Raw genomic sequence first — 68,774 nt, 5'->3', positions numbered from 1 at the left:
GGAACAGATGGTAGAGCTTTTTTGTTTGCAATCAATCAATCAATCAGCTGCTAAAGGAAATGCAATGTTTGTTTAACAAGACTTCATATCCACCCTAAAAAGCCATCTAATTTGTTGGCAATTCTTGCAAGCAATCTCCTGGCTAAGACTGGCTTTATTTCAAATGTCCATAAGGATGAGCTGTTTCACTGGGCTCTAATGAGTAACTGATCTCACACAAACACACATTCAGAGGCCTCCAACTGTAAAGATGCAGGAGGAAAAGCGGAACTAAAAAAGTCTCCAATTCGGATGTGGCATGAATACAAAGCTAAAAACTGTTGATGCTATAGGAGAATTTCCTGGAAGGTTTTATCTGCTCATTACAGGGTCTAAAGTCACTTTTATACACTACATAGACACTGTTACACACTTTAATTGTGAAATATTCCAAGCCATTTCCCCTTCCTCCCCAGACTAAGGTAAACAAATTGCTTCAGTATCAAGGAAACTCTTTGCCTGTCTTCAGACACCTCATGCAGATTTCCTAAGGGATTCAGAACCAATCTTCTTTTGAAATATTTCTCTCTCCCCATGCTCTCACCTAAATACAATCACTAAATACCAGCCCTGCTCATGTACAGCTGCAGTGATATCAAATCTCAGATGTTAACAGATGCATTCCAGATGACAAATACTGTTTATGATCTCCCAAAAGTCTGCTGCTTTCATTTCCTAAACTCCTTCAGAAAATCAAGGGAGTTTTGTCTCTGTAGTAGCCACATCTTCACATGGAGCCATGTGACTCTAGGTTTGCTCTTTTCAAGGAGACAGGACAATCTTGGTACAGAGATACTGCCACAGTTCAGAGATAAGTGTTCTATGGAAGACAAAACCAAGTTACACTGGTTAATCAGATACTCATTTATCCCTACTGAGTATTTTTTACAGGAAATTCAAGGGTTTAGATATAACACCCTTCCCTCTGTTTTCCTGGAATGGGAAAAGGAAAGCACATTAGGTAGGTAGTTATCAGAATTAGAGCACAGAACAGGCTGCTTTCAAATGCCAGCATTTGTTAAGCTTCAACATTATGCCAAAGACCAAACTGTAAAAATTCTTCAAATAAAGACAGAAGAGTGAAATATTCTAAATTTTGATTATTGTCAGTTTGAAAGGGTTTCTGAAGTACCTTTTGCCAGATTCCCAAATGCCAAGAGTGCCCTTGTTCATTTGCTGTTGGCAAAGTAAATGTGGTTGGGAACTTCAGCTGAACATTCCTGTTCACCCCTTCCAACTTTTTCAGGCTGTCAGTTTACAGAAGCTCCCAACATCTTCAGCTATGAGAGCTGAAATCTAAATCAAATTACAGATCAACATCCAAGGAGAAACACCCACGACCATCATCCCAAACCCCTCCATCAAATAGTGATAGAAAGAGGAAATTAAAGCTGAAGAATGGGGACGTTCCAATGCAGAACTGCACACATAAGTAAAATGTTTTGAGCTGTTTCAGTACACTTCAACTTTTCTTCCCAGTTGGAATCACACTTACCTAAAGGAGCCCCAAACCATTAAAAGCACCAAACACAACCCAGGCCTGCACAGAGAAGATTCTTAGGTAGCCAGCACTTTCCTTTTAGGAGTCTTTTCCTGCTGTTTTTGCCCGCTACATAATTATCAAGCACTACTTCTTAACCACAACTAGGTGACCTCCACAGCCAGATGCTGAGCTGAGCTATTACAGGTCCCCAAAGCACAGCATCTGGCACTTCACACACCTTCAGAATGAAACAGATGTGACTGTTTTCTGGGATACAATCGCTCTATGAACCCCTGCTTTGCTCTCACAGTTGCCTAGCTGTGAAATGAATTCTAAGAGCTCAAAACACCATCCTTTCACTGTGCCTAAGTGAGATTAGCAAGAGACTATTACACACTACGCTACTACTTTACCTATGGCAGTTCAAGTACAAGTTAACAGAAGCCTAATGGTTTAGTTTTGTTACTCTTAACATCATTCCACTACATGTTCTGGGAAAAGGCAGTTCAATTGCTCAAACTGTATTTTAAGCAATAAATAAAAAATAAGTGCCAGGGAAAAAAAAAGCAGCATCTTTCTCAAGAGCATCATCAATGTAACAGCAGAATCACATGGCTGGCATGAACCTCAAAGGTCAGCTAATCCATCTCCCAGAAAAGCTCAGTTACATCCCTGTTGTCATTGCTGACATACTCCTGCTCCAGATCTCCCTAGGTTTAATTCCTCAGCACACTGAGGCAGCCCAGAGCTCCACCAGCCCTTCAGCAGCTGAATTTATCTCACTCACTCTATACCATGAGGCTGCTCTGCTGCAATTTAAACTACTCATTTCTCTTTCTATCCACCACAAATTTGATAACAACTTACTTTACTCCTCCTTGCAGCCATCTTTTGTCTATTTGCAAATACGAATCTCTTCTCTACATCAAAAAGGCCAAGTTTATTCATTAGGGACTGCAGTGATAGGACAAGGGGTAACGGGTTGAAACTCAAACAGCAGACGTTTAGATTGGATATAAGGAAGTAATTCTTTACTGTTAGCATGGTGAGGCACTGGAATGGGTTGCCCAGAGAGATTGTGAATGCTCCATCCCTGGTAGTGTTCAAGGCCAGGCTGGATGAAGCCTTGGGAGATATGGTTTAGTGTGAGGTGTCCCTGCCCATGGCAGGGGGCTTGGAACAAGATGAGGTCCTTTCCAACCCTAACTATTCTATGATTCTATGAGCTTGGCCACAGGTTGTGTTTTCAAGGTGCTAGAATATTCTTGCTCTGCTCTGGACTCTCCCATTTTTTATGAAACTCAGCATACAAAAGTGGACAATGCCCAGCACAGCAGGATTTGCACATCCCACAAGCTACACCTCTGACAACTCATCCTGAAACAGTGTTTCCCTCATTCACGGAAGCACAGGAAGTGAACTGCAAAGGGAAATAAGCCAGCAATAAAGCCCACTTCTATAGAAATGAAAAAAACCCACAGACCTACAACCCCAAAGCAGAAAAGCAGTTTTCCTCAACCTCTGCTTCTACAGGTGGTTAACCCCTCCTAAGCACAGTAGCTCCTATTGCTCACTTGCTCTGCATTTCAAAACCCTGAAAACACCTTCCAAAACAAAGATCATTCTTTAAATATACATTATACATAATTATATATTTAATATATATTATATGAATTTAGAAAATACACATATGCACACTTCAAAAAAAAACAGGAAAAAAGGCAACTGTAAGAGTTTTTAGTGCCTTGTGGCTGGACTCGTGTACACTGCTGTCTGCTGCTGCATTGGCTGTCATGTCACTAAAGCTTCCCATCAGCAAAGCCCCTTCCTGACTGAGCAGAAACCCTCTTCCTGCTGCCACTGATCTAAGCTTCAGCCTTCTTAACACTCTGGAATTATGGATTGTCACCTCCCCAGCAGCTGTATCCGCCTCACTCTTTCCCTTTGCCTTCTACTGGGAGATGATGAACTTGTAAGGAATTCTCATTATTAGCTCAATATTCCAATCTGCCCCATAAAAAGGGAATGGAACATCAAAATATACATGGAAATTTGCCATGTTTGTGTAAAGTTGATTCTAGGCTCATTTTTGTAAGTTACAAACCAGACGATTTCCACTGCGGTAATAAAGGGAACAAAGTAGAGAGGCTGCCATCAAAGTAAGAGAGCACTACTTCATTTGCCATTTATTTGCCACTGGGATAATAAAGTTACTACTGTGGGGGTGAAGACTGTCACTTGAGTTACCATACAGTACTGCAACTCAGGAATTCACTATGAATACAGAAGAAAAACAGCCCATTTTCCAGCAAAACATCTGCCTGCGTGATGAGGCCTAAAGCAGAAACACACAGTTAACAAAAGCATCCCCGTGCACAAGGGAACCCTCCGGCTTCTCCCCCAAAAAAATCAACTGCATCCTTAGATGCATCATTTAAGGAGACAGAGGCTTCAGCAACAAGCCCAAGAACTTCTGACTTGTGCACCTGGCCACCTATTTTCAGTGCATGTTGCAAATGCTCTAAGGCAGCTCACTACCTCCATCCAGGTTTTAGAAAACTGTGCAACTACAAACCTCCTCCACTTACACCCTGAGCTACAGAAAAGCCCACAGAGGGCAACGGGAATGTGCTAACACCCTGATTAAGACATTCACTGCTCACTGTGCTGCTCCAGGTAGTTGCACTGGCATGAAAGGGCACATTGTACTGTGGGACAGGAAGGCAAGGGGCAAAAGGTAACACCAAACTCCTTAAACAAGCAATGCTACCACAGTCTCTGCATCCTGCAGCGTCTCTTCTGAGATCTCAAAGAAGCAGCCATGCTAATATGCCTCCTGGGACAGTGTGCACAAACAGCCTCTACCGGAGCACAAAACGGGATCCTTACTGGGCTCTCACTGAAGTCCCCACATCTCCAGGCTGCTGGGATATCGCCAGCACATCCACACCTTTGATGTTCAGGGTCTACTACAAAGATGGTTTCCATTCTGTCACATCCTCTGAGCTTTAACAGCCAGCAGAGCTGCTTCACCTAGGGTCTGGGTACCACCCACACACATCACCTGCAGTCCAGCAGTACTGCTGAAAAGACCCTGATGGCCTGTGTTAACACACTGGCACACAGCTGGGATGTCAATACCACCAAACCATCTCTCAGTTGCAACAGAGTACCAAATTTAGAAAAATTAGCCTTACTTCTGGTGAAGTTTCCCTTACAGACAGCTCATCTTCTTTGTGTAGAAACTATAGTAAAGAACTGTTCACCAGAAGGTGAAGACAGGCACGCTATAGGAACAAGTTACTCTCAAAATACTCTTTACCACTCTTCCATTTGCTTACCGAAGCTCACAGAACACTGGAAAACAACAAAAAAGCAGGGCTCTCTCTCCCATTTGACAGAGCCCATTCTACCACACGTTCAGTCCAACTCCCTTGTGAACCCCAGAATAACAAACAAAGTCTTTCAAGTTTCTAGAAAGGGATGAAGAGCTTTGAAGTGGCAAGACCAGAGAACGTTCATGAAAGCACCAGCACACAAGTACACATTCCTATCACAGACCACCCGCCCCATTACCAAAGTGAGTGATGCCGTCAGTGTGCTTGCAGATCAGGGTCTCATGATCATCAGCACCAACAAAGTCAGTTGGAATTGGAAACGGGAAGAAAACCAGATGCAATCGGTCCGATTTCATTCAAGCTCAGGTACGTTCCATTTCACATTGACTGCGATTCACAGCAGGTCCCAGGCAACCCTCCAGATCCCAATGCCACCCCTGGGCAGGGGACAGAGAGGGAAAGATGAGGAAAGGGAGCAGGTCACCGATTCTCCAAGAAAAACAAAGGCAGCAGGACAGGTGAGAGAGAGGGAAAATGGGACAGGAAGGCAGGACAAAGGCAAAGACAGGCAAAAATAAGAGATGGGGAGCAGGACAGAGCTGGAGGTAAGAAAGCCAGGGCTGGGCAGGAGGACAGAGAGATGGAAGGAAAAAAACCACACTGTGCTGTGACTGAGAAATAAGAGTGACAGAGAGCAGGACAGGGTAGTGGTGGTGGGGAGCCCTAAGAGGAAGTAAGACAGAAAAATGGGGGGGACAGGGCAAAGACAGGGAGCAGGACAGAAACAGAGAGAAAATGAGAGGGATGGAGCAGGGCAGAGGTGGAGAAAGAAAGGAAAGAAGAGAAAGGCAGCAGAACTAAGGGAAAGAGAGAAAAGAGCAGGGACAGAATGCAAGACAAAGTGATGGAACAGAAAATCCTGATGGGCTTCAGGCTCAAGATGAAGGAATGAAAAAAATGGGGAGAGCAGGCCAGAATGACAGAGAGAGAAGGAAGAGAGAGCAGGGCAGCACTGGAGGACAAAACCAACTGCTGGGCATCAGGTCAAGAGAGGGAGAAAGAAAAATTCCAGAGCCAGAGTGAAAGAAGGCACCGCCAGCTGGACAGAGAGGCTGAGCAGGAAAGGATGGGACAGGGAATGGGACAGAGAAAGAAAGAAAGAAAGACAGGAAAAAGGGAAAGAAGGACATGAGAAGAATAAAAGGGTAGGGATCTGCACAAAGATGGAGAAAGAAGCAGCAGGGAAAGAGGAAGAGAGGCAAACAGTGGGAGAGGGAGCAGGGCAGAGAGAAGTAAGGACTACGGGATTGACAGAGATCATCAAAAGACGTGGTGGGTAGAGGAAAGGCGAGTGGGTAGAAACCAAATAGGGGCAGGGAGAGCTTGCTAGCAACACCAAACTGTGTGGTTCGGTCGATACACTGGAGGGAAGGAATGCCATCCAGAGGGACCCTGACACGCCTGAGAGGTGGCCAATGCCAACCTCATGAAGTTCAACCAAGCCAAATGCAAGCTCCTACACCTGCGTCAGAGCAATCCCAGCAATCCCAGCTACAGGTTGGGCGGAGAGGAGACTCAGAGCAGCCCTGTCCAGAAGGACTTGAGGGTGTCAGTCAAGGAGAAAATGAACATGAGTGTGTGCTCACAGCCCAGAAAGCAACCGTGTCCTGGGCTGCATCCAAAGGAGCGTGACCAGCAGGGCGAAGGAGGTGATCCTGCCCCTCTGCTCTGCTCTTCTGAGACCCCACTTGCAGCACTGGGTGCAGTTCTGGTGTTCCCAACATAAAAAGGACACGGAGCTGTTGGAACAAGTCCAGAGCAGGACACGAGAACGATCAGGGGCTGGAGCAGCTCCTGTATGGAGACAGGCTGAGAACACTGGGGTCTTCAGCCTGGAGAAGAGAAGGCTGCATGGAGACCTCAGAGCAGCTTCCAGTGTCTGAAGGGGTCTATAAGGATGTGGGAGAGCAACTCTTCATCAGGGACCAGAGTGACAGGATAAGGGGTGATGGGTTCAAGCTGAAATAGGGGAAGTTTAGGTTAGATATAAGGAAGAAGTTCTTCCCTGTGAGGGCGGTGAGGGGCTGGCACAGGCTGCCAAAGGAACTTGGGAATGCTCCATCCCTGGCAGTGTTCAAGGCCAGCCTGGACAGAGCCTTGGGTGACATGGTTTAATGTGAGGTGTTCCTGCCCATGGCACAGGCTTGGAACTGGATGATCTGAACGTCCTTTCCAACCCTAACTATTCTAGGATTCTAAAACCACAGCAACAAACAAGACTAACAACTAAGAGAAAGAGAAGTGCAGGAGCAAGGAGCAGCTCAGAGGGATGGAGAAAGAAAGAGAAGCATCAGAAGCCCTGCAGAGGGATGGAGGAAGGGTCTGGGAGCAGCAGACACAGCCAGAGAGAGGAGAAGTAGGCAGGGAGAAAGGCAGAGACGGTGGGATCCAGAATGAGCTGCAAGCAGGAGAAGGGGCTGGTAGAGAGACAGAGAAAGAAGGACTTGGAGAAGAGAGGGACGTGGAGGACAGCACAGGAATAGAAGAGAGGTCTGGGGAAGGGAGACAATGAGAGCAAGGGGAAAGGGAGCGGGAGCTTGGAGAGATGAGAGGCAGACACGGCCCCAAGGGCCGGGCACTCACCACAGCTCCCGCTCTCCGTCCTGCCAGGGAACCTCTTCAGCCCAGGCCCTTCTTTCTCTGCCTCTCTGTGCTCTCCCCTTTCCTCCTGTGCAGGCCCAGGGCCAGCTGCAGGCCGCAGGCCGGGCTGGGGCAGCTCTCGGCGCTCTGGCAGTCGGGGTGCCCGGTGCCTGTGCCCACAGCGGGGCTGTCTCCATCTCCACAGGGGCTCGCTCACCTCAGCGCTGGCCCCGGCCCTCCCCTCAGCACAACCTGCAAGCCCCAGCACCAACATGGCCGCCGGCAGCCCCAGCACTACAGCTCCCAGCATGCCCCGGGGCGCTCCTCCTGCTGCCAGGCCCTGCTGGGCCACCGTCCCCTGGCCATAGGCCAGAGGGAGCAGGAGAAGGGCAGGAGCCGGAGAGGTGAGGAGCTCACCTGTGGGCTGGGGCTGTGCTGGGGTTGGTCCATGTCCCGTCTGCTTCTGCCCCACTTGTCAGCACAACCAAACATCTGCTTTTGTCCCTCACCAGTAGAGCTGAGCATCTGCTTTTGTGTCTTACCAGTAGAGCTGAGCATCTGCTTTTGTCCCTTACCAGTAGAGCTGAGCATCTGCTTTTGTCCCTTACCAGTAGAGCTGAGCATCTGATTTTGTGTCTTACCAGTAGAGCTGAGCATCTGCTTTTGTCCCTTACCAGCAGAGCTGAGCATCTGCTTTTGTCCCTGACCAGTAGAGCTGAGCATCTGCTTTTGTCCCTTACCAGTAGAGCTGAGCATCTGCTTTTGTGTCTTACCAGTAGAGCTGAGCATCTGCTTTTGTGTCTTACCAGTAGAGCTGAGCATCTGCTTTTGTCCCTTACCAGTAGAGCTGAGCATCTGCTTTTGTGTCTTACCAGTAGAGCTGAGCATCTGCTTTTGTCCCTTACCAGTAGAGCTGAGCATCTGCTTTTGTGTCTTAACAGCAGAGCTGAGCATCTGAATGTCCCTTATCAGTAGAGCTGAGCATCTGCTTTTGTCACTTACCAGTGGAGCTGAGCATGTGCTTTTGTCCCTTATCAGTAGAGCTGAGCATCTGCTTTTGTCCCTCATCAGTAGAACTAAGCATCTGCTTCTCCCCCTCATCAGTAGTCGATGCCTTGGCATGTTAAGTACTTAAGAAAGACAATACTTTTATTTAAGCAAAGGAATTCCTTTAACCCCCTGTCGTGGTTTAAACCAAGTCCCCCAACTCCCGGAGAGTTAGGAAGGAAAATCCAAAGAATGTAGCCCCCACAGATTGAGACAAGAACGGTTTAATAGCTAAGGCATAACACAATAATAATGATACAGCAAATAACAAGTGAAAAGAATACAACACCTCACCAGCCACCAACCCATAACTCACCCCACCCTGCCCGGCCGAGCACCACGTGCTCCCTCCTCCATTTTCCTCTCAAGCTCCATCCCTCCTGCTCTCTCTCTCCCAGTTGCATCCTGGGCATCACGTGCTATGGTATGGAATACCTCATTGGCTAGCCTGGGTCAGGTGTCCTGTCTCTCCTTCCTCCCGGCCTCCCCTCCTCCACCTGGCTGGAGCATGTGCCCAGAACAAGCCTCGAACACAAACACCCCCAAAACATACTTGTTATCAGCAACTGTTCCCAGCCCTGAACTCAAACCACAGACTGCACCAGATACAAGAAGGACACAAATGACTGCAACGGATGAACCCAGGACACCCCAAAAGTCCATTTGCGTCCAAATAATGCAGTGCCTGCCCTCGGCTGCCGGGCAGCAGAGAGGGGCATGAACGCTTGTCCCCTGCGCCCAGAGCCGAAGAGCCAGGAGGGGATACTGGTGCTGCGCCTCTTCAGTGCACAGCTGGCATCGCAACAGTGCCAGCTGTATGCCAGTCACTCCTTGTTTTCTCACCCCTATAGGACCCATATCACCCAGATCTCCATTTACCCCCTATAGGACCCAAAGTACCCAGAACTCAATTTCCCCCCCTATAGGACCCAGAATCCCATTTACTCCCCTATAGCATGCATAGCACCCAGAATCCCATTTACTCTATAGGTCCTATAGGGGTGTAAATGGGGGTCTGGTTCCTATAACGGTGGAGATCGGGGTCTGGGTTCTATGGGTTCTATGGTTGTTATAGGGGCGTGCATGCGATCCTGGGTGCTATGGGTGCTATAGGGGTTAAATGAGGGTCTGGTTGCGATGGGTGCTATAGTGGGTTAAATGGGGTCTGGGTGCTATGCGTGCTCTAGGGGGGTAAATGGGGTTCTGGGTCCTATAGGGGGGTAAATGAAGGTGTTTGTGCTATGGGTCCTATAGGGGGTTAAATGGAGTTCTGAATGCTATGGGTGCTATAGGTGTGTATATGGGGTCTGCGTGCTATTTGGGGGTAAATGGGGGTAAAGAGAGCAGGCTGTGACTTATCAGGCTCCTTCTGCGCCAGCTGGTTGCTTGCTCCTCCCCTGCCGCAGGGCATTGAGGGAGGGGTTGTGGGTGGGCCCTGGGGTATATGAAGCCCATTCACTGCAGAGCTCATTTAGTGCCTGGCTTTCATTGGGGTAAGTGTTGTCCTGTTGTTTGGGGTTTGTGGCCTTAGAGCTTTATGGTTTCTTTCTGTTGCCATTTCCTGGTTTTGGTTTAGTTCTTTGGAGTGGTATTGTCTGAATGAAGACCCTCAGGGCATGTCAAGACTTACTAGTGCAGACATCAATAAGTATCTTTGTGTAAAGTTCCTGTTGTTGGTTTAGTCTTAGTTTATCTGTTATCTTTGGTGGTGGTGATGAGCTTCAGTGGAACTCTGTGGCTGTTCTCAGGAGGAGGAGTTGTGGCAAAGGTCACCTTTGGTCAAGGTACTGATAAGCTGTGTACCATTGCTGTGTTCTTTTGCAGATGAAGAAGAGGAATGTGGGTACTGAAGGAATATCCCAGTGAGGTGAGAAGAGGTTTTGCTGGAGGATGGCTTTGGACCTCTGCCCCTCTGAAAGCTAAGGTACAAGTCTGGGCTTGGGGAGGGGTCAGACAGAGCTGTAAGGTGGGTGTGGGAGAGAGGTTCTTCAAGAAGTGGTCTCTTTGGGCAGGGGAAGGGAGCAGGTTGCTGTTGAGTTGGAGCTTTTCTGACTTTCCTAAGCTAAAGTATAGATGAGGCTTGGGCTCAGCCTTTAGGTCAATTGTCTTTTGGGGCATGGCTGCACATTGTCCTTGCAGCTCTGTTGTCTGCGTCCATTTTCCCAGAGCTGACTCTGTGAGCCCCACTTGTTAATTAATGGCAGGTGGCTGAAGCAGCAGCTGGATGCGATAAGGCTTGAAGTAGCTGAAGGCACTATTGGTTTGAGCAGGAGCAGTTGTTTTCCTCTTTCTTGGTAGCTGGTGCAGTGCTGGGATTTGACTTTTGGGCTGGGAATGGTGCTGATAGCACCAACGGTTGCGGTTCTTGCTCCAGTGTTTGCTTTGTCCAATGCCTTGGTGATCCTCATTCTCTTCCAAGGAGGAAGGAGATATAGGATACCCAATCCAGGCTGGCCAAAGAGGTATCCATACCATAGCACATCATGGCCAGGATGGAACCGGGACAGACCCGGAAGGGCTGGAGCTCTGGGGGGATGGAGGAGGTATTGGTCGGTGCTCAGTGGGGTGAGTTATGGGTCGGTGCTGGTGAGGTGTTGGATTCTCTTCGCTTGTTATTGCTTTTATCATTATTGTTTGTAGTAGTAGCAGGAGTGATCTGTGTTATCCCTTGGTTATTGAGCTGTTCTTATCCCAACCTGCAGGAGTTGCATTCCTTGGATTCTCCTTCCCAACTCTCCAGGAACTGGGGGAGCAAAGGGGGCAATGAGTGAACCACAACACTGTCAGAGGCCTCCTCCATCTCTTCCATAGCTCCATACGGAAGCAGCCTGGATGGAAGGGATGAGGTGGGGATCTTCTCCATGGAGTAGTTCCTTGTTCTGCGTTCTCCTGTGGGCCTAAGCGACCCCTGCTACTAAAGGGAGTAAACCTGAAGTAAGGTTCCAGTGAGGTCCTTCAGCCATGGGGCTCCTCCTTCCATCCCCTGGCTTCCACGATCCCATTCCCATGTTCCCATTGCAAAGAGCTGCCCCTCCACCCAGCTCCAAACCCTCCTCTTGGCCTGGTTGCAGAGCCCCCCTGCCCTTCCATGCTTTCCAATGGCGTTCCTGAAGCTTGGAGTAGGTTCTACTTCCCAGCTTGATGCTTCCACAGAATTACAGTAGCATGAGGTTTAGATAATTAAAGACCAAAGTTTCTCTCTGAGGAGAGGAAGACTTTTCCTCCCAGTATCCCTGATGTCTAGAAATACTGACCAGTATTGCTCAAAGCTGGAACAGAGTTGTAAGAGAACTGAAAAAAAGCAGCAACAATTCAGTTCATTAAGTGATCACAGTGATGCCACAAGGAGGACGTGGACATATAAACAAAACAGCTATGCTGCCTCCCAGTTTTTATAAAGGCAGTTCTGTAGCCATCAACTCAAGGCATGCTTTGCTTTATATCAGACTCCCAAGAGACAAGTGTAGGGATCAGTGCAACATTTGCTCTTTAGCATGTGAAACCATCGTTTATGACTGCTGCAGTAGGTAAGCCTGCTTTATGTAAGGAAGAGCTGGGTTATTTGTCTGAGGTTTTATTCCTCTTTGTTAATTTGCTCCCATTTCTGAAGATGGAAATGATCACACACCTTCATTCACACATTTTGAACCACACAAGCTTAATTTGCATCAAATTTGTTTCCATAAACAAATTATACTGTCACTTAAGCATCCTGTCAGAAGGTGGCATTTAATTGAATATGCATCAGTTTTGTCATGATGCACCCAAAACACAAGCTTGTTGTTAAAACTGTATTAGTAAGAATGCACATAAATGATCACGTCTGCTTCAGGAATAATACAAAGCGGTTATTTTTTGTAATATTCAGTGGGAAGATTTAAATACACTTAGGTAACATGGTGTTTGTTAGTTCTGTACCTTTTGAGTTGCCGTACGTGCCCTCTCTTCTGCCTGGTTTAGACGCCTTTGAAGCCTATTGATGTATTGTTGGTATTCCCTCATTAATTTTTCATCCTGTGGAATTGAAATATCTCATTACAAATGCAAAGTTCTTTTTATGGGATCCATACATGCTGCAATGAAAAAGCTTAGAATAAGAGTAACCTCATAAGTGGAACTGTTCACCACTTACAAGACTTAAGACATACAGCTGACACATTATATAAATAATTTCCAGCCCAAGTATCATATCCTAAGACTTTTCTAAACATAGTGATCTGCAGAGGAAGTTTTACTCATTCCATCATCTTGAAGTAAGATGCATAAAAGCTGACATTTTAATCCAGGTAATTTAATTCACAATATCTTCAAATGTGTTTTATTTAGCTATACTTCAGCTATACTCAAATGGACAAAGACTACACTAGGTAATATGAATGAGATAATAAACTTGCTACAGATCTATTCCCTTCAGCAAAGGGTCTGTATAAAGTCTTTCAAAACTATATTTTACTTACAGAAATCTATCCTTGCATCAGCCCTATTTTTCTTCTCTAAATAATCTAGCATTAGAAAAAACAACACCGGAGGACTTACCCTGAGTAGAACTGCATGTTATCCCAGATTTATGAGGCTGACAGGATAGCTGTTCTCTAAAGTGGCCATTATTTATTGAACAATGCAATTCCAAAACAACACTGCCATTAATCTTCAATGGATACTGCTATATACATATATGCACATACAGTCTAAATTCTACTATACACATAGTATGCTGAGGATGTGGTATCTCCGCATATACTACATTATCCACAACACAGTGCCTTCTTTGTAGAAGTATGTGTGCATAGACAGGCACAAGTGACATCGGAGATATTTCCTGTACTATTTAAAACTGCTAGATTATGAACCTTGAAAGATGATCTCTCTTTATCTTTCCCTGTAATTTGAGAGTGAAGGTCTTTGGTCCTGCCCTTTGAACATGTCAGTTGGCAGAAACAGCAGGGGGTTCCTGTTAGGACTACTTCTGTCAAAAATCCTTAGTTTTTAATAAGCCAACAGCATAGCTCACCTCTATAGGTTTCTGTTATGATTCTAATGTACATGCACCAGCTTGCAACTGGAAGTAGTTGTCATATCAGTCACTCTTACCTCGGCTGCCTTTTCATTTGCAACTTCCAGTTGAGAAATGAGCTCCTGGTTACAAATTTTTTGTTGACTTAGCTCTCTTCTATTAATCAAAAGTAAAGATGTTGATTAACACATTCATGCATCAGTTACTGGAATATAATTTCACATGTTATTTTCTTGCAGTTTAGGCCTTATGGTATATTTTTAATTACAGCATTGCTCTTAAAACATTGATTTCAAAAGCACTACACAGCTCGAACTGCTTCATGATGTGATTCAAAACTATAATGCCAGAGGAATGCGATGTATTCAATAGGACTTTGTTAAGAGCATTTGATATTTTACTTTTTCTTTACTGAAGCTTATTTTGCAAGAACATTACCAAATATATTGTAAATATAAGGTACGTTACCAGAGTGCATCCAATATTTAGAGTAACATGTTAATTACTGTCTTATAAACAGACTTCCCTATGGACATTACTGAAGGTGGCCTGTCTGCCTGCCTCACACTGAACACATTGAAAGAAACCAGTTTAACTGTGTCCACGTAAGGAAGTGTGATGGCTACTGATTCATTCTGATTGTTAACCCTCCCCCAGTCATGAGACTTTAAAATGAAAATTGAACAGTAACCCCAACTGTTGAATAATCACATCAGGCCCTACTCCATATTGTTTCTATTATGTGAGTAGGAAACAAAAGGTGAGCTTTTAGCATTTTGGCAGACAGGTGATAAATTCGCCAGCTGTATCAAGTATGTTCTGCAAAGCTCCATATAACATATATGACATGTGCCAGCTGTTTTTTCAGTTAAATTATACTATGCTTCAGTTACTCTTAGTAATTATGAATTTTGTATACTGCCAGTACCTGCAGCTGTCTCTCATCCTGTTAATTTTTTTCTTTAAATGAACATCTTAAAATAAGCAGCTATAGCTGCCAAACATTACAGAAGTATAGCCAAGAATAATGTTTTAGAAATGGAAGAAACTTCTTCATCTCGAGACACTGTGTAACTCAGTGTACTGTACAGGATGTTGGGAGGAGGAGAAGGCAGTCCTGGCCAGCACTTCATGCACAGGCACCAAAAAAGGTCATCCTTCAGAGGCAGATTCTTTTCAATTATGGAAGAGATAAAACTGAGAACTCCAAAACCCACGCACGGCTACTGCTGAGTCAGGGACTAAATGTGACACAGAAATGTTTCACAAGCAGAAACTGGAACAAAACCACCCTATATAGCTGCAAAGATGACTTAAGCTAAGCAAAAGATTGATTTAAATTTAAAGGCAATATGGCAAGGATTCCCTTTTTGTAGATACTGACAAGCATAATTTAAGTGAAAATAAAAAGAACCCCAAAGCCATTCAGTATACTTGGTTCAAACATAATGGATTCATGTTACCACAAATATTTTGTATTTCCCCCCCCCAAATAGTTGTATCTTACTGCTAGGGAAGAGTGGCACATGGATATGATTGTTACTTTACCGATTTACTCATACCACGTACTAGTACTCAATTTTATTACTTTTTTATTAAAGAGTTCAGATTTCAGAAGCTACTCAAATGCCCTGTTACATGGAATTAACTTCTACTTAGTCTCTTTCTCATTTAAACCTACATTTATAAATTCTCTTGGGTACTGTTTGTTTTGTAGATTTAGTTTCTATTCCTAAAAAGAGAACAGATTTCTGTATACCTATTACTACCCCTACTCAGGCTAAAATGTACCTTAATTGAGTAACCAGCCACAGCTCTAACAGGCCAAAGTAATATTCATAGCAAAGTTGACAGAACTGTCAATTCCCTGTAAAGTTTTCAAGTTTCAAGGATCTACCTTTTTCCCATCTGCAGTTTTCCAGATCTACTCCACCCAAGAGCATTTTGTGGATAATTCAGTTATCTGATTGAGTATGAGACTTGGCTTATCCATGTGAATCTGTTTCTGATCCCTGGTACAACCAGAATCATGTTCAAGAAAAACATGCTCTTGGTGCTGGCTACAGGTGAAGAGTTTGGTAACAGCTTAATGTATAACCACTGGTTACCTGCAAAATCCTCTCTCAATTGCTCCAGTTCTTACCTTAATTCTCAGGATTAAAACATAGAAATATATGAAAAATACTAATATGCCAATTCAAAAGGAGTAACCATCTATTACTACCCATATTACAACCTCTTTTCTGTTTAGTTGTTTAACCTACTTACGTACAGACAAGTCAAAGTGGACTTTACAGAATGAATGATTTGCCCTTATTTTTAAACCTGCATAGAGTCTTTCACTTTATTTTCTTTTAGTAAACGCTGGCCGATGCGATTACCCTGTTTTCTTCCTTAAATAGTGTTGTCAGAACTCTCTTTCTCACCCCTTCTCAACCTATTCTGTATTCTTTTGCTACTGAAGTTTGTTTCCTTTCAGTTTAAAAGTTTCCTAAATGTTCCTTTGGTTTTGCTGATTACACTTTCTCTCTGTGCTCTCATTTACTCAGCTGAAGTCTGAAGAACTCTATTGCTTTATACACGATGCTGTAAACTTAACAAGAACAGTCCTATCCAGTCTCTTCCTCCCAAATACAGCCATAGGAATAAGTTTTCTAGATTACAATACTTGAGTGAAAGCAAGAGCCTTTAAAAATATGTGCATGTGTTTCTCAATTATTTCAAAAGTAAATTCTTTCCAATGACAAGAAAAGGAACAAAATTGCACTTACTTTAGCTTACTGATCCTGGCTTCTGTAGTTTCAGTAATTTTTTTTGCTTCTTCTTTCCATTGATTTGTTGCTTTTTGCTGGGCTAATAACAGACATGTAAGTTCAGCAGTAGACTTCAGATTGCTGTCTTCCATTTCCTTAAGTCGAGCTTCATATCCATGCTCTTTCACATCACGCTCATGCTCCATTGTGCTTATCTAGAAGAAATACAATTCGGGTACAATCAAGTCTCTAACTTTTTCCCCCTAACACTTAAGTTCAATTTATAAACATTTATTGAAAGCATGTAACATAGAATAATTAAACATGTACTTATATGCGCAAAGGCATACATGCTCCCAAGGCCAATTTAAGCAAATAGTATAACTGACAATGAATGATAATGAGCTGTGTATGCTTATTTTTGGAAATAATCTTTGTCCTTCTCTCCTGAGTTTTCTTCAAAGAAACACGTTCTTTCTTTTTCATCTAGCTAAAAGATATCAGGAATTTCTTAACTGGATCTAAAATCCTCTGTATGTCACAGGAAAATGAAAACAATAAATCTTACCTGTGACTATAATGGAAGCCTGTCTTGATTATAAAAAGAGAAAGACAAAGATCTGGTATACGTTTTATAACGGCCACAAGACTGTTAAAACTGTTTATAACTATTACAAGACTGATTCTTTGCTTTTAAACTACATTTGACTTCAGGGTTCTGGAGCTGTAGCAAGATTTCCTATTTAATTTGTCTGCTTCCTTTATCTTGTAATGCAAAGCAGAAACCAGACTTGAGATGATCCCCACTCATAACTTGTAAAACTGCTTACCAAAGTCTTATTTGCTGCAGATTCTTACATCCCTCTGCATTATCCTTACACTCATGCAGTTGAGAGCAGAGGGGAAAGTACCAGGTTTGTATGTCTAGAAACCACACCAAGGGTCAAAGCTGTTATTTGCTCCAGAAGCTAAAGGTACAATGAATCTGCTGAAGTTACTATTAATTCATTCTAGCACCCACAGTCTGTTCAGGTGCATTTAACGGAAGACACTCAAAAAGAATAATCTTTCAGCTAATTATCTTGTTTGCAACTATTCATAATGAAGAATGTTCTCTGTTCAGAAAATACAGGACCAGTGTTCAACAACCACAGTATTAAATTATTTATTAGTTGCACAGTGCACTGACAATATGGTGGACATACAAATAGAGGAACACTCTAGACTGAAAGTTATACAGAGATTCGTAACACATTACAGACAGATAAATGAAGATCTGGAATCAAAGATCAAGCTAATTCACTTGAAGGATTATTATTTAATTATTATATTAAATGATCTAATCATCTTCCACAAAGAACATTTGGGATTTTCTTATACATATTAAACCAAAATTTAATTGGCAGAGTTGAGTTACCTAATAGATTCTGAGGAAACAATGCTACAATAAAGTTGATTTTAAGCAGAAACCAGGAAGCATCCTTGAAACTTTCCTCCTTAAGATAAACTAACTGACTTTCTCTTAGAACTGCTGCCTTATCAAGTAATGTTAAAATGTCATGTTAAAATAAAACTAACATATTAACCATACCTTTATGTTAGCTTTTCGCTCAGCCTCTGCGACCTGTTTTCTCAATTCCTCCACTTCTTTTTGCAACTGTTCATTCTCTTGCTGAAGCTTTAGACTTTGTTCACTGATAGAGACACTCTTTTTTCTTTCTGATTTCAAAGTGTTTTGCAAATGACAGATAACTTCCTGGGAACGGGATTTCTCCTCCTCAAAGCTGAAAGAGAAGAATTGTCTTGCTGGAGCTCAAGAATTGAGCAAATACCACACAAGAGGAAAAAAGAAAAAGAATTAAAAATCTGGGACAGATCTTAGGTCTGATCCAGTACAGCTGTTCCTGTTTCTTCCTGAAAGCTTGTATCAGTTCAGCATGTTTAATGGTTGACAGCTAGAACTATACACAAGTCAGCAGACTTTTATCCTGATGGAATTCATAAAACCAATCTAATGTAACAATCTTATTAAGATGATGTCCAACAAAAGATTTAAATTTTTACCACATTTCCAGATTCCCAGCTGAGGATTACACTGGCAAAGGGGCCTACAAGGATGCTGGAGAGGGACTCCTCATTAGGGACAGTAGTGACAGGACAAGAGGTAATGGGTTCAAAGTTAAACAGTGGAAGTTTAAGTTAGACATAAGGAGGAAGGTCTTTACTGTGAAGGTGGTGACATACTGAACAGGTTGCCCAAGGAAGTGCTAAATGCTCCATCCCTGGCAGTGTTTCAGGCCAGGCTGGTCAGAGCCTTGAGTGACATGGTCTAGAGTAAGGCACCCCTGACCATGGCAGGGATGCTGGAACTAGTTGATCTAAAGGTCCTTTCCAGCCCTGACTATTCTATGATTTAGGATGATCAGAGTAAAGAAATGACTAAAGCTTCTAGAGAATCCTGTATTTTCATGCTGAAAACTACAACTTCTTCTAAAAATGTGTACTTTTTACCACTGTATTACTGGAACTGCAATAATGCCTGTTAGCTCAGAACACATACAGAAACTCAGTATGCTATGTGAACAGTGTTCTGCATGTACCAGGAGATACCTCACTGTAGATGAATTCATAATATTATAAATTCTTTCAGAATACTTCATACTTTCCCTACAAACAGTATTTAAACACGGTAAGAGTCCAAATAACATACAATTTTCTGTTTTAGTCAAAAATTTGCTCACAATTCTTATCTTGTAAAGATCTTTCATTCTATAGCACATTATCCCCTTTAACTCTTTTACAGTGATTCATAATTGCCCTTGCTTCAGAACTGTGATATCTAGATACTATTCCTGGCACTGGTTAAAAAGATGTAACAAAAACCTAATACATAAAAACAATTTAAATACTCAGACATAATTTCCATTGTTTTCCATGCTAATTTCTGTAACATCTGTTACTTACTTAATTTCCAGGTGTTTCAGTTTATTTTGTGTTGTCTGAAGAGTGAGCTGAAGATCACCTTTTGTAGTCTCTGCAAGTAAGTACTTCTGATGCAGCTGCTCTAGTTTTCTGTTGTCAGATTCATATCCTTCGTCTACCTGGTATATCTAAAGAATAAGCTTATATGTAACATCATCTTTACCTTGCACTGGTGACTGGCAGTGTAATACTGTGGTACAGCGTAGTATTGTAATGATAGGATGAGAGGTAATGGGTTCAAACTTAGGGGAAGTTGAAGTTGGATAAAAGGAAGAAGTTCTTTACTGTGCAGGTGGTGAGGCACTGAACAGGTTGCCCAAGGAAGTGGTAAATGCTCCATCCCTGCCAGTGTTTGAGGCCAGGCCAGTCAGAGCCTTGAGCGACATGGTCTAGAGTAAGGCATCCCTGCCCATGGCAGGGGGGTTGGAACTCGATGATCTAAAGGTCCTTTCTAACCCTGACTATTCTATGATTCTATGATACTGACGAGGAAGCTATTTATTTCTCATTGCACCTTATTTTCCAGTAATTTAAAACAAAACTGAATTTCAGTTTTGAACCAAAATCATTACTGCTACTTGGGAAAAGAAGTTTCCAAAGGTCTGGCATCCATTAATTTTTTCTGTCTATTAAGCTTAACTGAAATATGTACCAGCATTCTTTCAGATTATGTCAAACATCTCTTCTTTCACTTCTTATACTTTCCAAAGAACCTTCTTTTTCAGTTTAGTATTACAGCTTTAAAATGCTTTCTGGATTACATAAAAACCTGAATTTAAAATGACTGCATGAAAATTTACAATTAAGAAAATCTAATCCAAGAATCAAGTAAAAAGATTAAGGAAAAACAAACCATGAGAAATGGAAAAAATTATGTATCTTTTCCTTCTGAAAAGTGATCTTAAATGTGATGTAAAAAAGCATGCAACTGCCTTACCTTTTCAAGTTCTGCTTCTACTGCTCTCTTTTCTCTAATAGCTCGTTCAATTTGACCCTGTTTTTCTCCACATTCCTGTTTTTCAAAAGTCATTTTAAGATAAATCTAATAAATAAATAACTAAAAATTCAAGAAGTGTCAAAGCTTAAAACCAGCCATTGTAAATGTAATTCCTGCTGCTGATATGAATGCATTTGATTATAATTACCTGCTCATTATTTTCTCTATAGGATCAGTCTCATTCATAATACAGACCAAGACATGTAAAATGAAAGCTTTAAGAAATTTAACCCATACATTGTGCATACGCAGTGAGCTCTTTCGGTAACCCATATGATTTGTTACAAGCACTTGGTTCATTCAAGAATGTGATGACTGTAATGCACAGACTTTCTCTTAGCATATTTATCAACTTTAATATACTTCATTTCTACATACCCAACTATAGATATGATATGGTACAGATACTCAGCTTTCCATGCTTTATCCCTGAAACAGGAATACCTAAGAAATGCCATCATGTGGGAAATATTGTCTAGATCACAGAATCTCACTGACTTGATGCTTGTAAACCAAACCTACATCAAGGAATAAACGTACACAAAGAAATGGATGGATCTGCAGAACTGCATAATTTAATGCTCAGACAAATCTTCAGGGAAGGTAAGGTATGATTGTATATGCATAAGGCAATTCTGTACATTAAGATGAAGTTTCAGACCAAATACGCTTTATACCTAAATACAAATCTCTGCACTATTATGACACTGCACATGGCCGCTTTTGTCAAGTAACGTGAAAGGCACTCCGTGTTTAATGTCTGGAGTTATGAAGGATGTAAAGCGTATACACTAATAAAATACCTAGACAATAACCCATTATTTGTATTTTAGTTGACTGCATTTTAACCAGAATTTAGCATTTTACTTCATCAACAAAAACTAGAAGTCACAAACATTCTGCTATCAAAAATACTTTCATCAATCAACACCATACCAACTGCAGAGCTGAAAGTTCTTCTTCTAGTCGAGAAATCTGCACCTTATACTGCTTCTTTGCCATGTCTACCTGTGATCAAAGTCAAAGTAGAACACACAAACCCATGAACTATTTTTCCACCTTTTTAAAATATATATAAATGTTTATATATATATATATTCTATATGTGGTGCATATATATAAAAATATTTGAGATTGCAACAACTGACAAATCTTATTGTACAAATGTTAGAAGAATGTTTATTATCAACCCAAACTTCTTAAAAAAAAAGGGAGAAAGGAAGACATCACAACAAGGCCTTACAGAAAGAACACTAATTGTATCAAGAAAGCTGCTATGAGGTGCAAGATATTTGCAATTTGTGTAACAAGACATTTTATATCACATAACAAAGTAAGTATTTGATAATACCTGGAGAAACATGACAACCCATGGTTTAAAATTTTACTTTTTTGTGCTTTTGATAGATTCACTTTTATTGAGACAATTTCGAAATAAGAAATAGGGCATTTCTAAGCTTCTAAGTTCTATTCAGTAAAGGACTGTCACAACTAAAGTGGTTATCCCAGCTGCTCTTTAGCTCTTGTATTTTCTCTGAACCACTTATGAAAGTTTTAAGTAATCCATGCAATTTTTGTGATTCTTTCAGGTAACCATAAATGGAAAGCACAAACTTCACTGTCATAGGCTCTGAAAATTTAGGTAGTATGCTCCTGACACCTCTTGAAATGATAGGATTGGAAAGAAAAATAATCCTATCATCCCTATACAGTACACAGGCACATTGTGTCATAGAGTCAAAAGTGAAAGGAGTCAAAATTAATTACACCACTGAAAACTTAAAAAAATGAAATAACTGCTTTATACTGTTGTTCACTAGCAACAAAAGGCATTGCCAACACATGCTTTTATTTCCTCTGGAGTTTGTCTTAAAATAAGGTAAGTCTCTCTGATGTGCAGGTAATTACTGAGAACCTTCAAGTAGATTAGTTAGCATTTTAACTGCAGACAGGATGCAACATAAAATTAATTTTGTGACTAGTCTTCTATCAGAAGAGCTTCAATATTTCAGCTGCATGTAACAACAAAAATCATAAAGAGACTACAACATTTTTATAGACATTTATCTACCAAATTCTGGCTTGTGACATTGGAACTTTTGGTTGTTAGCTTCACTGGGCAGAAGAGTCTGACTTGCCTAAATAGGAGAATATTTTTAAGTACTGAGATGCCACAAAACTGGCAGTATAACTTTCAATAGGTCCTATGACAAGCATGCATCAGCAACTTCTCAAATGAGGCCACATATCATAAATTAAGTAACTTGATAGCAGTGCAACACCGTGTGTTGACGTGCCACTGAACACCATCTCCGACATAAAAGAAAGTGCCATTATTTATATCTTCACAGTGCAGCCTTCTCTGCACCACTGTCTGCATAAATATCAACACTTTTATTTCTTGAGAAATTTCAGAATATCATTTAGTTTGTAAGATAACAAACCTGAAAAGTACAGTAGTGTCGGCATGTTGCCTTGCTATCTATATTACCCAAACACTTGTAAGAAAACTGCTTACGATCATGCACCCATCTACAGCTTTTCACAGTGAGGAAAACCAAAAATCTTCCGATTCCTTCTAAACATCATAACTTACTGCCTTTCTAATTCTTGCAGCATTATCTTCTGCCAATCGAGACATTTCATATTTCAATTTTTTAATTTCTTCTTCCTTTTTTTTCTCCCTAGAGAGTGCCTAGAAAAAAAAAAGAATCACAACTTGAAATACTACTGGTATTTCAGTAGTGACAAAGCATCTAGCACTGAGAGAAGAAACCACACAGTCACTATTCAAAACTCCTTTCTGCCTTTTTGCTTTGGAGTAGCTTGACACGAAGACCCAACTAGAGAACAAGAACAGTGAGTATTTTGCATTAAATGCACCTTCTTGTACATCAGTACCACACAAGAAGTTAGCATCAGTAGATGCCTTTTTCTCTTGAGACTTATTATTGGGACCTTCAGATTTTGGCTGGGTGTAGATTTACACAGAAGAAAGCATAGGAACTCAGAGCTACTCTCCCATGTTCTCATCTAGGGGCAGATCTGTAATAAGTACCAATAATGATGCATAGTAAGTTCCCTGTTAGGAAACAAATGAGATGCACAAAGCTACGGGGAAATTATGAGAAGGAAAAAATGGCACCAAAGGATTTCCTAAATAACTATAAGTACGTGAGAAGACTGTAACAAGATGATAACCCCTTTTTGTATAGCAAGAACAATCACAGATGTTTAACTACAATAACATGCAGAACCCTAAGCTTTGTCAATACTTTATTCTGGAAGCAGGCCAGAATGTAGCAGGATGTCCTTCAAGAAGCTAGTTCCCTTTTCTGTCAGAAAGAAAGGAGGCAAGTCTGCCTCCTTTGTCACAGAACTGAAATCAGCAAGGGCAACACTTTAATATTTAAAAAGTTAAAGTAAAAATCTAGTTTAGACACTCAGGAGGCTCCTCAAGTTTAAAAAGCAGCTTCAGATGAAAAGGGAGCATTTCTCTCCTTAATTGTTCAATGGTTCAACATTTTAGCTCAAATACAAGTAAATTCTAAGATTCTGCCATTTATTCCCATGGTCTTTGACTACACTGGGTTTCACTTACTGATGGCTACAGTCATCAGCTGTGTGTTAAAGTTCTGTCCTGACAGCAAACACAATTCATTAGAGTTCTAAAAGTCTGACTGAAACAAGGCTAGCATTAAACAAAGAGCCCATATTAGACAAAAGTTTTCCAAGCCCTGTAATCTATCCCCCAAAGGGGCAAAGAACAGACTTCTGTAAAGTTAAGAACTGGGAAAAAGGATTTTTTATATTGATCAACAGACACATCAAGACTTGCTGGATTAGACCCTGTTCTTTAGGAAGTGGTGGATTGTCCTGTCCTGAATTTGACCATTTTCATATCTACATACTTTTGGCATACCCCTCATGCTATGACAGTTTAATCACGTATAGTATACAAAAAAAAGCCTAGTTTTCTTTGTTGACTTCTCCTATACTTCCTTGTTTCTATGTCTTCCTGAAATGGATTGATCAAAACTGCACATGAAGGTGGCACTATGTTTAAAGGCATCTTTATTCACTCTGCATTCACTCTGCAAATTCTATTAATTGTATTGAGCACCACAGAGGATTGTGCAAGTATGTTCTTTAGAGACATCCACACTACCTCCTAAACCATTTTTTGTCTGGTAAGACTAAATTCAGCAACCAGTATGGCACATTTGAATTTCTTCTGCCATTTTATAATACATGAATAAACACCTTGGCAAATTCTTCCTGACTGCACACTTCACCCACTGATTGCTCAGACACCTTTTCGGAATGCACTTGTAGTAATTTTAGTACAACAGACATGCAGCTTGGTTGTGTATGCACCTCACAACTGTAAGTGATTAAAGTATTCTAATAACTAAGAAATCTCTTCAACATTTGCCTTACCCAACTTTTCTGTAGGTTAGCTTCTTCTAAGAGATGTATGTAATCTTGGATTTTTGCAGCAGCATCTTGCTTTGCCCTTACTAGATTAGCAATCTCTTTCTGAAGTTCCACAGTTTGTTTCTCCCAGGCTGCTCTTTCTTTTCTCTGGCGTTGATCATCTTGGACAGCAATGCTTAATCTACAAGATAGTCATAATTTTACTAATTTAACAATAAGATGGTTAATTAAGACACTAAAACTTGCAAGCTAAACTAATAAGATGTATTTATAAGTTGCCAAAACTGTATTCCTGGTTTTCTGCTTGTTTTTGAACAGTCTTTGAGCTTAATATTCATGAGCCCTAGAAACAAACAGAACTAAAAGAGTTAACTCAGATACCTAATCTCAGAAGATCCTTAGAAGAATGTTTCTACTTAGGGATACATCACTGCATATGTTTTATATTAAACAGAATATAACAGCCCCAGAAGGAATAGTTTTCCTCTGTGGAGGATGTGAGCAATGAAGCTGCAGCTATACCATTAGAACAAGAAACCACTGGTAATTTTACAACAGCTTGGAAAATCTTGTTTAATTATGATTGTCAGTAGTGGTAAGCATGAAAAAGAGCAAGAAACCCTCAGAGGTATCCTCAAAAAAATCTCAAGAAGTTCCACAAGTACTGCTGGTTCAATGAAGTTCATGGTTCAAAATGCCCATTGAAAGCACTTCAGAAAACAGAGACAACCATTGTATTTTTGTAGAATCAAAGCCCAATTTTTGCAAGACCAAAAACTTACAGAAAACCATAAAATGAGCTAATTGTTTCAGACATTCTAAAATAAACTTAAGATCCTCCAAAATGCTAAGGACAGCGAAATTCATCAAGTAGAGGTAGCCTCACTAGCCTGTGCAACAACTTGAGACAGTACTTGACCACAGATTTACAAGGTTGGTTCCCTAGTAATTATTTGGGTTCTAGAGTTATTGAAGAGTCATGCTTGCAAGGCTGGCCAAGAATGGAAGATGAACAGACACACAATTATTTCAGTAAGAAATTTACATATTATTAACTATCAGGTGATTTGACTAATATTAATAATTCAACAACTTGAATTAACTTAAAGTTTGTGATACTTGAATCAAAAATCACTGTGCTCAGCCAAGTGCCTTATCCTTGAAAATGAAGGGGAAATAAATCCATGCAAAAGCACCCCAGTCTTACCTCTTCCAGTAGATGGTGCTGGAATTTAAGTTCTACTCCTTAGCTCAAACTTATTCAAGCTGCTTTCGTAATTTGCATTTATTGTTAAGAAACAAGCTTTAACAATATCATTATCTTTTTCTGTGTAAATATTGCTGAACTAACACCTCAAAACAAAGCCTATCTAACACTGGGGGGGGGGGAAATCACTTCAAAACCTTTTAGTTTACATTAACATTTTCAAACTTCAGTATCAATGTTTTTTGTTAAAGTTCCACCCAAAGCTAACAAGAGTTGAGTAACTAGAATTTATTTACTAGAACGAAGCATATATGCCTCATTTTTTCTCCATTACAGTCAATAAAATCAGGTGGCCTGTTTATCATTTTAAAAACACTGAAATCAGAAGCTGTTCTGAAAGGCTGCAGACTACAACAAGATTGAGAGCAGCCAAGCATAAGACACCTGTATTTTGAGAAAACAGAGCTGCTCAGAAACACAAAACCCAGAGGCTGAAAAAACCCACAGTAGTTAAACTTGCGTGTATTGTGTGATTAACACCCAAGGAGTAATTGTTACCTTGCTTCTAGTTGTTTTATCCTAGTCTGCATTTGATACAAGTGTCTGCCATATGCTGCTTCTCTTTGCTGGTCAAATAACATCTTTTCTTCCTAGAAAGAATGTATGCATTATCCAGACATCATCTGACCTTCCCTGAACAAAATAAGTATGTACTAACATAAAACAAGCTAGAGAACAACTTGTGATTAATTTTATGTCAGCATTCAGGTAAGTTACTAGCCATTCAAGTGCGATAGAAAATTATTCCTTTCTCTAAAGTACCTTTCTCTCCAATTGGCTTTGAAGCCTTTCTGTTGATCTGGTCATTTCATCAACCTTAACATTTGCTGCCTGCTCATCTTTTCTGGCTTGCCTGTATAAAGAGAACAGTCTATGAATTACATTACAATTATGACAGGGGGAAAAAACCCCAGATCAATTACAACTTTGTTGAAATAGCTGTGAAGTGCAGTCAAATTTCGTAACACTACTCCTACAGAGCAGAAAACTGTTCCCCCTTCTCCTTACTGTGTGGCATAGTGAAAGAGGAACAACAGATTCATTAAACAATTGTTCTGTGAAAATGACTTCTTTAAGACCTCTAACAAGAAGGTGTATGTGTTGATTACATATTTGAGAGGACAAGGCAATCAAGAACTTCAAGTCATTCAGTCAGCTTAAATATAACTGGCAGCACATACTTCATAGAAAAATCATTCATAGAATTAGATTTCACTTTTTATAGCAACCTAACTAGGAATTAAAAAAAAATCATTTAACCACTTCTGAAGAATTTAACTGATGTGCTTTGTAACTTGAATAGGTTTGACATGAGGACTAGTTAATGAAACAGACTTCCTCCTACGTAGAAAAGCTTATTGAAATGGGCAACCCTCCTACTGTAACCTGAGAGCAGAAAGACTGAGTCCTTCACCTGGAGCGTAACCCAATTATTCAGGCTGCCTATTAGGCTAAAGACCAACGATAGCATGTATGATACAGTTAAAAAAGAGCAAATATATTCGATAAGGTAATACAAACTGGAGCACCAATAGTAACAAAAGAAGCTAGAAAATATTTAAATAATCAATATGAAGCAAAACAATCCTTATAGTAACTTTGATTTAATGACATAAAAGAACATATTATACCTACATGAAAATCTTAAGCAAGATATACATAATCCCAGCAATTCCACAGCAAATACTTAATTACAGTTTAATTAATCAGAAAAGCTGATTTTGTTACAGCTTCTTTTAAAAGCAAAAAACATTATTTCCAGACATATGATCCTCATTGCAGGTCCAGAAGTTTGATCTTCCTCCATCTGAATTATGCACCTTTCTCCTACAAAAAGTACTGTTAAATTTATGAGGGCATTAAGTTATTTTCCCACAGATATTTAAAATGTGCTGTAAACCAAAACTTTAAAACCCAGCATAAGGAGAAGGAAACAAAAAAAAAGTCATAAAACTTAGAAAAGCTTAAATATAAAAAATGAATTTTAAAGAACAAATTCAGATTCAGATAAAATTCAGAGGTGTGTGTTTAACAGGCAACAAATTAATTCTAAAGATGCAGATTTCATTCTTCGCTGTGCAATAAATCTTTAACATAACCTTGGCAAGTTCTCTGTTTAAAAGCATTAAGATTCTGAAATGCAGATACAGACCCTAGCAATGCCGGTTTTCTTAGTTTATATACTTTATCTACCAATCTTTTAAAATATTTCATTAGCATATAGATGAAAACATTTTTAATACCCTCAGTAAAACTCAACAGTTCAAGCCACCAGAAAAGACCATTAGGTCACTGGCTGTTAAGCATCTCCTCTCCAGAGACAGCTGCTAGTAGTTAATTCAATAACAAGAACAGCAATACAGTGAGCTAAATGATTAGCTGTATACAACAGAGCTTTGAAACACTAAAGCACAAATAAATGTCTCAGTAAAAACTCTACCATATAAGTGAAATCTATTCAAACCTCAATTCTCTACAGAAATACATCAAATATTACAATGTCTCTAAGAGTGGCAGATTATGGCCCTTCAATAGCTAGTATAATAGTACATAAATAGTACAACGTAGTTCATTTAAATTCACTTTATGTTAACATTGATGAGAAGCACTGATTTAGTCCTTAAGCACTTCTTAGGGAGTTTTTGCACAAATTTCAGTTTTTTATTTTGGGTAAGGTCTGATCAAAGAATAAAAGCTAACATCAAGCTGGAAATAACTACCAGCAGAATTCTTCATTTTGTCTTCTTTTTCAAGAATTACTTGCCAAATCTTAATCTAACAGTATTCCTTTAGGCACAAGTACTGGAGACACAGCATGACAATATGTCAGGAGCATGTTTAAAGTGTTTCATGGCTACACATCAGATTGCATACTTTGATATAATTAATTTTAAAGTATTTAAAGTTTATCAAAACACATTATAAATTTAGCAATATCAAAATCTCCATTACTATTCAATCTAGGCCACACAAACCTAAATCAAACCTAAATTCTCTTATACACAAAGTTTGGTTTATTTTAAATCTACTTTTCCTCTCCCAACTTGTTATTCTACCATCATCAATTAATTTATATCTATTAAAAACAATCTAAAGGATTGGAATTGTATGTAATATATGCTATATAATCCATGCAAACTACACCTATGTAACTTCATGTTAAGAGAAACAAGTTGTAAAATACACCAGACTGCAGCACTTTTGGAGCTATACAGAGCTGCTATCATTAGCTTTACAAATATAACAGCACCGCTTTTCAGGGTTACAGGAACTTCTAGCTGATCTGAGAGGACGCAAGTGTAATCAGAGCCCATAATTAGATGCAAAAATCCTCCAAGATCTTCTTTTCCCAAAACTGAGAATGCTATAAGGGAGTGTAACAATGACAAAGGTTGCCCATGATCACTGCCAGCCAGATTAAATAGTTCCAGAAAGACTTCTAAAACAGCAGCTTGAAAGGAAATATTAAATCTCATGACTGTGGGTGAGAGACCTTAGAGTGAATTTAGACATTTACTGAATATCCAAAATAGGTTCAGTTTATGCTAATTGCTTTCAGCCCCACTTATTACATGAGTCACTGTAAGCATGTCAATGCAAGAGCAAAGATTTACAGCTGAATGACAAATCAAAACAGTAATTCAGTGCTAATATCCTCTGCAAAGAAAGAGATTTCCAAAAAAGTAGGGATATGAAAATGTGATTTCCCTTCTAAGAACAGTAGCACAAGCAAATTGCCAGTGATGACTAAGTTTGGAAATATTTTATTTTGGCAAATACCCCAAGTACCATGTTAATCTTTGATTGTCATAACACTTGTTTTCCAAAACATGATTTATGAAAACAGTTTTTCCAAAGAAAAATCTTGACTAATAAAAATGAGAGGTCCTAACAAGTCCCTCTCAAAACCACATTTTCAGTGATTGAGATAACCTGGCATTTTGTAGGACCAGAACCTGCTTACACAGTCCAAAAAGTACAAAAGGAAATGTAAAATTAAATATTGTTTAAAACAAAATTATTCTAGCAAGTAAACGATACTGTACCAATTGGCATGAAAGCTTAATAGTGGAAGCAGCTAGTTTTTATTGCTCTAACAGCAAGAAAGCTTGGATGCATCCAATCTTAAAAAAAAAAAACCTTTTAAATTGGTTAATAAATATTCAACCATGGCCAATATTCAACACTAATAAATCTATTCATTCACCCTCAACCTGTACCTTTAAATGTGGGTTTTGTGACACGGTAACGTTAATATCGATGAATAGTACAACTAGATTCATTAAACAGATGCTGAAATTCGTGTAATACCCAATCTTTATAGTGACAACCACTTAGCACTACAACAGATAGCAGCTGGTTTTCATGTAATATTTTGTGTGGGTTCAGAAAAGAGAGAAAAGGTCTGATGCAGCCAACCTAGGTTTCTCAATACCAGCACTGCTTGCAAAAACTGCATACAAAATTGAGCGCATGCACACAAAGAGCCATCTTTAACTGTTTATATAAAAATAGGAGTGATTTTTACCATTTTGGGGGTGATAAAAAAAATAGAAACCACCTAACAAAATCACAGCAATCCAACTATATTAAATATTTTAATCACACTACTGAAGGAAATTACAGTATCTAAAAATCAAAGGAAAATTTGAATCCAAATTTAAGCACATTATAAATTTTATACCTATAAACATAAATGTTTATTTTAAGGAGCTTATTTAAAGTTTTAGGGTAACGCTATAAAAGAAAAAAATAATCATCCCTGGTTGATAATGAATCCATTTCCTTTTTATTGTCATTCGACAAATCCACTGGTTACTGAAATTTTACTTTTACCTCAACCATCACTAATTAGAAGGGTTAACAGATACAGTAAAATGGCACTGAACAGACTCTGGCTGTAAATACAAATAATCATAAAATTGTGTCAGCTATTTTCCTCATTTTCCTTGATATACTTCAGGAATATAGTTAGCACTCTTCTTACTCCTAATTTCCAAAGAGCCCACATTTTATTGCTCTTTATTGAGAAACAGTGAACGGAAATTTTATTAACACCATTCAAATTTAAAACTACTTTGAACGTTCAAATTTCAGAATGTTAATGAGTAATTATGTCACTGGATTCTGAGCAAATTGTCTTCTACTGAAAACTTATCTCCAGAGTAAATTTTGCTGTGATATTGACACTTTGCTCTTTTTAAACCAACAGTCAAATATTGAATATTTCAGGAAACAGCTGAGACAAATAATGCTAATTGGAAATATGCTACCCCAACACTAATGATGCACACAGTTCTAACAAACTTAAGAGACTTTAACTGAAACCATTGTAACTATCATTATCAAGGCAGTTTACAGTACAAACAAGGCCCATGATATAGAAGCAGGTTAGAAAAAGCTATAGAACAAATAATTAATAATTTTTTAATTGCCTGGTTTATACCTCAGTTGTTTTTGTTGGTCCTGTAGTTCCACATTTTGTTGTGCTACAATTTGCAGAAGCTGTTGATTAGTCTGCAAAATAAGAAGATACATCTAACATGTTCCTTATGGTATTGAAAACAGATGTTTAGAATTGTGACAGGGCACTTCTACAGAATATAATACCATTAAAATAGCCAGCAAGGTCTATTTAACACTGTGGCTCGTCTCCAAGGTTTAGATAGAGTATTTTAGAAAGGCAAACACAGAAGTGATCTTACTTAATCCCCCCCATATTTTGGTAGCATAGAAACTTCCTGAGATGAGAATTGTAATACCTCAGACCAACTGTTTGCATTTGCATCTAGCTTAGGTGCCTGGAATACCTTATGACAATGAACAGAATAGTAGAACACATGGAAAGCAGAGACAACAAACAATGAGCAATTGCTACTCCATTTTTTTTCTATGCCAGCAAGAGCAGGCATTTTCCTTCAACTGCTTTATCATTTAAGAATCATTTCCTGGTTTTGTTACACTACTAGCCTTTTCTGGATCTTACATATACCTTACATTAAGATATTAGAGATGACAACAGCTGAAGGCAGCATTCAAGATGCAATTATATTTTGGACTTAGACACAATATATTCTTTACCCCATCTCCTAATAATTGCTAACATCCTTGTTGCTTTTTTGACTGTTGCTAAGAATTGTTTTTAGACACTTCCTACTTCTAAAATACCTCTTCTGAGTGGTAACAGTTAATTTCAAGACCATCACAGAGTAGACAAAATGAAAGCTCCTTCTTGCCCACATGCATTATTTTGTTTTTAATACCAATGTCCGATGAAATTCACTCAGATACTCAAGATCATGAGATCTGCAAATTTCTGCAGTTTAGTTTTCACTATCCTAATTAGCTTGTCATCAGCAGTTAACACTTGCCTCAATACCGAATCTCATTTAATTTATAAATATGCTGAACACCTCTAAACTGAGCACATCTAGGAAATACAGCTATTAGACCACATTAAAAAAAATCTGACTATTTGCTGACTTTATTTCCTGTTTTTCAGTTTGTTAGTTCAAGAAAGGGCATGTTTCCTTATCCCATGATATCTTTACACCTATTGGTTATTTTTTTATATGAGTATGAATTACCATATGCCTATAATTTGGATAGGACAAATGGATTACCTTTATACTAACATCATCTGTTTCATCTCTTTCCAAGAGTTCATGTATTTTACTCGACTCCTCTCTTTCCAATTTTATGATTTTAAGCATTCAGTGATTGTCTTTTTAGGTACCTACTACTGATGTCATAATAGCAGATTTAACAGCCTGTAACCGCAAAACCCTCAGCAAAACTGCTTCAAAAGCTCATAATTTTATTTGTCTGATATTTTTTTTAGGCAGCTACCTCCCAATAACTCTAAAGAATTTATCTTTACAGAATAGTGAATTTTGAAATTACATAATACACAACTTCCTCTCAGACTGTTATTTTGCTTTTATTAACAGAACAACTGCTTGCAAGATACAGTTCTGTAGTAATCTGCAATATGCTACACAACATTAGTAAGGGCTCAATTGGAATATTGTACTGTTTCCAGCACCACAGTTCAAGAATGACAACACAATTGGAAAGAATTTAAAGGTGAGCTATAAGAATGATTAGATATGCTTAAGAAAGTGTCAACATTTAAAGACTTCACTGGCTTTGAACAGAATACAAAAGTGGGGAAAAGGAATAGATGGCAACAAAGAAGTTTCAATAACAGAGGCACCATGACAAAGAATGCAATAATCTTTCCTTCATACCTATACTATTTCACACCAAAGAAATCTGGCTAATATTTTAACAGGAGGTCACATCTGAGGAAAAAAGGGTTCCAGTGATAAAGATAAAAGACAGTAGACTACCTATAGTAGGTCAGGATTTCACCTTGATGTTTTTACAGTATTAAAAGTTTTTGTTAATCCTGGTTAGTCCTAGGCTAAATCTTAGAGACTAAGGTGTCTCATAATCCAAGTAGATGATGAAGCACTGGTAGATGATTATTGCTCAGAAAAATCTTTGAAAAGATTTACAACAGACACGAAAGGCAGCAGTGTCAAACAATCAGTAAACATGTGGCAGAGAATAGCCTGTATAAAAGATGATAATTAAATTTTTCCTTTGTGGAGGTGGCTTTGGATGTGTGCAACTGAAGCGTACTCACCACGTACTCAAATTATGAGTGTAACCTGACTTCTTGAAGAAAGAGCTCACATAATATTAAGAGCTAACTTCTCAACCAGGAAAAAAAGAGCTGTTACTACTTGATTTTTAACTCACCTCCAGAAAAGTCTGCAATTCTGAAAGGCATAATTTCTTTTTCAACAAGGTATATATGAATGACTTTTTGCTTTTCTTCGAGGCTCTAGTAGATCCCCTCCCCTGTAATTTACTAGGTCATTTTTCAGAAGTTTTACTTACGAGCTCTTTTTTTTCATTGGCTACGCGCAGTTGCTGAGTCAACCGCTGAAAACCAGTCAGCTGATCCTAAAAAGAGAATTCAGAGCTTGTTAAAATCATTATCATCATAAAGAGTGTATAATTATAGAGTTTCTTAGTCAACTGAAAACATTTCCCAAAAATGTATACACACTGCAGGAAATTCAATATGCCTTTGTAGATTTTAATTAGATTGCTTTTATCTGTTGAAGTAGTAACCTGGTTAATTAGATGTGCTACTGAAATATGTATCCAAGTTTCACTCAGTTATAAATTGCCTTCTTCCACTAGTCATACATACTTATTCCCAAAATATGAAAACATAAGCAGTGCCTTTAAAGCGCCACATAGACTATGATGCTATTATAAGTATTTTCGCTAAGCACAGTAGCAGACGCACCCCTTAATTAAAAATGGCAAAAAAAAAATCGCGATTTCCAACCCTGCATTTCAAACACATTTATATGCACATGACTATCTTGTGTGCATATACACATATACACAGGAATACTCCATGTCCTCTGCAAGTTCCTGCCCATATATTTGAAATAAAGAATTTTCTAGTCATAACAGTGCATGTAGCTGACGAACCATGCACTTTTAGGTAACTATTATGGAAAATAACTAATAGTAGTGGTAGGCACCTCCCTCCTTCAGTTTGACTACACATCCCCCCATCATCTCTACACTATAGAAAGATTCCAAAATTAACAAAACTAAATTAAAATTACTTTATGCTTCTGCATTTCAACCATGTGAATCTCTGTTTCAGTCAGGTGTTCCTGGTACTTCTGCTGGAGTAGATCATGCTCCTGTACTAGAGTCTGCCAAAGCTCTACTGCTCGCTCCTTTGCCTGTTACAGAACAATAGTTTGCATGAAATATTTCATTATAGCACATTTACCTTCATCTATCATTATCTAAAGAGAGGTCTTAACCTCCATTTTTACTCTACTACAAAAATTTTAATTGAACAAAGTATTTCTTTAATTTCCTGGTCTGGTTGACTTCCAGGTGAAGTCAACTATGAAAAAACACGGACACAAATTAACTCTAAAAAACCTTATATTAATCTAGGAAAGAGGTTCCTTCAGGTCTTTCAGCTGAAAGTACAAACACTTGTTTATTTAGCTACAGAACATCGGAACGCCTCAAAAGAGTGTCAAGGAACTCTGAACAACTTAAATCTGACACAATAAATAAATCAGCTTCCTCTATTCTGCCAAGGCACAAGAGAAGTAAAACATTTGTACTGTTTTATCTCACACACTTGAGTTTCCAGTTCTAGTTGCTCTTGAAGGTTTTTCACTGTATATTCATCTGCAATAACATTAGTTCCTAGAGAATCGAAAGGAAAGGTGTCCAGTTGCTTCTCAATAGCCTCTTTCAACTCTGCATGCAGCCTGAAATTCAAATAAGTTCAGCAAAGTATTTCTTTAACAAGAATTTTTTTAACAACTTAAGTACACTATACCTTCAATCTGTACATACTGTTTACTTCTAAGTCATATTTAAATCTATTTTTATATTCTACAAATATAATGGACAGTTTTAAATAGTTTGCCATCTAGTTCTTTTAGATACATAGTTAAATTTCCTAAACATGGTGCTGTAATCTACAGTAAACACTTAAAGGCACTAGCATTGAGCCATTGAGCCTGTATGAAATCTTCAACTCTTAGGTAGGTTCAAAAGACATCAAGGTCCTAGAGAAAAAGCTTTTCAAGGTTTAGAAACCAAGAAAAGCAAAAGTGCAGTTATTTACCTTTCATTTTCCCGAGTGACTTTTTCAAGATTTTGTCTCATCCCTCTCATTTGTACCTAACATAAAAACATGCAAGAGTAAGCACTCATTCAGGTGACACAAACTTCGTTAATTCCTTAAGGAAAGTCACACGATGCTACTTAAATTTAAGAGCTGCTAAGTCCTGTATATTCCAGGTCTTGTTATATCTAAAGCATTCAGAAGGATTATGAGCATTAAACTAACCTTTAGGAGTTCTTATGGCTCTTACAGATTGATTCTTTATTAACTCAAGCTCTTTTAGAGATACAGTGGATAACTCTCATCTTTCATGCAGTAAGTATTTGAGAAAACAGTTTAAAAATTAACTGAGGACAAACTTCAGTTACACGTGTCAAATGGACCGTTTTGTTAACTAGTGCAACAAAACCATAGTGCTTCTATTGCCTTCTGAAATCAGCCAAGCTTCATGACTGTGTTTGCATAATCCTTATGATAGACAAATTTAACAAATTAAGTGCATTAAATCAGAACAGTCTAGATCACAAGTAAAAATTGCTTTCTGGTTGCCACATGTTTTAAATATTAAATATATCATTACTTTGCTTTTCAGTGATCAAATGAAGCATTAAAAAGTTTTTTTCTGTTGCTGAAAGGTGGACAGTCCCCCTTCACCACAATCTCCATGATAATTAACATTTAAAGAATTATTAGAATCTAAAGAATTATTAAGAATGAAGAAGGCTGGGTGCATCTACATTTGCAGGACTGAGCTGGACTGCACGGCCAAAATCAGACCTGTGAGGTAAGAGAGAAACAGCTGCCTCACCTGAGTGTCACCTGGGAAAATACCTGCAACCACATCAGAACATCTAGAGATATAAACCATGTATGTTCTATTTTACAAACCTTCTCCAAACAGTAATCTGTGCAATTTGGACAATCTCACAACCTTTTAATTGAAAGCTCTCCATTCGTCCATTTTAAGCAGACTGTAGTCCAGCAAGTTTGTGAAGTGTGGTGAAGGCAGACTTTCCTTTACTGACAAGAACTAATAGCATAGACATCAACACTATAAAATACTAAGAATTTACAGTCTGAAATGTTAGGAACATCCATACCAAATAATGCTGCTGCTGTTTTCTTATTTCTTCCACTTGTTCATAATACTCCTTCATTAGAGCTGACAAGCTAAAAAATTGAAAAACATGCTAAGTTTTGTAAATGCTGAAACATTGCTCTGATAATTAATGAGCTTTAAGGAATTCTTAATCTAAAGAACGGTTACTTTTCTTTATATCTAAACTTGACATTCACCAGAATCAAATGAACAAATATAATTACTATTTTTAAAATGTGATCATCAACAGCATATTTTCTCTGTAACAGAACTTAGAACATGTGACATTATAAATGAGCAGTAAGAGAGCATCAGTATTTCATACATAGAATCCCAAATGATGGAAAAGTAGACTGCTCCTGCTTTCATATACAACAGTAAAGCAGCCTACAAGACAATGTAAAATAAGGTAGTTCCACAAATATCTTTTTTCCTTCTTGACATTTTTTAATTGGGAGTAATTACCTGAAAATTCTGTATTAGTTTAAAGGGATAATACCTTAAAATATAACAAGAAATGATAGGTTATTTTTATAACATGAATGACAATAATTATTAAACAATTTACTAATAGGCAACGCTTAGTTGAAGACTGTCAAATAAGCACTTTTAAAAACAACCACCTGACCTCAACAGACAGCAGCTACCTGTGTTACCTAGATCAGCACAATCCTAGCTGCACTTCTACTTATTATCTTAAAATTTAGACTAGAGAATTCCTCCATTCATATCTCATCCTTTATTTTACAGATTGCAGAAGAAAAGTTGTACATTTAGTTCACTGAATGAACAGAACAGTATCTAAAAACAACTACCACAGGAACACTTTTACAGATCTACAGACAAGTTCAGAGCTGTGAATATATTCACATAAAACCAGGTTCACCTGGTTAAACTTTTAAAAGCACATGATGATTTCTTTAAGTACTTCGTAGTATTCCCAGTTATCACTTGCAATCAGTTACCTTTGGTCCATCATCCTGGATCCTGACGTGACACCACCATCAAGGGCACTTTCCTGTAATGGTATATTTTACATGTTAGCAGTTGCACATGACGGCACGTAGTTTTAAATTTTTATATGGAACCCAAAGCTGTTGTTTTGTCTGTACTGTAATAATACACAGTATCCCATATGATCACTTGCAGGTTTATGCTCAAAAATACTTAGGTAGCCCAATTTGAAAAAAAAAATCAACTTTTTCTTTTTTTCCTGGAGATGCTCTGATATAAAACATAACTGGATCTGAGGGGGAATCATCTCACTCTTCAAAGAATGATCAGAGGTTTGTGTAAGTGTTCATTTTCATGCACCTCCGCATCAGCAAAGGCTGATATGCTAGCTTCTGTTCAGACCTTCAGACAGGTTGACTGTACCCAGCACAAAAAGCTCTCTTAACAAGAGACCAATCTCTTAGAAAAAAAACATTAAGTCTGTGAGTGTCTACTAAAGGAGAAATCATGTGTTCTCTCAAGGATATGTTCCCCTGCATATAGCAAACTTTTGAAAATGCACTAAATACACCACAATTTCACTGTTATAATAGTTTTGTTCTATTTATGCTTGGAAAAACAAGCAACTCTAGAGTTGTAGGATGGACTCAATGCAAGGCCAAACCACTCTGAAGCAGGCTGTGGTCAATGTACAGAAAGATGTCTGTTGCAAAACTTCATTATGAAAAAAAAATCTTACTAATTCCTTCCACAAGTTCACATACCTGGTCAGAAGTAACTCCCAAAATCTCGTCTATTTCATGTAGGATACTTAGCCTTTGATCTGAAAGATATCAAGTTTGAGAATAAGAAATATGGGGCATTATCTACATAGATCTCACTGTCAGTCAAAAATGCTTAACAGGTAGTGCTTTGAAGGCACACAACGTGTCCCGACACGCCAAGTGTCAGGAGCAAGAGGGCACCCCGAGATGCTGACCGCTGGCAGAGATCTCACCTGACTCCCCCCCCTGTTGAGCTCAGTAGCCACGTTTCCTGTGGGAAACTTCACCGTCGCTCAGTCAGCTCGAAAAAAGCCTGCTCCAAAAAACCCGGAGAAACACCATTTATTTCAGCCGTTCAGCTCACTGGCGGATAAAGAAGACGAGAACCATTAAGAAGATACACTTCCCTTACCCACCAGTTGCCACTTCTCTCGTTAAAGCCACAGCTGCAGCTAGGAGAGCCTCCACACACTTTCCCCTCAGTCCGAAGGGGCAACAGCGCCAATATCACCACCGCCGCCTGACAGGAAAAGGACTCTGTGTGCACCAACAAACACTAATGGCCCACACCTGCCTCAGCAGCCATTAACCCCACCTCACCCCGCATTCACAAATCGCATAAATACCGAGCCCTCTCCACAACCTCTCTCCGATGCTGCCCCAGCAACTGCCAGCACTCAGTGCCGGCAGGGAGGGGTGGGCCGAGGGTCCGTATGCGCACGCACCCACGCATGCGCGCTGGAGCGTTGTGGCGGCAGCCGGCAGGGTGTAGCGGCTGAGGTGGGTGCTTGCGGGTGTAGCAGTGCTTTGCTTCACACATCTGAGGGACCTGGCGTCGGAGAAGGGCGCTCCGCGACCGGAGACACCTTGAAGCTCTCTGGGAGCTCATGCCTGTGTTTTAAATACGCTAAAAGCTACTGTCTCTATTGGGTTTTCGACTTTCCCCCCTGTTCTCTTGGAGCAATTAGGAAAAACACTAGGGTAATTCCTGCTTGTCCTTTTCCTTCTTGCCAGCGCGGGTGGGATCTGGAATGGAAGGCGTAAATCCGTTCGGTAGGGAGAGATGTGAAGTGGTGGCAGCGGCGAGCAGCACCAGTTTCTCCTTGCTGCTGGGGTCTGAGCATACTAGCTAGGTGTGCTCGGCACTATGTAGCTTGAGGCCATTCAATACGACTGCAAAGTGACTGAGAAAGTACTTGCTGTAGAACTGTTGAGCGTTTGCATCTTTACAGCGTATTAGCAGCTGGTAGAGGTGTGATGTTAAAAGGTAAGGGAGCGTTACCTCTTCTTGTTTTAATTTGCTTTTACACTATTTCTATGTGTTGCTGGTTTTATCATCATTTAAAAGTATGCTAGTAACCGGCTTAGCTAAATCTGTGCAATGTAATAAACTTAAAAGTCGCACCAAAGGTTATTAACGTGGAGAATTTTGTATCTTCTGTCCTGTAAATTGAGCAAGAGATGCTAATGAATGTTTTGCAGTTTCCGACCAGATCTGTTTGATTTTTGATTGTTTTAAATTCCATGCTCTTCTATTCAAAAGTAAATTTACAGCAGCAGACTATATCTTCAATATGTTCATTTAGGTATACACTGAATTATTCCTGCAGGAGTTAGGTTTTTGTTTGTTTTTTTTTTAACCTTAAATGTCATCTATCATATAGGTGCAAATAGGGATGTGCATTTGTGATGCATCTTGTGTCTTGTCTTTGTTTTAGGCACTGCAGTTACCGCAGTGTCTAAAATAGTTCAGCAAGTTGTATTTTTCCTTTTCCTTTTCCTTTTCCTTTTCCTTTTCCTTTTCCTTTTCCTTTTCCTTTTCCTTTTCCTTTTCCTTTTCCTTTTCCTTTTCCTTTTCCTTTTCCTTTTCCTTTTCCTTTTCCTTTTCCTTTTCCTTTTCCTTTTCCTTTTCCTTTTCCTTTTCCTTTTCCTTTTCCTTTTCCTTTTCCTTTTCCTTTTCCTTTTCCTTTTCCTTTTCCTTTTCCTTTTCCTTTTCCTTTTCCTTTTCCTTTTCCTTTTCCTTTTCCTTTTCCTTTTCCTTTTCCTTTTCCTTTTCCTTTTCCTTTTCCTTTTCCTTTTCCTTTTCCACTTGCTATGTCATGACTTTTCCAGAGACAATCTGCTGAATTTTATGCCCAAAGGCAAGCTTCACATTGCTTACTTCAGGAAGGAACTGCAATAGCTAGTCATGTAATTCTCGTGATTTAAACCCAGCCAGTAACTCAGAACCACATAGCTGCTTGCTCACTCTCCTCACCTTTTCTCCCCCCTGGCTCCTGGAGGGATGGGGAGGAGAATTGAAAGAATGTAACTCCCATTAGTTGAGATAAGAACAGTCCAGTAACTAAGGTATAATGAAAAAACACCACTGCTACCACCAATAATAATAATAATGATAAGGGAAATAACAAGGGAAGAGAATACAACCACTCACCACCTGCCGACCAATACCCAGCCTGACCCAAGCAGTGCTCTAACGCTTCTGGGTAACTGCCCCCAGTTTATGTACTGGGCATGACGTGCTGTGTTATGGAATACCTCTTTGGCTAGTTTGGGTCAAGTGTCCTGTTTCTGCTTCCTCTTGGCTTCCCCTCCTCCCTGTCAGAACATGAGACTCAGGAAGTCCTTGGTCAGGGTAAACACTACTGAGCAGCAACTAAAACCATCAGTGTTATCAGCACTGTTCCCAAGCTGAAAGTCAAAAACACAGTATTGCACCAGCTACTAAAAAGGAGAAAAATGGCTGCTACTGCTGAACCCCAGACACTGTATTTTAAAATCTTTCCAGTCTACTTTTATTAGAAAGCTACTAAAATCTGGTAGTTCTTTCAAATAGGTGTTTCAGACATTTGCCTTGACCAGTGAAAACAAATAGTTAAATGTATTAGCACAAATTGAAACTGAATGATAGAATGGAATGTTCACCTCTAAGTGCATGTTAATTTCCTAATGTAGTATAAAATGGGTTCATAACACTTCATTAATTTGTTTACATGCATGCATCTTGTCTTAAACTTTATTCTTTTCAGTAAGTAATCCTCCTTATAAAATCGTGTTTTGTTTCTTTTCATGTTAAGTGCACAAGGCACATGTATTCAATTTGCAGGAATTCTGTTCATTCAGAAAACACTAGGAAAGGCCTTACCATCTGTGGAGAGTTCATGCTTATGCTGCTCAGTGTCTGTAGATTAAAAACACAGCTCTTGCCTACATTTTCTGTGGACTAATATTTTCTAAATCATTTTAAGGCTAAGTAGCCCATTGAGTATGTTTCAGCAGCTGTTTGTGTTGTGAAAGGGACTTGTTTTTTAACATATTGCTCTTTTATTTGGTGGTATACATTGTAATTATTGCAGAAGAGCTGTCACTGTACTTGCTTGGAATACCTAAATAATTATCTCTTTTTGTTTTAAACTGTGGTGATTTAGCTTTGCCTGTTTGAGTTAGTATTAATACTGGACTGTGAGCCCTTTTCTGCTGGCTTAAGAATGCTGTTAGGATGCTGTAAGGTGTCTTCCCATGCTTTGTACAATTACTGTTTTCTCTCAGCTTGTGCAGTCTAGCTTCCAGAAATTCACCTGCCACTTGAGTTGGAGCAAACATTAATGATGGTAAAGTCTTTCATAGTTTCTAGGGCTGTTCCAGGTCTCTTGCGTAAAGCACATCTTATGCTTGTCTGGCTTACGAAGTTAGAATGCTGATATAAGAATTTAATTAGTTTTCAATTTATTTAAATGCAGCCTTTAGCTAACTCTTTCATTTTCTCGTATCTCATTCATGAAAGACCTTTCTCAGTCTTTCTCATGATACCAAATCATCTAAGGTCCTGTAGTGGAGTCTGTGTTTTCTTGATAGATACTATTTATGGCTTTGGAAGGTGTTCATTTAGGTACATACTTGAAATAATTACTTTTGGTAAGAGTTGGGGTGATTTGTTACCATACAAGTATAAAAACCTATGAAAAGCATTCATGTAAGTGCTTATTTAGTTGCTTTGAAAAGTTAAACTATTTTAGTTCTTTTAATATCTAAAAAACATGATTTGGTGATTGGCTTTGTACAAAAGTGTGCCTTTTTCCCTGGCCAAGCAAACAGTGCAGTTGGTGCTGAAATGGAATCAAAGATGATCATTGACAGAACCTTCCTTTCTCATTTATGTAGTGTATGAAGATGGAATTTACAATTAAACACACATGGGATGGTTTACCTGTGAGCCATGAGCCAGCAACAATTTGGCTGAAGTCAGACAATGTGGGACTGCTAATGGAAGTTAGTGCTCCCTTATTTAATGACCCTCCAGCACCACTTGGAGAGCCAGGGAAACCTTTTAGTAGACTGTGGGACTATGAGGGTAAGTGTAACTGTTCTGCAGTTGTATCTGATTTGTGTAGACAGTGATATTCCTCTGTAGTTAATATGGATGGTCTTTATTTAAGAGTCTGTGATGATTATCTTTTTTTAACTGATCTAATGGTGGTGAGTGTATGACATCTAGTTCAGTTTCCTTGGTCACAGTACTGCTTGTATTGAAATGTAAAGTAGAAACTTACTATGCTGTTGTATCCAGAGCAGTCCAGGAAAGTGTTTAGTTGCAATCACTGCCTTATCCTTAAGCAGCTCCTTAAGTAACTACAAGCCTCATGATATTTTCAGCTGTAAACTACCCCAAACTGTATAAATAGCAATGCTCTTTTTTTAGGCAATGAAATAATTTTCATCACTAGCACTGCTGACCATCTGGTGAGTGGTTGTTTTATAGTAGTGCAACAATACAAATGACTGGGAAAAGAAGCAAACATGTTATGTCACTCAGTGGCTGGGAAGAAATGGAGTCCAATAAGATGGACTGATTTCAAGAATGGTGAAGCTGATTCTCCCTAGTCAAGCAAGAGTGCTTAGTCAAATGCCTAGTGTAGGCAAAGTTAGTTTCTGAGTTACTGATACAATTTGTGGCATAACAGGGGCTTAACATATTTGAATATCACAATAATTTTGTGGAGTGTATGTAAATGCATTTATAATTGGTAAGTAGAAGTGAAATCCTAAAGATGGGTTCTGCTCTTGCTTTAAGAAGTAGAGAATCTATATCTAATTGGTTTTCTCCAGTCTTATTTGAGGACTGGGAGAGTGTGAAACAAATAGATAGCAGCTTATAAAATATGATTCAAGACTGTTCCCAAATGGAATGGGGAATATTCTTATAGTAATGCTGTTTTCCTTGTTGCTTCCTGTCAATACTGTCACTTTCACCTGCTTTGAATAATGCAAAAATTTGTTTCTAGCTGTTCTCTGCTTCCTAATTATTGAACTATTCTCATTAAATCCCTACTAAAAGAGTGTTAGCACCTCTCTGATATGATTATATTAAGTAGGATTATGTAAAAACAAAATAATCAGAGTTCTAACTGAAGCTTTCTAATAATGTCATTGCTGTTGAGAAGCACCATTATAATTCTACTTGGTGTTCCTGAAAGGTGGTTCAACATGGCTTTCCAGTACTCCTGGAACAGTAATCACTTGTCTCAGTGCTTTCTTAACTATTTCTGAGATTTAGCAGGCTTATTTATGAGGTGTGTGGTCTGCTATGAGTATACCTTTGTTGTTTTTTCTTTTATCCTCAGGCTACCAGCAAACACAAGACTTCCACACTTCAGTACCCTTCCTGGAATGCCTGCCATATGATTGATTAGGATCAGTTTATCTTGGTCAGCTTTGTTCACAGCAAGCATACTGAATGAAATAGCTGTGTGGTGATGCTTTTCTTATTTTATAGAGAGCTAACATTAGTTAGTAGGCCATATTTTTCTGCAACATTGAGATGAGTGTTTTGAAAGTTGAAAGTAGTAAAGTAAATAGATTACTACAGTGCTTTTTAAAGCACTTTATGATGATAAGTATTAGAAATAAAAGCTCTTGAAGTTACAGTTATGGCTTGGCATTTCAAATAGTTAAGAAGCTGTCAGTAGCATGTAAACAGCTAGTCAAGGTCTGGCATGGCATAGGCCAAAAATCATGAAACTAGAATTGTTTTAGGGAGATAATGAAAGTCTCAGCATATTGCAAAATAATTGATATAATATATATTATATAAAATATATAATATTTTATATATCAATGTATATAAATTTATATTTTTATATATATAATAATATTTTTATATATAAAATATATAATATAAAATACTGACAGTGTTTTGGTGTTTTTTTTTCTTTTTTTTTTTAGTTGTAGAAGCATTTTTCCTGAATGACAGAACTGAACAATATTTAGAAGTTGAACTTTGTCCGTAAGTACAGCACTCTGAAAGTTACACGTTTTTTGTATTTTGAGTTCTAATGCTTGTAAGGTATGTGTATGAGGAAATTATTTATTGTATGAGCAAATTGTTCCAATATGGGGAGTGTATGTATCTGTGGCAGAACAGTGCACTAATAACTGCAACTGGCATAATTTGAAGAAAACAGTGCTCTGATTTTTTTGACAGCCATGGACAGCACTTGTTGTTGCTGCTTTCTGGCAGAAGAAGAGTATGGAAAGTAAGTGATCAAGTACATTCACAATGTCCAGAAAACGGAGTTACTTTTAGGTACCTGTTGACCGATTAGAAAATGGCATTACCTCTGTTTATTTTTCCTGTCTTTAACAGGAAGAAGTTTCTTTAAAGTTTGAGGTGACCAGAATGAAAACCAAATGGGAGGGTAAAGTTCACCTTCCTTGGAACTATTTTCCACCATGCATTAACAAGTTCAACGCATTTGCAATTCATGGCTCAGGAGAAGAAAGGAAATACGAAGCGCTTTATCCGGTACCTCAACATGAACTACAGGAAGGACAGAAACCAGATTTGTAAGCATAAAGTTAGCTTTTCTGTAATATATTTACACTATTTCTGGAATACTTAAAGAAAGCTAATCTGGCTTTCTTTGAGTGCTGCTATTATTTTAATTATACTGCTTAGCCATGGATCCATTGGCACTGTGCTTTCTATAAAGCACTGTGGCAGATAGCTGTAATTAGTGCTTGATTTCTATATTATCATCCCTTAGATGCACAGAAAATGATGCATTCAACACAGTGGCCATCTGTTTTATCACCTTTCTCAGTTAAATCATAGAGAGCTTGTTCTGCTTTTTCTTTTCCTCCACACCTCCTGAAATGTGATTTAATGTTCATTTTACCAGATACACTTCCAGGAGACCTCCTTTGCTTCTTCCCTACTGGTCTAAACAACCTTACCTCTACAGATGGCTTCGTATTGGGAAAAGTTTGAAAAGACAGACTAAACTGAAAAGTATAATAAAAGGATATCCACTATCAATAGAAAAACTAGGATATCTTAATTTTTAAATTGTGCTTTAGGCTTATTTATTTTCTTCAGCTGTGAGGCTGAGATGGTTTGATAAAAACTGGTACTTCTGGGCATTTTGAATAAATGAACTAGCTTTAGTGAGTGTATTACAGTTCTTACACAAACTTGCTACTCAACATACATTGGCAGCCAGGTAAGGTAAATTTTAGATAAGTTGCCCTTTTTGTCTTTATTTAAGATAAAGTTTGCTTTTGCAACTGTTTAAAAATTTTAAGCTGTTGCTAATAAATTCCCTTTCTTTGGTATTTCGTAAGAAATAAATACTGTTTATTTTTCGGTGGTAAACTGGCTGTAATATTTTCCTATTCTTTCTATAGCACCCCTTTCAAAGAAACCCTTGACTTTTCAGACATTGATAGAAGATGCAATTATGTGAAGAGGTTGCTCCTTGCTATTTTCATTGCTCTTAGTTTGTCTTTACTTTTAGAAATCTCTTCCGGATAAGAGAATTACATTTACCTTTTAAAATTTATAAAGTTTAGTGTCAGATGTTCTATCTACTGTTTGTCAGTTGATTAAGTATCAATCAGCAGTTGGCTTCAGTGTCTTCATTCTGTTGTTTCTGTGTGGTAGCTTAAAGGAGAATTTCTTAGCAAGAACTGATTCTTAATTCTTTAAAGTAAATAAAACTTTCAGAGGAAAAAATGTTCACTAGCTTTGCTATGCAATCTTCCCCTTTTTCTGTAAGGGAAGAATATCCCTGTGATACAACTTTTCAAATGGTCAGGAGCTTCAGATTAAGACACATACTACAAGAATTACAACTTTTTTATTTTGCTTTTCTTTGCAGTCATCGCCTGGAATTTTTTGAAGATTTGAACTTGAAAGGACTAATGGGAGAAGATTGGAAGCAGCCTGAATCAGATATTTGGAAATCTCAATAATTAAATGGATCATGGCAAAAATTTTTATAGCATTAAGGTTGGATGAAGCTGTATGGATGAAACAACTTCATTCTGAGCAGAGTCTGTAAATATCGGATTCCTAAGGCATTTCTTGACATCAAAATCATCGATCAGTCTTAAAATCAGCTGCAAAGTATCTGAATGTACATACTATGCAACAGCTGTCCTTCAGTTCATCTAGGTTTGGAGTTTTTCATATGTAGTGAATCTGCACCTACCAATGAAGGGGAGAAGTGCTAAAATTACAGCTGTGGTTTTGTGAGAGCTCCAGCCTGAGAAGGCCAATATCTGGCTTGGAATCCTTCAGTTTCTTCGAGTTAGTCCATTTCTGCTGTATTTTCTTGTTTGTTTGTCATTCTTTTGAATGAGTCTTACTTGTCTAATTTTTTTTTTATTGCAATCAGGAGAAAAATACCTCTTCTGGAAACAGAAAAGAATATTGCCATCATGGCATTTGTGGCCCAGTACTTACATTACAAAGTGCTGTGGAGGCATTGCACTATCCTCTTACACCTTCCTATACAAGTTTTTCCTTTCATGGTATTGAAGGGGAACTTAATCTGTGTTAGTTTACTATCAGACTTCTCCCCTTCAAATTCAGTGTGGAATTTCTAGTGATATTTAGGTATGGACAGTAGATCTACAAAATATTTTATATATTCCAGGAAAAGTTTCTGGGACAAATAATGGTTAGTAAAACCTTTTGTTGTACCTACAAAAGCTCATTTGTTCTAAGACCTTGTCACATCACCTTAAGGATTCAGCTCAGACACAGAATTTTGTATGCATGCCAGCTGATGTCAGAAATACTCTAATTTTAAATGCTTACATTTTCTATGTGCAGGCAGGAATATTTTTAACAGTAGTGAATACTGTTAGATGGCAACCTCAAATTGTAAATTCTCAGTCCCCTACTAGAAAGAGGACTTACCTACATCTTGTTGAAATGTCTTCATCACAGGCTGAAAGGTCATGTTCTCTAGTTTTGTGAGAAGGTTTGTTTTGGGACTCTGAGAATGCAGCTCAGTTATACCTGAGGGAGTATTTATCAGAAATTATCCCCTGAGGATGCAGTGTTAGGTCTCATCCTCTTGTGTTGCAATTTCTTCTGAACAATTTAAAATCCTACAGCTTTCTAGAAGGGACTGATGTTCTTGCAGTCTGACATCCCACTCAAAGCAGGGCTGTTGTTGAAGCTAGATGAGATCACTCGGGGCCTTGTTGAGTTTTGAATAACTCCAAAAAATGGAGCTTCAGGTGCTCCGTGTAGCCTGTTTCAGTACTTTGACATGAAAACTTGCCTAATAACCATTTCCCATGCTGCAGCATTGGCCTGTTGCTGTTAGTCCTTTCTGTATGGCTGAGTGACTTTTTTAATGTTGACTCATAAATGGCTCTAAAAATCTGTGTAGCTTTAGATATCGAGACACCTGTGAAATTCTGCACAAGACTGCACTCTCCAAGTAATATTACTAAAAGGATTCTCTGTTCTATTATGAGCTTGTATACAGTAATAGCTATAGTCATGTTTGTGTCATCTCTAAATTTACCTGTAAATTTTGTCTGAGAAGATGGGAATGCACTTGCCTTTGTGAAAAACATCTCTGTGTGATTAATATCTGAGAGAGAATATTCCTTCAGAGTTTTTGTTTGCCTTTAGGTTCCTTATTTGGACTTTCAGTTTTATAGAGGTATACTTTCAAATTTAAGGATGTTGGGCTTTTTTGGATTCAGACTTTGGCATGTCAGTGCACTCATACATCCAATTGTTTTTGCTTTTCTTAAATAGACACTATAGATTTCTTGATATAGAGTGCCATCTATTGAGATTTATAAGTAATGTACAATTATTTAGCTTTTCTATCTTCCATCCACATACAATCTTCTAAAGGCTGCCATTAGTCTGAAATACTGAATTAACCAAAAATATTGATTAAAGCCATCTTGTAGACACCAACATCTCAAAGCTGCTTTTAAAATTTTGGTTAAAAGCAAAAAAACCCACCAAAAAAACTTGTCAAACATTTAGTTTTTGTTTTCAACAGTTTGTTAAAAACATGTATGCAAAGGGTCAAAATGAGTTTACTCCTTTTTTTTTTCACAAAGGTATTTTTCACATGATGAATAATGTTTTGTATGTAAAGGACAGTAAATCAAATGATTTATTCAGAGCCTTGATCTCATATTCATTCCCACTTCAAACCGACTACTTCAGATTTGACTTTGGCTGCAAATTATAAACTTTGAGGGAAGTAAATTACTTTCCCTAAATATGTATTTTAAAATAATTGTCTCTGCAGTACAGAATTTAATGTTGGATGCTTCTGAAAATGGGAATTATCATATAGATTTTATTCAGGGCACATGTTACTCCACTTGTTGGAGTCATTTGTATCTTTCTAAGTCTGAACAGTCTGAACTGTAAGTTCTGTCTTTCATCAAAAGGTTTCCATATGGGTTCATGGAGTGCAGAGCTGGAATTTTTACACTGACTTGTTTCTGAAGTTTTAAGTTAAATGAATCCCTTAATAGAAGGTTACTTTAGGAGACAGTCTTTACATGAGGCACATGTTAGATGGAAGTGCAGCGTTCCAGCACATAGTAGTGAATTCATGGCTCATCGATGAATAACACAATGCTTGCCAGCATCACTTAAAGCTCCCAGGACTTTGTATGGATGGGTATCAGTGTTCATTGAGATGACTAGCTAGTTGGTGGTTTTCTTTTACTGATCTGCTTTAAACTGGGCCTTGTTTTACACTGTGGAGTCCAGTTGTAGTCTGCCTTTCCGGAATTTCTCCTTTTTGACAAGAGGAAAAGACAGAACAGACTGTTCTGCATTATTTCCATTTAAGTATGTGTTCATTAATTATTAATGTCGGTATAGAAGGAATGTCATTCAACCCAGTCTAGCTAATGCATGTGTGTATATACATGCGTACATATGTAGGCATTCAGTATTGGACTGGTTTTGTATGTCAAACATGTATCAAGAAGAATATAGATAAATTTACTAAATGTCCCACTAGATACCTTTCACATGGGATACAAATTTGATAAAATGCAGGGCAGCATGATAGAAAGCAGGCACTCTATCCACAAATCCATTTCATTTTGTAATGGATTTGAACACTTCAACTCTATAGACACTTCTTACCCATTACTCTCTTAAAAAAAAAAGAAATAAAAAAGCAACCTGTCTTAAATATTTTGTGTGGATAATATTTGGTCTTATTTGGTTGTATCGTGATGTATGAAGTCTTAAGATGCAGGAGGAATTTTATTACTTAGGAAATGGGAGACTACTTACTGGGAGTGCACAGTGTTTTTTCTCCAGGCTGTAGATAACATTGAGTGTGACATTTTCAGCTGTGAAAAATCAATGTTGTGTCAATTTTTAATTATTTTACTGTATTTAACCAGAATTCCAAAGGCAGTGAGGCTGTTGGCTTATCACTGCCTTCCTGCCTTTCTGTCAATCTTGTAATCACCTTTCTCCCACTGCCACAACAATTTTTATGTCCATTAGCCAATTTCAGCTGAACTGGGGGAACATACAGCCTCAAAAGATACTGGTTTCTTGCAAAATCTGTGAATGTGAACAGGTGGCATAAGAGGTAATGTCACAGCTTTAATTTCGTAGACCTATGTCCTAGTATTGTCTTGAGGAAAGACATGAGACAGTGGATGGATGAGTTATTTTTTTTTTTAATTTTTTTTTTGAAACTTGAGGAAATAATTCCCCTGTTCTTGTCCTTTTTCAGGAGAAGATTTCACATAAAGGATAATGGATGGAGTTTCCCTAGGTTTAATGCCAGAGTTAGTTTAAAACAATAACATAATGTCAACTTGTCATTTCCTCTGAAAATACACTTTTGGTTTAATACATTTTCTATTTCTTTTCTGTTGTGACTAAGGAGAGGCAGAATACAAGCTTGAAAATACTGCTGTTACTTAAAATTCCTGTTGAGATAATGAATTTATTGCATTTACATAGTGCTCAAAAGTGGTTTGCAGAAACTTTTAATTAGTTCTTATTTTCTGCTGCAACCATCCCCTTGTCCATAGGGCAATAGAATTGCCTGTCTTAGTTCACGCTATTGTATTTGATTTACCAAATCTAGTGAAATACTGAGCAGCTTTGATGTAATTTTCCCCCCTCTCTCCCTCCCTGCCATTCTTCTTAGGAATACTTGAGCAGTTGAGGCAGAATGCAGCTTTGGATAATTGCAGCCTTTTACCTACAACATGATCAGGCTGAACAACCTGAGCGAGTGAGTGTGTGTGTGTGTGTAATCAAATAAAAACACCCCAAACCTGAGCTTCGTGAAAGGAAAGTATAACTATGAAGAGAACTTAGAATTGTTGAAACAGTTTTATCTTGTGCTTTTTTAAAAGCTCCTTATGCTAGTGTGCCTATTGCTTATGGAATTAAACATGAACACCAAAATTCTGCAGAAATTCTATTCTCAGTCCTTATAATGTCAGCAAATCTTAGAGAATTGGTGTTTGAAAACACCTTGTGACTGTACTTCCAAAGACCTCGTTTTTTAAGCTTCTTGCCACTAGGTGGAAGAATAAGGTTATCAAAATTATGCCTTGGTGCTACCAGCCTAGTTATCCTTCACTAGATCCATTCCTTCTTACTATATCCTTGATTTTAGAAAAAGGTGTTTCAGTCAAGCTGATGATGGCTTGTTTTAAGTTTTTTGAGATATCTTTATTAAAAGAAATGCTATGCCAAGCTGTGTAGTTATAGTCCTAAATTTTCTTTTCCTACAGTAGTATTTCTGTAATTTTGAGACAAAATTAGCAGAAGATAAATTCCATGAGGTGACAGTCTGTAATATAAAAGTGTTATGCAAACTTTCAAAAAAGGCTGTATTTAATTCCGAAGGATTTTTTGATGGTTTTATTTTTTTCCCCCTTTATTTAAATTCAGCCTGGTTTGTAGGAGATGGTGCACCCCTTCAGGAGTGAGGCTCAACTGATGTGAACACTTTGGAATGAAGATGAGAGAAGAATGTGAAACAGTGTGAAAACTGTAGCTTAAGAGGGACAGAAAATTGCTGTTCTTCAATACAAAAATACAACTGAAAAGTTTTCTGTAAACATAACTTGAGTGGTGTTTTGTCTTCCTGGCACAAGTGATTTGTGTCTTAAATGCACAATAGAGCAACTTAGGCTATCAGGTTTGTCATGGTAGGTGATAAAAGTCTAACTGCATGAAGTGATGCTGCACAGTGGGGTTTTTTTAATGCAAAAACTGTGAAAGGGAGTAAAATTTTGCTGATATCTTTGTATACTTTCAAATATTTTAATATTTTTCTCCAATATGCCATATTAGATGTTAGAACCAGTAAGATCTAACTTTATGCTGGATTATGTGTTTTGTTAGCTGTGACTGGAGTAGCTACTGTATTATCTGTTCTAGTTAACTTGTTAGAAATGCAAGTCAGTTAATATTTGTACTGCCCAGCAATATGATACAGTACTGGTGAATAAGTACTATGTTGCTTGCTATTTCATTTTCCCAGGCTGAGGTGTTTTGTGCCCCTGAAAGCCACAGAACAGAATGATTTATTTTAGATTCTGACCATGTAACATACTTTCAAAATACAAACAGCACAGTGTATAGTTTGCTGCACATAAAATATAACAGTATTCTTTCACACTGCTAGAGCCAGCTCTGAAGCAGACTTCGTTGCATTTAATTTTGGTACATTTATAGTAATGCTATTCAAGTTTGATAGTTAACCTGCATTTATTTTATTGATGATTGATTCCTTTTGCTTTCAGTGAGTGCTTTAGTTTACTACAGTGTCTCTGAACAGCAAAAGTACTGTCAAGTGCTTTAAGCCTGATTATAGAACCCTTATTTATACTGGTTGTATAAAGAACTATACACAGGCTCATACAAATGGTCCCAGTGGGATCACTGCAACAGTTAACATAAAGTGTATCGTAATTATGCCTTTTCCCATCTACTTGTTTATTTGTTGAAATGAGTATCGGTATTATCAGAAGAATTCAGTTTTAGAAGTTATATCTATCCAAGCATACTGCTTGGCGCTGCTTGTTTTCTTTAATCTGGTTTAAACCAACCAAAAGCCTTAGCTACAGGGTCCGGGGGGGGGGTTAAAGTGATGGTTTAGGGGGCACTGTTTGTATCTGCACTAGCTATGAAGGTACCAAAATATGTTCATGGTTCATTTTCAGAAATAGTAGACTACCACGGAGTATGTGTAAATACCCTCAGATAGTTATGTATCTTATGGGCAACTACAAAAGTATTGTTACATGCGTGGTAAACCAGAACTAAATTGTGTTAAGCTGTGCACCGAAATAATATCTAGATTGCTGTGGCTTCACTGCTGTATTTAAACCAACATAGCTAGACTAGTTCAGTGGCTTTCTTGAAATACGCCACAGATTGCTGGGTGGTGGAGGGTAGGGCAGGGGGGAAAGCAATTTTTAGATATTATTTTAAAATACTGAACTTCCCTCCATATATATATGTTTTTTTTTTTCCTGCTAATTTAATCTTGTCTTTTCATTTCATGAGTTCATTCTGTTGAAGTAAGTCAGTGCAGGCAGTGAAGTTCATAGCTTGTTGCTAGTAGTAGCTGTCACAAAATTATTCATCTCTAATTCTAAGCAGTGTAACTGGTTCTATTCTTACTGCTGAGTTTGCTTCCATCAGCAAATTAAACATTTTGGAAATTGGCACTTTTTCTCAGTGCTTTATATCTTGCACAAGTCATGGTATTTATATTTAATTGTGCTTGGCACTTTAAATAATTTTCTTGTTTTAAAGTTGCACATTACTTTTGTAAATGTTAATAGGGTGGTCTGTAACCTTTTATGCTAGTGTCTGCTTCCAAACTTCTTTTTTAATTTCAGCAAAGTACTTAGCTGTTTCAGAGAAAGGTAGTTAATAATTTCAGAAGACAAAAATGTGAGCTTGTACCTCCTTAAATTCTTATGTCTTCTAGAATGAAATCTTGAGACTTGGTGAGATGTCCATATGGTTGTCACATGCATTGTTTTGTAATCCCTCTGGAACAGCTTTCAGGAACTTCAAAAGAACCTTTTCAGCTTGGCAGGTGAACATCCTCTGAACATTCTGCTGGGAGTGGCAATACACTGTTGGCAGATAGAATTGCAAAGCTTTAACTCATTCAAAGTTGAGTGGTCATTACGATTCCTAGTGACAGGTTATATGATTGGTAATGCTCCTCTATGAGCATCTACTTGCTAAGCTAGGGCTGTCTTCAGCCTGGAAGAGGAAGTTTGAAGATGTGGTAGAGGGCTACAAATCGCTGTATGGAGTTTGGATGGATAAAATTGTAAAAAGAGGCTAGATAGGGGTTGTCTTGGGTGGACCATCATTCAAAGCTAGTGTGTGCCATAGTCAGAATAGAGAAAGGTACTTTTAATAACATATATTGCCACTGGGTTTGAGAATTTTCTGTGACTCAGTGGGAGTCTGGAAAAGGTACTAGGAAGAAGGATGAAGTGGAGGTTTTTAAGTATATAAAATCAAGTTAAAGAAACAGCTTCAGCTGAAGGTAATGGGAGGTTGGGAGTGTACTAGAATAAACACAAGCTTTTTACATTTCCTGTTCTTACTCTAAGGATATCTACTGTAGTTTAAAATGTTGGCAAGTGTAAGGCACTTAGTTCCTTTGTAGGAAAGGGAATTTTTTATACGCTAGAAGTTCCTTCAGGCATGAGTCAGTTTCCAAATGTTGCTTCTCTGAGGTGTCAAGACTTCAGATTCAGCATTCAGGATTGGAAAAGAGTATCTGAGCTAATGAGAAATTGATTTTTTTTTTCCTTTCTTATTATTTCTGCACCTGCTTAGTTAGTTTTAGTAGAGAAATAAATTGACTGCTTTCCATCTTAGTTAAACTGTGGATTTGATGCTCAGGTGAGGCTCTCCAGATTAATTAGCAGGCATAGTACACTATACAGGGAAAAGTAATCACATTCTGCGTGTGGTAGTATCACAGTGCCAAGTCTTTATTTTCATCCTCCTGAGTCTAAAATGCCTGAAGTGCTTAAAATCATGATAGCATTGCTTATAAGATGTATAATTTATCTGTTAGAATGGGGACTATTGCATAGATTACATAACAAGCTTTGAGTGTATTCACCCAATTTTGTGTTCACTGTAATGTGATATGCAGAATTTCCCTCTTTGGTTTTAGCACCTTCTCCTTCCATGATTCTTAAACATATTCTCTGTACTTTGCAACAATGAGTTTTTTTCCTTTTCTGCTGAAATCCGGTTTTCTTTCTTCCTCCTGATTAGCAAGAGCAGAGTAACCTCCTTAAAGCAGAACTTGGTCCAAAGATTTGTGGAGCTCTCTCCTTTTTGTTTGCCTTGTGCATCAACATTTACAGTTCAAAGCATTGGTTTAGCCATTACAGCACTTAAAAATTGAGTTTTAGTCAGAGGAATTGTCTGTCTGTTTAAGTTTCATGAAACATCTTTGGTGTTTCGCCCCAGCTTCTGTCATGGAAAGATGATTTAATGGAAAAAAAAAGTCCTTATTGAAAATCATAATGATCAAACTATTAAATATACTGCTCCTAAAAGCAGGCATTTATAGGTACAAGTTAATGGCTAGTTTATTAGGACTACAAATAGTTTAGTTTTGTCAGGAGCTGTAATGTAACTAATTATGGTCATAAGAACTGGATTGTTTAAAACAAATTCAGGGTATTATACAAGAGGAGTTTTCTGTTTTTCAGTAGGCCACATAATGGGAGCCTCCTAGCATTGGTTTCACGCTTTTTTTGGCACTTGTGGTGTTTTCTAACTTAGTTGTGATGCTCTCTAAGCCATATCTTGAATAGAATTAATTGTGGATGGTTGTGTGTCTTTCAGCATCTAATTAGAACATACTAATTACAAGCTGTTTTGTGAAGGCTAGTTTCCATTGGATTTGTGTTCCATGTTCCCTAAACCCTTCTGTCTGCATTAGAAATCACTTAAGATTCTTCGGTCTTACTAGAAAAGTGACAGTTAAGAGCTTGTAATTGCTGTCAGTCTGTGATTGAGCTGACTGTCAGTCATCTGTTTCTCATAAATGGAAACAATAGGAATATGTTTAGTTTTTATTTTTTGTGGTGAAAAGGTTAGCTGTTTGCTTACACATACATTGTCAGCTTTCAGTAAGGTTTGTGAGCTTGCATTTGACAAACACATTGTCATCAATACAATGGTGTTACTTCATGATGGCATTACTTTAATATCTAAGGATTAAAAGTTGGCAGAATATGAAGTGATGTGTGGGTCTGAAAGGCTGGGTGTTAGGAGACAGTGCACTAGAAGAGCTGTATTCTTTAAGAAACAAGTGACACTGCCTGTTACTCACTCTGGCATATTGATATTTATGATTTAGATATATCAGGCCATAAGTTGCTGTAAGGAGTACTGTACAGCACAGAATGTCCATTTGGAATCAGTCACTCTTGAGTACAAGTAAATTTGAAAACTGAAACCAAAATAACCTCATACCAGAGTTTACCCAGGGTGAGGGAGGGTAAGTGGTAAGATGGTGAGGTTGTAATTTCAAATGTCCATGCTGGTTTTGTTAAATCAACTCTTGGTCAAAAAACACATCCTGCTGGAATTATCTTGCTGTAATGATTTGCATATTGATATTATTTAAGGTATAAAAGCATCTGTAGTCTGAATCAAATTTGGGCTGAATTCTGAAATTTGCTGAGCAGCATTTGCAAGTTTGTGATTAGCAAGCAGTCCAATCTAGTATTCTAGCATTTGTGGATACTTCCCCTGTGATAGGATCAGCCCTTGACAGTTATAGAGCCATGCTATTAAATAAACCACAAACATACAAATTGTATGCGCCTGTCTCCATTATTAACCCAGAATCTTTCATCACATGCTGATTGCAGTTTCTCAGAATGTAGTTTCTTACAGTTTTCTGTGCCCTCTGTGCCTTACTGTTCTTTGTCTACCCTAAGCAGAAGATTGTTTGCTCCTGGAGCTAAGCTGATGGGTAACTTACTTGATATGCTGGGTACGTGAATCAGCTGATTGACTAGCCACTGCTCATTAAATAAAATGCAAATGCCTAAATTGTGCCCATGTTCACTTCATAGGGGATGTAAAAGGAGCATCCTTCTCACTCTTCACTTTATCACCACAAAAAATGTAAAAGCTTATTAACTCTTAATGCATTACACCTCCCCTACCTCCCTCCCCCCCACCAACCCCCATTTTAGATGAGGTTGTTTCATGGATTCAAAAGTAATTAAAACAGGACAGATACACAAGTGGTACAACTAATTAACCTTAATTTCTGACAAATGAGGCGGAAGTTCATATAGCTGCCAAAAGAGAAAGCCGTTGCAAAACCTTCATGGTTAAAATGCCTTTAGTACTTTTGTAAGTAGGAACTTATATAACTTCATTCACTGCAGCTTTGAGTAAAGTAGAGTTAAAGCTTAGTTTCTGTAATGGGCATTGCACTGATTATGAAGTTGTTGATTGTTGAACTTTCACTTAACATTTGTATATAGAATTCTTTACCAGTTATATACAGTATAAAATGAATGCAAACATCTGGGCCTTAAATTTGTTTCCCTGTTCAGTAATTAACTTCTGATGGAGCAAAAAAGCTAATGAAGCTTTGATTTATGGTGTGTGTCTGTGTGTAATTTAAGTTCAGATACCATTTTAATTCGAACTGGTAACATTGCAATTGCTTGCATGAGGATAAAAAGCCACTGTTTTTTATGTGACTGCATATGCATGTGGCTTTTCTTACTGATAGAAAATTAGGATAAATCAGCTAAGCTGCTGGTGGAAGAAGAGATTAGATATGAAGTTAAATTCAGTATTTAATGAATACTAACTGAGCTTATTTTAGCATTACAATTGAGGTTTGACTGAATGTGGGTGAATTCTCTTTGGAGAAGATTACTTTGCAGTGAGTAGTATCCTGCAAAGACAATGAAATGCCATCTGAAACTAACTCTTGTTTCTTTTCTTGGCATTATTATTTTTGCTTAATTTTCTTAAGAATTAAAGGCTTCTTATTTGTGTCCTTATTAATGAGATCAGAGAATTTTCAGGGAAAAAAAGTTCAGAATGGTCAGGTATTTGGAAGGACACACTTCACAATGTTTTCATGTCTTCATAGCCTCACAAAGGGAAATGCAGTTCCTAATTAAGCTTACACAATAAAGCCAGATTGCATTCTTGAGCTTTTATTGAATTCAAGGTATCCATATGGAGAAAGTTTTCTGCAAACAATGCTTCCCTTTTCTGTAGTAGTTATTTGCATGGAGAAGACAATGAGTTAAGGAAGTCTTAGAGTTCTGGGTGTGCTCAGTGCTTAGAAACAATTGAGATCCATGTGGAAAGAATTCTGTTCAGGACAACAGATGTTAAATCTCCCAAACTACTGTCAAAATCCTCCATTAAGGGTCAGTAATTGAATTATAAGTAAGTTGGATACAGTGAATTGGGTATCATGTCACTAATTTCATAGTGTTTTCTGTAAGTACAACATTTATCTGTAAATCTTGCATAGAATTTGGATTAGATTGTGCCTTGCTGTAAGTTTTCAGGAGGAAGTGGAGCCTCTGTCTTGTGTCTTTGTTAGCCGCAGGGATGAGAGGGCTCCTAGTAGTTTGCTGTTCTAGCTTCTTGTAAGTAGAAAGTTGATGGTTATAGGTTTTCATCCAGACAATGAAGTATCACAGTGATGAGTTGTGAATAAAGAGGGGAAGTACATGGGTTGAAAAGATATTCCAGTATTCTAATGTTAATTGTAGAGAAATACAGGCACATGATTTCATCTTTGTATGTTAACCGTTCTGCCCACACATGTACTTATTCACACTAAAAAGATTTTTAAGAATAAGAAAATTAAATCTAAAATATTTTCCTTGGTAGATCACTTTTAAACCAGGTTTGGTTAGTCAGTTTGGGTGCCTCATAAGATTTAGGGTTTCTTTAAGGTCAGGATTAAGAAATACTTTTCTGAATTACTTTATATATAGGAGCACTAGACAAAAGAAAACTCTTAAATCCAGGTATTCTTATACACAATGTTCTAAGTGGAAATGAAACTATTTGATCTGTTTTTAAGGGTAGCTTTGTTCAAGAACAATATAGCATAAGATCCAGGAATATGTTAAATAGTTTTTATTTTTAATAGTAAATTCTGACCTTGCTAACTATTCCACTCTGTAGGTTTCGACATAAAGTATACTGTCTTCAAGGTTAAATACAAGTAAATTTTTAATGATGTAAATCATGATAAAATCAAATTCTGTTGTGTTTTTCCCAGTTGTTCATTTACAGAGGTGTGCAAATTGACATTTATTGCCTTTTTTTGTTTTTAACTGTCTTCCCCTTTATGACCTACCCCACCCCCCCATTTGGTTACTAAAACCTGCTTTTATTTATTTATTTATTTATTTAAATGCCACCTGCTATTAATACAAACACACTTCTTGCTGTTGAGGTAAGGATTTGGCATGGTGTCTGTGCCAATGTGAGTTACTAACTTGATGCTTGCTTTTTGCAGTGTAACAAAAGGTCTTGCCTTAAGTTGGGCAGGTGAATTAGTTGCAATTTTGTCGTTTCAGGTTCATCTGAGGCTTGCTTAGCCATGCTTTGATTGGGAAGATAAGCAACAGCTTCCTCTGTGATGGACTAAATTACCAGTAGGGATTGGAATTTACGCTGTAGTATATGCAGTCATCTGGTCAGGACCCAAACAGATTTTTTCCTGAAAATGCTAGTTTGGCTGACTTAGGTATATTTTTTTTTTCATTGCAAATAGAGGGGAACTTTTTCTTAATTGCCACAATTTAGGAATCCAAGATAAGCAGCCACTGCATGTACTGACCCTATCAATGGTGGTTTGAGGAAAGAATACTGTTAAAAATTACAGAGTAATCAAAAGCAGTGTCTGTATTTCAACACGTGCACTTTAGTGCTTACAGTGATAACATTCACTAATTCGTTTCCATGGGTAATCTGTATTTCTGAAATTCATATGTTGAAACTTCTGTTGGTTTAATTTTGTTGGTTGATTAGTGCTTAAATAATAATTAATCATGAAATAAAAATGAAACTTGGAGATCCTTGTGTGAATAATGCAGATAATGAAGATATTTGAAGTATTTGAAAATGCTTTCATTCAAAGTACTTTGCCAATATCACACTACAAATGAGGCTGAAATTATAATGATTTTCTTTTAAATGCCCTGCAAAGGGATCAATCTGCTATCAAAAAGTGTATATAAGCTGTAGCAGTTAAAATGGTGCATCATTTATTGAGAGTATTTGCCACCTGAGAATAACGAATTCCATGTTATCAATGGATATATCATTGGAAAAATTGATGAGCATTGAAGAGATTGAACTGATTTGTGAGTACAAACAGCTTTTTGCCAGTAAAGCAAAAATGGGCTCCTAAGTATGAGGCAGATTTATAGTGCCCAGTGGCCCTGATTTCAGAACTTAAGCAAGATGTTAGAGAGAAAAATTGCAGAGGCAACTCTTCATTCGTTTCAGGCTTGGTGGTTCTCTGGTAGATTTTTTTGGCTGCCTGAAGACCCTAATGGTCTTTGTTTAACTCTACCGTGGCATGTTTTCCAATTTACTATTGCAGCAAAGGAATGGGAAATTGTTCTGTCCCTGCCAAAAAAAAAGCATATTTATTTGATGTTTCTTAAAATTTAGTATTTTGATACCTAACTACTTGGGAACATAATAGCATATTATTAATATTATACAATATTACTATACAATTGCTAATATGCAGTACTAGTTTAGTTAATGCTGATGAACTCTTTACAATTGCAAAACCAACTCAAAACTTCATTGCATTTAAAGCAAAATTAAGTTTTGCTGCCCTGAATCATGTGGCCAGGACACAGTTGTATCTGATAAGATCTGTACATAGGTGGCCTTGAGTAACATGTTAGACTTGCAAGTGGCTCTGTATGAAAGCCAGAAACTGAATTCTGCTTTCAACACATCTAAGATAATTGAATTTTAGAGTGTAAATTATTAGTGGAAGTTGTAACATTTACTTGCATATTACTTTCCTGTTTGTTATTTTCTCCATTAGTTTCTGTTTGGTGTATTTTAAAACATTAACTCAAAAATGGAGTCTGGGAGAGAACTAGGAACCAGCTACCTTACTCTTGTGGATATAGGTATCAGTTCCTGTTATCAAGTAATGTTTGTTTGAAAACAAACAGTTGTTCTGAATAGCTAAAACTATGTTGTCTTCTGTTGGAAATCACATTCAGGCACACGAGCAAGTTCTGTCATCTAAGGGACTATACTTCTTTACTACTTAGGTTTGGCATTGATTGTTATCGATGATGACTGTGGAGTGGTAACTGGTGTTTTAAACTTCTCTTCCTGGGTACAATGTGCTTTCCTACAACATCCCTTTAACAGAAAATATTTGAAATTATTTTGACCAATCTTGTAAGTAGTGGTGATACTAGTATTATAAAGATACAGCTTAACCTTTGAAATTCAGAGATATGGCTCATGTTCTGTTACTACCAACTGCAAACCAGTGTTTTTTTTGTGACTAGTTGGAATATTTATATAAAATAACTGCTACTGGTGTGCACTTTCTTCAATTGTAAAGTAAAATTGCTTCCCAGAACATCAGAACATTTTGCAAAACGTGCTCTTTGTTTTTCAGTCATACTTGGTAGTCACAAAAAGCTGTTATAACTAATCCTCTTGTAGGGAAGGAGTAAGTCTGTTGTAGGAGCTACAGTTTAATTATAGTCATGGTGTACCTGTTCCTTTTGGATCCAGATTCTGACTTTGCAGTTTTTAATGTAGTGTATTTCAGGGTGATGCTTGGGAATGACCTTGTTGAGCTGCTAAAATTGGATTATTTCGAGTGGCAGAAACGTAATTCTCCCTAATGAATTTTTTCAGAATAATATAGAGACTGCGTTGGTTCCTCACTTGTAACATGCATACAGGACTATAAAGGTAAATAAAATGACAGTATTTATGCACTGTTTATTCTAGACAACCCATCACTTATGGTTCATGGGAATGTGTTGACTTTTCTTAGATCTATGTGGATTTTACAGGATTTATGTATTGTGGAGTGTTTCACTTTACTTTGCTCTAAATGGAACCTTTAAGATGAAACACAAAACTTGATTCATAAAATGTTACCCCCCAAAATGAAAGCATGACTTCGTTATGTTGACAGTCTTAAAATGTTTTTAGTAACTCCTTAGAGCAAGGGTTTTATATGAGGTTTCAATTAAAACCAAAATAACTGTTGAACATTAATTGTATATTTCTGGATATTATTGTTCTATCAAAAATCAGAAATAGGTATCTTTATGAGTGATGAACCAGCTGATGATCGTCTGTTTTGCTACAATTAGGAGCACCTTTTCACTCTGACCTTTTATCTTTTTGCAGTTGAGAACATTACCCTGGTGATGGAGTTCTGCAATGTTTAGGTCAATTTCCAGGAGTAACAAAAAAATGGAGATGTGTTGACATGTTGCTGTGTTATCTTCTGACCTATGGCTTGGGTCAAGCCTTGTCTTAGATTTAATAGATGTGTCTTTAAGTCAGCTGTGTGATTGAGTGTGGCTTGAAGTCTTGAAAAACATTGTCTGAAATTCCTTATAGTGCCACTTTAAATGTAAGTTTGGAAACTTTAAATGAAAGTTGGTGAAGTTTCGTTTGCAGAGTGCTATTAACTAGAGGGATTCTGGATTAATTTAGCAGCCAGGTCTCTCCTTTCAGCCATAAACCATGCTGTCAGGGAAACTTAATTACACTTTAAGTGGGATGCAAATGAGTTGTGACACTACATCATTTCACATGAAAGGTTCATTGCTTACATTAACTGCACAATGCTCTTTCCTAAGCATAGGGCTCATTACAATTTTTCTGTTTTTTAACATGGCAACATCTGAGTATGGCTTTTACTTTTAATATGTCTCTTCTTAGTACATCTCTTCTCTTTAATCGTTTAAGCTTTAAGCTGTTGAGTTTATTAAATGAGTTGAACCTGAGTTGCATAGAAGGTGCTAAAATAAAGACAGACTTTACAGGCTTCCAAAATTTTCACTTTGAGTTAATTTGTTAAGAGTTTTCGTGTGTGCAGAGCTGTTGCATGTGCTTTGATATGAGACATTTCTCTTAGTGTTTCTTGCTTCTTTCCCAGAAAAATTAGAAGAAAAGAGGTACTATTATTCTTGGTGACTTACCCTATTCATTGGGTCATGGTAAATAATGATGAATCTTTTATAGTGGAATGAATAATGTTTATATTGATTCAAAATCAAGGAATTTTGATTCATTAGTCATTCTCAACTGAGAAAATAACTTACAATTTTACGTCTTAAACTCCTAGACCAACTCCATAGTTACCTGGTAGGTTTGTGCTGTCAACCAATTGTACCTGCCTTGGTGAAATAGGTCAAAATGATGTTTGTTGGAAGTAGTATTTGGTTGTCTTTAAGTCTTAAAAAGACTTAATTTTCATCTTATGGCTCCTCTACATAATATCCTTTCTTGCTTTAGAAAGGGCAGGGGGTTGTAGGAGAGAATTTTGCTTTTTTGGCACAACAGCAAGTGGTCATGTAAATCCATTAATTGCTTTTTCTTGCAAGAATATCATATCAATAATGACAGGGTATTCCTCAAGTTTTATCTTCAACTTGCATAGTGCAGCCAATTGATAGTACTTTGAAATAGTGTTGAAATTGTCCATTCTGAGGAATTTCTGCTGATATGTTTGATAAGAATATAGAATTTTGGGGCTTATTTTATCATCAGTAGACTTTGCATGGTCACACTAAGTTAGAATCTAGTTAAACCCTTTATTGCTGCTTAGATAGGGTCTTGAAGGCAAGACGCTCAGGGACTATCATCACTTCATTGCTAATTTGATAATTACTAATTAATCTAGTAAGCCCTATTCCATTTCACTGACTTTAGTACTCATGAAAGATGCCAATATTATATCCTTGAATATATCTTTAAATCCAAGGTCAGTGTTTTTCTGCAGCTGTGTTTTGTATAAAGAGCAAGTTTACTGTCAATTCACTTGTGTTCCTGAGGAACATGCTTTAATCCTGGCAGCAGAGGGTGAAACTGATTCTGTCTCACTGCCTGCCCAGGCTGTTGTCAGGCGCAGAGTTTGAATTCATGCTTTGGTAGCATCAATTATCCTGCTTAAGTCAGAGCGGTCACTATGGGACAGAGTGGGACTCTTCCTTGAAATCAGTAGGTCTTCCCTAGGTCTTAGTTTAATTATGACTTTGGTAAAAACAATACCTGAAAAAGCTCTCATGAAAAGTTTATTACATCAGCAGTCTACCTCAATTCTAATTTTATGCATCTCTGAACTATGTGTATCAGTGGCTCATTAACTGCAAAACTGCAATTTTAAGAAGGGTATCCAAGTTCATAAACACTGTTTGACATGCTGCTGTGGACCTCGGCAACCAAAAACTTGCTTTTCCTTAGGGGAACTGAAAAAAACCCAAACAAATTAGAGATCTTTCAGATCAGCCTTCAAATGTTGTAGTAAAGTAGCTGTAAAATATTCCTAAGGAAGCATGTACTGGGGGAAAAATTGGAATATTCTGTTGTGTCATTAACAGTTAAGGGTCTCTAACATTTCTGTTCCAATGCAGAATTGCACCTAGAGTTATAAATTCAGTACAGTTGCAGGGAAGTGCAACATGTAAACCAATTTTGAGGAATAGAAAGTATACCGATAAAACACTTCTCAGTGTAGATAATAGAATACTGCATCATTTTCTATCAGCTGAAGTAAAGGTTATACACAGTAGGTTACTCAAACAGTACAATCTTACTGGAATATTCAGCATTAAATTCCATGCTTGCTGAGGGCCAGAATGCCTGGGAGTAGATGGTTGAGTGTTCTTCAGTGCACCCTTCTGCATGATTGTTTTCCTCTGCAGTCCCTTTCCTGCTGTTTTGTCTGTTGCCTTTGCCGACTCAGGTGTGTTGAGAAAAGTGGGGAATGGACAGCACTTGTAATTTAGCCTTTGCTGTACCTGCCTTTCTAGCTCATACTGGGGAGGGGGTGGCAGTTGGGAAGCACTAATATATTACTAATATAGTTGCCTTGGGACAAAAGGTAGAAAGGAAATGGTTTTAATTATTTCAAATGTCCTGCCATCATTTCCTACTGAGTCAAAGCAGTTATAAACTGCCTAATTCATTATTTACAATGTGCTTTTGTAAGTGAAATATTTAATGTTTTCCTGCAGTTGTTATCATTTCTGAGAAAGATGCCATGGTGTTTAGTAACAATAGTGATAGCCACGTTTATAAGATAATGCTTATTGACTAAGGGAAAAAAAGATACCTTCCTTGAAATATTCAGCTGTAAATATTTTTCAATGTGTTCTGAATAAAGTGTGGTAAATAAATGGCTTGCTGTGCTTTGAATACTTACTTGTGATTTTTAATATCTAATACTTACATTTTAATAGAAGCATTAGGGTACTTCAATGTCTTTACAACTATTGGTCTGTAACTAGAAACACTATTTTAAGTAGCCTTTATAAGTATTACTTTGCTGCCATGAAATGACACAGAAGGTGGGAAATGTTGTAGATAAAGTTTTGGAAGAAAATTGAGACTAGACATTGACACCATTATATTGAGTGGTATTTTATGCTGAATTATTTCAAATGGGACGTCTTGGGCCACTTATCTTGATAAGATGTAGCCTGAAATAGAAGTTGTGCTATGCCTGCAGTGGTGACTAATTTAATTTCTTTCTTTTGTGGCTTGTCTTGATTAGGGTTTTTTCATGTGTTCTTGGCAAAGAATGTTTTGCCTGTGTTCAGAGCATATTGGGAACCTGACCCCTTTGCTGTTTTGGGGTGAAATTATCAATTTCATCTTCTTGTTTGGTTTTTTTTTGTAGGTGCTGTGATCTCATGAAAACTATTTGAAAAGCAAGTCTAGGGGAGCATTAAATCCTTCTTTTAGCATGAAGTAATACTGTTTCCACTCAGCCTCATGTGATGAGTAAGAGCCTTAATTCTGTCTGATTTAAAGGTGTCAGAAATTGATTCATTCTCCACATGGAAGACTCGAACTCTTTCTCCCCTCTATATGAGCTGTAAAGTAGCAATGTAAACTACTAAAAAAGGCATTTTTGTATTTCAAGAAATGAGACTAGACTTAAGCTGAAAAAAAGACATTGATGGTACCACATAGTAAGTGTAGTATATAAACTCGTAGGCACATACATGCCTTAAAGCTTGTTACCCTTTAATCAAGATGGCAAAAGCAGCTTGATACAGTATTAAATTTTCTCTTGCTCTTCAAGACATGAACACTCATCTCATGGTGTGTTTGCTTTGAGTAGTACATTGCATCCCTATTGTGGAGCCTCTGCTAATATCATCTCCTTCCTGGATGTGCAAGTGAAAGCATAAGAAAGTGTTTAAATCAATGAAACTAACAAATAAACAGCATGTGGCTGATGCATGGCCTGTCAGTTAGAAAATACAGTGTATAGGGCATATTGATGGCTTCTGGTGAAGAACCATACTGGATATTGACAGCAGAAGTCTATATGTGATGAGCATCTGATTGGGATTATGTTTACGTGGAACTATAGCAAGTTGACATTTGAGAAGAAAATGTGATCCAGCTTTCTGCTATGAAAAAACTATAAAGTATTATAATAGTAATGGAGTTAATGTGCTCTAAACATATTTTAAAACTTAAATTAAGCTATAGATACTATATGGGCCTTTTATTTCTGTTCTATGTAAGAAAGAAGTTGGTGTTAATAACGATAGTATTCTCAGGAATTCTGAGTTAATTTACCATTTTTGTATTAATTTCTAGCTTCCTTTGGATTTCACTTCTTAAAAACATAAATCTTAAGATTTACAGAGCATATAAAAAGCAAATTAAAAAGCCAGAGGAAAACAATCAAAAAAATCCTTATTACTGCTAAAGTAATTGAATTTGTTTTAGCAGACACTTACACCCTTGTCCAAATAATCACCACAAATATGCCATGTTGATGAGGTGCTGATATGCTATGAATTACTACAGGCTTCCATTTTGAACAAAATTAATTAATTTTTATATCTTCAGGACAGGAAATATCAAAAAAGGTCTGTATTATCATGTCTTTTTAAAGGAATTTTCAGGAAGTGGTCATGTTAACCCAAGGTTTCAGAGCAGTTGACTGTTTCAAGTCACTGCGGATGAGTATTTCAGGCAGCTGAGTCCTTATTCCAAGTGGAACACTTCTACTTTGGTATAATTTCTTCAATAGTTCTGAAGCATTCCTAAATGTTGACATACAATACACCATTTTCTGGATTGCAGGTCAAATTTTATCAGGTTACATACATTCCACTGAAGTTTTTATCTTGTCTTCCTCTCAAACTACTGTTTTCACCTATAAAGAAATACTACATTTACTGTGTACAAATCAGTAACTACTTCAGATTCTGATAAGATTGGAAAGCAACTGAATTCTGTCTAAAATAAAGGAAATGTAATTGAGCCTTTTGAATTCCAAAAAGTAATTATAGTTTAGTATTGTTGTAGATGCAGTGAGCACCTATTCTATGTGTTTTTATGGCTCTGATAGGTTTGAAATGATCTTGGTGCAGGAAATCAATGAAAGTCATAATGCTATGCTAGCCACTTCCTCTGGCAGGATTGTTGCCAAGTAGTTTTAGACTAGTACAGTTAACACACATCTCATCTTTAGCAGCTGAAGTCATTATTTAAGTAAATGCAAAAATAAAAGTTAAAATGGAGCCAAGTAACATACACTGTATACATAACTTGAATGATTTGTGACAAAGCACTTCAGCTGTATCATGGAAAGATGTTTGTATGAGTTAGTGTTGTAGTTTGCCATCTACAAATGCTTTGCCTGGCAAAAGTACCCAAGGCAGAATTTGTACAGAAACACTTGCCACTAGGATAAACTCTGTAAAAAAATCTTAACAAATGAAAGACCTTGTTTAAATATCACTACACTTGTGGCTTGTACGATCTGTAGTACCTATGCTGATCTTTTCTATGAAGAAAGGGTGTGACAATGCTTAATCCAGACCATTTCTGCTGTGGGTTAGGATTTATTCATTTGCCCATTGTTACAGTTAATCAATGACTGAAAAATCTGGACTGTAGATTCTAGACAATGGAACTAGGCTGCATCCTATACTTCTGAGATAGAAATATTTGTAATGGAAGACCTAGTAGGGTATGACCTAGTTTTCACTGAATCTTATTTTTTGATAAACTTATTCCAGTATCATCTCTTTGGTGAGTTTTCACTGTTGTAAATTATTACTTCAAGATCTTATGTTTTAGAGATACCAAGAAAAAGTATATAATATGTCTGCACCCAGAACATAGTCTTAAGTTCTGAATCATTTTAAAATTATGATAATTAGATATATCAGGATTTAATAAATATTATAGCCAGTTAGGACTCTAGCTTGGTACAGGTCAAATTCATTTACCTAATGAGGGCTGCAGTATTGTGTGAAAGGCCCAAAAGGTGGTTAGGCAAGCAAGGGACTGTTGAAAGCAAGTGTAGAAAAGTCAAGTGATACGTTTTGGAAATGGCTTGATTAATGCTTACCGGTGTATTATCAATGTGGGTGTAGCTTTGGGATTAGACCATATGAAAGTGTATGGCATACAGTCAAGAGAGTATAGTACAGAATTAATACGTTGATCTAATGTTAGGAAATGTCCAAAGGAAGATGAGGGATGAAAAGATTTCTGTATAAGAAAACAAAAATACTGTTGTACATAGCTCAACATAGGTAAATATTTCTAATTGTATTTGCTCTTGTCTAATGTTAGTCTTGATTTTAGGGCAAATTTTCTATAGTCCATTGTGTTCACGTGTGCACTGTGAGACTTAACACCTCATTTCAGTTTTTGGTCAAGTGAATTC

At 37.8% G+C, this 68,774-nt stretch overlaps 2 protein-coding genes across 2 annotated transcripts; one reads left to right on the top strand and one right to left on the bottom strand.

The window, feature by feature from the left end:
- Positions 1-9,802: 9,802 nt before the first annotated feature.
- On the bottom strand, positions 9,803-39,394 carry SCLT1 (sodium channel and clathrin linker 1). The gene is made up of 21 exons (XM_034064466.1): positions 39,235-39,394; positions 38,506-38,564; positions 37,753-37,805; positions 36,789-36,858; positions 35,689-35,744; positions 35,194-35,326; positions 34,655-34,777; positions 33,906-33,971; positions 31,444-31,514; positions 26,760-26,850; positions 26,496-26,587; positions 24,734-24,911; positions 22,890-22,988; positions 21,230-21,301; positions 20,234-20,308; positions 19,279-19,424; positions 17,906-18,098; positions 16,333-16,529; positions 13,639-13,717; positions 12,466-12,561; positions 9,803-11,290 (listed from the first exon to the last, which is right to left on the bottom strand). Exons 1-21 carry the CDS (start codon positions 39,392-39,394, stop codon positions 11,234-11,236), a joined length of 2,166 nt encoding a protein of 721 aa, XP_033920357.1. The 3' UTR covers positions 9,803-11,233.
- C7H4orf33 (chromosome 7 C4orf33 homolog) lies at positions 39,240-48,537 on the top strand. Its single transcript, XM_034064825.1, has 6 exons — positions 39,240-39,285; positions 42,667-42,856; positions 44,728-44,788; positions 44,987-45,038; positions 45,149-45,348; positions 46,662-48,537. Exons 2-6 carry the CDS (start codon positions 42,670-42,672, stop codon positions 46,753-46,755), a joined length of 594 nt encoding a protein of 197 aa, XP_033920716.1. The 5' UTR covers positions 39,240-39,285; positions 42,667-42,669; the 3' UTR covers positions 46,756-48,537.
- Positions 48,538-68,774: the final 20,237 nt, after the last annotated feature.

The sequence above is a fragment of the Melopsittacus undulatus genome, chromosome 7 (genome assembly GCF_012275295.1).
Source record: "Melopsittacus undulatus isolate bMelUnd1 chromosome 7, bMelUnd1.mat.Z, whole genome shotgun sequence".
Taxonomy (NCBI): Eukaryota; Metazoa; Chordata; class Aves; order Psittaciformes; family Psittaculidae; genus Melopsittacus; species Melopsittacus undulatus.
The sequence above is the reverse complement of the archived record's forward strand: the minus strand, read 5'-3'. Positions and strand labels throughout refer to the sequence as shown.

What these genes read in the sequence shown, in the direction of transcription:
- C7H4orf33 (XM_034064825.1), top strand. Translation starts at nt 42,670, where the DNA reads ATGAAGATGGAATTTACAATTAAACACACATGGGATGGTTTACCTGTG. An exon ending in TAGACTGTGGGACTATGAGG is followed by an intron (nt 42,857 to 44,727) that starts GTAAGTGTAACT and finishes TTTTTTTTTTAG; the next exon opens with TTGTAGAAGCATTTTTCCTG. An exon ending in TTAGAAGTTGAACTTTGTCC is followed by an intron (nt 44,789 to 44,986) that starts GTAAGTACAGCA and finishes TTTTTTTGACAG; the next exon opens with CCATGGACAGCACTTGTTGT.
- SCLT1 (XM_034064466.1), bottom strand. Translation starts at nt 39,394, where the DNA reads ATGAGCTCCCAGAGAGCTTCAAGGTGTCTCCGGTCGCGGAGCGCCCTT. An exon ending in CAACGCTCCAGCGCGCATGC is followed by an intron (nt 38,565 to 39,234) that starts GTGGGTGCGTGC and finishes GATATCTTTCAG; the next exon opens with ATCAAAGGCTAAGTATCCTA. An exon ending in AACTAGAACTGGAAACTCAA is followed by an intron (nt 34,778 to 35,193) that starts GTGTGTGAGATA and finishes GTTCTGTAACAG; the next exon opens with GCAAAGGAGCGAGCAGTAGA.